The 72,089-nt window shown below is 38.4% G+C and overlaps 3 protein-coding genes across 4 annotated transcripts; all 3 read left to right on the forward strand.

Moving 5' to 3' along the window:
- Positions 1-7,972: 7,972 nt before the first annotated feature.
- Positions 7,973-17,795, forward strand: CA3 (carbonic anhydrase 3). The gene is made up of 7 exons (XM_053558503.1): positions 7,973-8,118; positions 8,830-9,027; positions 11,192-11,310; positions 12,796-12,888; positions 14,035-14,097; positions 14,972-15,127; positions 16,802-17,795. The coding sequence occupies exons 1-7, from the start codon at positions 8,085-8,087 to the stop codon at positions 16,919-16,921; spliced, it is 783 nt and encodes a 260-aa protein (XP_053414478.1). The 5' UTR covers positions 7,973-8,084; the 3' UTR covers positions 16,922-17,795.
- Positions 17,796-31,889: 14,094 nt separating this feature from the next.
- LOC128563240 (proline-rich protein HaeIII subfamily 1-like) lies at positions 31,890-32,942 on the forward strand. Its single transcript, XM_053558506.1, has one exon. It carries the CDS (start codon positions 32,475-32,477, stop codon positions 32,940-32,942), a length of 468 nt encoding a protein of 155 aa, XP_053414481.1. The 5' UTR covers positions 31,890-32,474.
- CA2 (carbonic anhydrase 2) lies at positions 32,803-51,320 on the forward strand. 2 transcript variants are annotated; one of them, XM_053558505.1, is made up of 8 exons: positions 32,803-33,040; positions 34,163-34,360; positions 41,861-41,979; positions 42,436-42,528; positions 43,424-43,486; positions 47,128-47,283; positions 50,085-50,202; positions 50,516-50,651. In XM_053558505.1, the coding sequence occupies exons 1-7, from the start codon at positions 33,007-33,009 to the stop codon at positions 50,151-50,153; spliced, it is 732 nt and encodes a 243-aa protein (XP_053414480.1). In that variant the 5' UTR covers positions 32,803-33,006; the 3' UTR covers positions 50,154-50,202; positions 50,516-50,651. The 2 variants fall into 2 exon arrangements, with proteins under 2 accessions (XP_053414480.1, XP_053414479.1); XM_053558504.1 differs by lacking the exon at positions 50,085-50,202 and having other exon boundaries at positions 50,516-51,320.
- The last annotated feature ends 20,769 nt before the right edge of the window (positions 51,321-72,089 follow it).

Here is a 72,089-nt window from a genome sequence, read left to right on the forward strand (position 1 = left end):
AAAAAGATAATCCAAAAGTGAACCAAAAGTGAGTAGGAATAGCTATACTTTCATCAGACAAAACAGATATTAAGTCAATATCAGTAAAAAAAAAAAAAAAGTCACTAAATAACAATAAAGTGGTCAGTTCAGCAGGAGAATATAACAATTCTAAATATATATGCACCTAACACTGAAGCACTTAGATTCATAAAACAAATACTACCAGACCTAAAGAGGGAGGTAAATAGCAATATAGCAACAGCGATGAACTTCAACACCCTACCACAGCATTATAGATCATCTACAGAGAAAATCAACAAAGACACATTGGATTTAAATTTGAATTTAGACCAAGCGGACTTAACAGACATTTACAAAACATTCTAACTAACAACCACAGAATATGCATGCTTTTTATCAGCACATGAGACATTCTACAAGATAGATTGATCATATGTTAGGCCACAAAACAAGTTTCAACAAATTTGAAAGCATCAAAATTTCAACAAGTGTCTTCTTAGGCAAAGTGAAATAAAATTAGAAATCATTACCAAGAGAATCTTGAGAAAATATACAAATACATGGAAATTAGGTAAAATGCTCCTGAACAACCATCGGGTTAATGAAGAAATTAAAACACAAATGAAAAAATATTTTGAAACAAATGACGATGGAAACACAACATACCAAAACTTGTGAGATACAGCAATAGCAGTGGGAAAAGGGTATTTTATTGTATGAAATGCTGCATCAAACAGGGAGAAAATTACACATTGACAATCTAACAATATACCTCCAGGAATTAGAAAAGCAACAATAGATCAACCCCAAATCAGCAGAAAAGGAGAAATAATAAAGATCTGAGCAGAATTAAATGAAATAAAGACCAAAAAGCAACATAAAGGACCAATGAAACTAAAAGTCTGCTCTTCCAAAAGATAAACCACTAGATAGACTATGGAAGAAGTAAACAAAATCAGAAACTAAAAAGGAGACATTATAGCTGACACTACAGAAATACAAATGATCACCAGAGATTATTATGAACAACTATATGCTCACAAACTGGAAAACCTAAGGGAATTGGGTAAATTACCAGAAATACACAACATACTAAGACTGAAGTAAGAAGAAGAAAACCTGCACAGACCAGTAACAAGTAGCAAGATTGAGTCAGTAATAAACAGTTTCCTAACAAAGATAAGCCTGGGACCAGAAAGATTCACTGTCAAATTCTACCAAACTTGTAAAGAAAAACTAACACCAATTTTTCTCAAACAACTCCAAAAAAATTAAGAGGAGAACTGTCTTTATAACTCATTATATGAAGTAGTATTATCTTCATACCCAAAACAAATGAAGATGCAAGAAATGAAGAAAAGTACTGTATAAGCCATATCCTGAATAAGCATAGATGCACAAATCCTCAGGAGAAAACTAGCAAACCAAATCCAGTGGCACATCTAAAAGGTAATACACCATGATCAAGTAGGTTTTATACCAAGGATGCAAGGATGGTTCAATATATACAAATCAATAAATGTGATGGCCATGTGGGGTGGCTCACACCTATGATCCTAGCACATTGGGAGGCTGAGGTGGGGGGATCACTTGAGATCAACAATTCAAGACCAGCCTAAGCAACATATTGAGACCCTGTTTCAATAAATATATAGAACAATTAGGCAGGCATGTAGTCCTAACTACTAGAGAGGTTAATGCAAGAGAATTACTTGAGCCTAGGAGTTTGAAGCTAGAGTGAAGCTAGATGATACCAATGTACTCTAGCCCAGGCAACAGAGTGAGGCTCTGTTTCTCTCAAGCTCCCCTCCCCCCAAATGTGATATATTCCATAAACAGAATGAAGGACAAAAACCGTATGATCATCTCAATAGATGCAGAAAATTATTTGATAAAATTCAGTACTCCTTCATGATAACCCCCTATTTCCAAAACTAGGCATATAAGGAACATACCTTACAATAATAAAAGCCATATATGACCCATACTAAATGAGTCAAAGTTGAGACCATTTCATCTAAAAGCTGAAACAAGACAACCTTGTCCACTTTAATCATTCTTATTTAATATAGTACTGGAAGACCTCACCAGGGTAACTGGCAATAGAAAGAAAGAAAAGATATCTAAATGGGAAATTATCCTTTTTTCTGATGATATAACCTTATTATCTAGAAAAATCTAAAAACGCCATGAAAAAACTTGTAGATCTGATAAATTAATTCAATGAAGTTTCAAAATACAAAATCAATGTACAAAAATCAGTAGCATTTCTATACATCAATGATCTAGATGAAAAAGAATCAATTAAAAAATCTCATTTACAATAGCTACGAAAAAATAAAATGTCTAGGAATAAATATAACTAAGGAAGTAAAAGTTCTTTATAAGGAAAACTATAAAACACTTATGAAAGAAGTTGTGGATGATATAAACAAATGGAAAAAATCCCAAGCTTATGGATTGGAAAAATTAATATCATTAAAATGACCAAACTGCCCAAAGTAATCTATAGACTCAATGTAATCTTTATTGAAATATCAACATTATTTTTCATAGCATTAGAAAAAATAATCCTAAAATTCATAGAGAATAAAAAGGTCCAAATAGCCAAGGCAATCTTAAGGAAAAAGAACAATGCTGGAGGAATCATACTACTTCACTTCAAATTATTTTACAAGGGAATAGTAACTAAAACAGCAAGATATTGGTATGAAAATAGACACATAGATCCATGGAACAAAATAACCCAGGAATAAAGATAAAGACCAGCTAATCTTTGACAAAGTAGATAAGAACATACACTGAGGAAATAACACCTTTTTCAGAAAAAAGTGCAGGGGAAATTGGATTGCCGTATGCAAAAGATTGAAACAACTTGACCCTGATCTCTCACCAGGTACAAAAATTAACTCAAGATGGATTATTAAAGACTTGGCTTGAATGTAGGACCTGAAACTATAAAAATGCTAGAAGAAAACCCAGGGAAAACACACATCAGGAAACAATTCATGACTAAAACTTCAAAAGCACAGGCAACTAAAACAAAAATAGACAAATAGGACTTAATAAAACTACAATGCTTCTGCATAGCAAAAGAATAACAGCAGAGTGAACATATAACCTGAAGAATGGGAGAAGATATTTACAAACTATACATCCAACATGGGACTAATATCTAGAATTTATAAGGAACTCAAGCAACTCACAAATCCTCAAATAATCACATTGAAAAGTGGGCAAAGGACATGTATAGACACTTTTCAAAAGAAGACATGCAAATGACCAGCAGGTATCTGAAAAGATGCTCAACATTACTGATCATCAGAGAAATGCAAATTCAAACCACAATGAGTTATTATCTTTCACAAGTCAGAATGAATCTTACTATTATAAAAAGACAAAAATAACAGATATTGGTAAAGATGCAGAGAAAAGAGAACTCTTATATACCATTGATGGGAATGTAAATTATTAAAATAATTTAAATATATAAAACAGTATGGAGACGTCTCAAAGAAGTGAAATAGAACTCAAAGGAAAATAAATCAATATATCAAAAGACCTGCACTTGAATGTTTATCACTGAACTATTCACAATGGCAAAGACAAAGAATTAATTTAAGCATCCATCATTGGAGAAACGTATAAAGAAAATGTGATATATTTTGTGACTATGTAGACACGAGAAAGAATAAAATCATGTCTTTTGCAGCAACATGGATAGAATTGCCTGCCATTATCTGAAGTGTATAGAAAGTCAAATATCACATATTCTCACTCATAATTGTACACTAAAAAATGTGTACAAATGAAAGTAGAGAGTGGAATAATAAACAATGGAGACTCAGAAGGGAGTGAGGAGGTGATAAGACATTATTTAACGGACGGATACAAAGCATATTATTCGTGACAGAAATCCTAAAATCCCTGACTTGGTCCACCACACAGTCTATGCATGGAACGAAATTGCACATGTACCACATAAATTTGTGCAAATTAAAAACAAAACTTACCCATGAAATAATATACAAAAGAAGTTTTAAGATTTGTATGAATTCCATGATTTTTATTTCTTATCACAGTGCTATGAGCTTCAGTTAACTTTGTTAGATTAATGTATTTTGTGCATAATTGTTCATATAGGGTTTGACCTGTGGAAAGGGTCTACTGGTGATTAGTTCAAGCAGTTCAAACAGTTGAAGAAGTGAATAATGTGAGTATCAAGTTTTATCCTATGCTTCCAGGATATGTTCTTCATTTAATTGATTTCTGATGGTTAGTACCTGTGGTTTGCAACATGCACAGAAGGTACCGTTTATGGCCAACAAGGAACAAGGATTATTCAAGGTAGATGACTGCTTAGAGCAGCAGTTCTCAACCTGTGGGTCGTGACACCTTTGTAACAATGAAAATACATTACAGCATTAGGAAGGTTGAGAACCACTGGCTTAGAGAGAAATCATAGGACATAAACAAGGCTAGAGAAAGGTACTAACTTTGTTGAGTGCTAATTACATCGGCCTCTATCATAAGCACCTTACATATATTACTTAGTTTAAGCCTCACAAGATCCAGTAAGGGGCATCACTCTCTCCATTTCATAGGTGAGGTGCCTGGGATTAAAAAGAAATTTAGGCAAATGGCCACCTAAATCTTAAATGTTAAAATAAAATGAAATTCCGATTGTTAATTTTACAAGGAAATTCTTCCATTCAGTTTTTGAAAATTAGACTTGAGCATCTCACTTTGATCATCAGGAAAAATATCATAAAGTTCAATGCATTTTTCTCCACTTAAAATACTACTACTGTACTTTAAAAGAGGAATTTGTGTTGGAAAAATAGTTTGAATTTGTGTACCCTAATAATCAAATCATATATAGATTTGGGGGTCTTCATTGAATTCATGCTCCCACTCTCAAATATCATGACTATCTTAGATTGACATACTTCAATGAGAGACACCAGTTGGGAAAAGGTCTTAGTCTACTCTGGCACAAATTTGTCACAAATAAGAGCCAAAATTTAAGACCTGATTTAAATTGCCCAGCTGTCACTGGTGACACACTCAGGAATTGGGCTTATTATGTTCCTATAGAAGACAATTACTCCTGCTATGGAAACAAACAAACAAAAAACATTGTCAGGGAGAAAAGCAAAAATTAAGATGGTAAAGCACATTAATGAAAAATTTTAATTTTTATTCACCATTTTCATGTTTCTATCCCAGAACTTGTTTTACGAAAATGAAAAAGGAGTGGAAAATACATGCCTCTATAATATGTAAACTATTTAACCAAAATTATGCAATGACTTCAAATCCAACTTATCTTAGATGTGAATAAGTACGCAAATTTCTCTCTATTTTTTTCCTAATGTAAACACCATTGGTATTAACTTGCAGAAGATTTGAGTTAGTTATATAACCTGGCATGTTGCAAAATAAAGTTCTAAATCATAAGTAAAATATGTTTAAGTGTCCTCACCTCAGATCTTTAGTTGCATACAACTTTAGTTGCAACTTCATATTCTGACACTCCTTTCCTATGTCTTGTCCACCCAAATACTTTCCTTCTTGGTTACTGTACACCTTTAGATGTGTACACTCATTCTGGGGGAAAATATACAAATTGCCCAAATGCATCAACTTTACAATAATGGTACTGGGAGAAATGTTGTCAAAATGCTAGGAGGTAATCTGTAGTTAATCATTGCTTGCTCTTTTTTTCTGACATTATTTACTTCAGTGTATTCTTAACACTTTTTAAGCCAACTCCAGAAATCTCAAAGTCTTGGACACAATTTAAAGTCACCTCTTCGATGCATTGATAGGGAACTTTGAAATTTATAAGTTGTGTGCTGGAGTAAATCAATTAGATGCCAAAGACTAATTTGAAGATGAGGTTCTAGAAAAAGTTATTTGGAGATAAATTTAGATGAGGTTTCTGGAAAAACTGTTATGGTCTAATATTACATAACTTGATATAAATTATCCTGAAGTTCCAATTTTTATTAACTTCTTATGAAAAAGCTCAAGGAAAATGCCAATCCACATTTTGAAGGCCACATTTAAAGCTATTGAATATAATGTTTCACTTTGCAAATTCGACTTAGCATTTATTCAAAATTATGTGCCATTGTGCACATTCTTTAATGAAAAATAGTCTTTTGCTAAAAAAAAGGTTCCTCTACATATAAACAATAAAGAGATGATGAATTCCTAGATTGTCCTTGGTATAAAGAAGTTATTAAATAGCTCATCTATGTTACTATTATATCAAATAACATGAAACTTGTTTACCAATCATCTAACCACAGGTTACCAGAGAAAGAGATATTCTAATGATTGAATGAATTAGAACAAGATTATGGTTTAATCATACAAATATATGCTTAATAAGAAATATAAAACACCTCTATTAACCACAATCTGCAGCATCATCCTATTATAGTAAAGTAGAAAACTGGCTCAGGCATCACAACTCTGTAGACTTTCTGTCCAAACAGTGACATATTTGAGCTCAGAGTTTAAGTGCATTTGCTTGCACTGTTTTCTGAGCTGGTTCAGGTCCTGATTCCACAAAGCTGTTGTGTAGATCAAACTCTGGTCACAAAAATAGCCGAGGGAATGACTCCCCTGGCGCCCAGGTTATGAGTGTGGTCAGTCATTCCACACGCCTTAGGTATGAGCTATCTTTGACACGATGAGCGATTTCCTTTTCAAGTTTTGTAATCCCCTAATACAAAATACAATACTTTTATCAATAAAAGTCAAATTAACGAAATATATATTTGAAATCTTGTTTAAGATAATATTGAAATGAGATTCAGCCTTCCTGTCTTTTTAACAAAATTATTTTACAATAGAAGAAATGTTACAATATAGTCTTAGAATTGTAAGTATCTGTTATACTCACTTCTTCAATTGAGTTATAACCAGACATTTAAAAGTTTTCTTTTGTCATGTACACACAGGATAGGGCAGCTTTATCCCTCTTTTGCATGGTAGGAAGAGGAGAAAAAAAATACAAATACAAAGCCATTCTGTAAACCATTTCCTATTTCTTTTCTTCCAATCTGTCATTATGTCTTGGAAAGTGAGACCCTGTGTTGTAAGCATTATGACTCATTTCATATTAGTGTTCTTCCAAAACTTCAGAACATTCTCGACTTTTCGTGCGCGGAAGTATAGCCCCGGGAGCCTGGCTAAATCAGTCCCAGGCTCCTGCTCTGAGCGAATCTGGGATCTAGACGTCTAGATTCCTGGCGCTCTCTGAGATCTTCCTGCAGATCCAAGGGACGCTCTGAGGTTGGGAAATGCCACCTGGTGCGATTCCAGAGCGGGCACTCTCCTTACGGATAACGGAGTTGGAGAGCCTGCCCTCCCGGACTCTTTTTTCTCATCCTTTGCTCCTAGGATTTTACTAGTCGTCTGCAAGGGAGTCAGACATGAGTCAGGCAAACGAACATGTTCTTTCCAGCCACTGTAATCTGATCCGTGGAGCGAAATAAACTCCCAGATCGCAGGCCGACCGCAGCCAGACCGCCAGCCTGCGCTGAAAGCAACTTGTAAATGAGGCTACAGGGGCCGCCGAGATGCAGATTTTAGTTGTTGGCTAAGCACGGCTACTACACCCCATCCCCGCCCATCCCACCACCAAAAATGCACGGAGGAGGGAAGGGGGACCCGGCGAAAGCTGCCTGCATTTCTGCACTTCGGCGCCGGTTAGAAAGCCCTGAAGCTTTGGAGACCGAGGGAGAGAGAGATGGAAGCGCCAGAAGTCACCGTTCCAGGGAGAGAGAAGGGAGGGAGTAGGGGCCCTTAGTCCCACCTCCACCCCCCTCACCCCGACAGCTGTCTAGCTCTCGGAATTCATTGGCTTCCCCCACCCCACCTCCCAAATACCACCCCAATCCAGTTTAGCCCCCCCGCCCCACCCCACCCTCGCTGACCTAATAAGGTCGTGCAGTGTGCTGGGGGGCGGGGGGCGGGGAACTATATAAAAGGCGCCGGCGCGCGGGGACTCTGCGCGACGCTGGGGAACGGAAGGCAGGAGCCATCCAGCGCGGAGAAAGACGACCATGGCCAAGGAGTGGGGCTACGCCGACCACAACGGTGAGTGCGGCGGGGTCCCAGACTGCGCCCGAGGAGACCCTGACGTTGCGCCCAAGGCGGGCGCCTCCGGGGAGACCCGCGGAAGACGAGGGCGTAGGAGGAGGATAAGAGCTAACATTCACTGAGCACTCTTCAAGGGCTAAGTGCTAGTGGTCCTTTTCACCTTCATCTCATTTAGTTCTCCCAAGAATGAAGTTACTTCCCTCTGAGGAAACTGTAGCGCAGAGAAGTTTTGTAACTTGCCTCTGACTGAAAGTCAGCAACCCGAGGTCCAGGTTTCTTAGCTCCTGAGACTGGGTCTGTGATGTTGGGCAGGCACTTAATGTGAGCTCGGTGTGGGCATAAGAGTCTCCCCCTAACCGACGGCGAAAGGAGCGTAAGTGTGCTCCGAAAACCACAAAGCGATGCACAAACGTGTGAGCAACTGCATGATAGGAAGTGGCCTTGGTGGAAAATGTGACGAAGTCCATTTCAAAAAGAAGCCTTTTGAGTAAGTGGAGCTGATAACCCTGAGCTAAATGTTAGTCTCTAGGCACACTGTTAACAGGACTATGAACAGGTCTGAAAAGCTGTGTGGTATTGCTCAACCTGAAACCCAAACCCTTTGTGTAATCATTGTCTAGGCTGTGCGCATTTTGGGGTTCCATCAACTAGAAAGAGGCTTTGGGTTGTGCCACCAAATAAATAAATTTCCTCAACTTTATTTTATAGGTCCTGACCACTGGCCCGAACTTTTTCCATTTGCCAAGGGGGACGCACAGTCACCCATTGAGTTGCATACTAAAGACATCCAGCATGACCCTTCTCTGCAGCCGTGGTCAACATCTTACGATGGTGGCTCTGCCAAGACCATCCTGAACAACGGGAAGACCTGCAGAGTCATGTTTGATGATACCTATGACAGGTCAAGTAAGTGCAACACTTAGCTACAGGCACATGGATATTTTAAGCTTCCATATTGGCAAAATGTGATTTATGACATCCTAATAGAATTAATGAGAAGAGGGAGAGCTTCACCTCTGAAAGTGGAGATGATATTTGACTTTGCTTTAGTTACGAAGAATTATATTTGTGCATTAAAGGGGAATGTCTCACTTCCAAACTTGGTCACTTTGTTGCTGCAAAATGGCTGCATGATCAAATTAAAGTTGACAATATGTTCCTGAAACGGAGATCGGTAGGACTGTGATGACTATAAATCCAAATGAGTATTCTTCAGATTCTGATGGCCAATGCAAGACATAAAACAAAAAGCCAAGATGGGCACTTTATTCCCCTTAGTGCCTGGGAGGAGGCTAATCCAGGGCGTGTGTGGGGGGCATTGTTTAAGAGCTGTCTACCTGGCTTTAGTGCTTCAGTCTGGTTCTGAGTAGTCCTTTTGGAGTTTTTGAAATATTTGAAAAGTTCTTCTTGAGTAGTATTTGCATATACGTGAAACTGGAAAATCAGGGTTTTTAAAAAATGTTTATTTCACCTATTAACTAGTAAGCAAATCACTTAAATAAAAGAAGGCTAATTAAAAATAATTTATTTCACTGTAAATGGGATAAGAAAGAATATCCCTTTAATATTTTGGTGTTTGATGTACAATACAATTTTGTATGACCACTTTTCTAATAAAATTAATATTATCCTCATTGAAATGCATAAATGAACATTCTTAAGGATGTTGTAATCAAAAGTATTAATAGAGTCATAATTTCTACCTACCAGGAGGTTCCCAGTGATAGTAAAGTACATTTTATTAGACAACAATTTTGTGTTGCTATCTTTTCCTTTTTTCTCCTTCTCCTTTTAAGCCAACTTCTACTTTAAAGGCCAAAACAATGAAATTAAACAGTATTAATTAGGTAGAACCACACAGAAATGCCATTTTTATGAGCAAAAATAGTCGAATATTGGCAGTTTCACATGGTTCATTCTAATAAATTGGATTCCTATATTCAGCTAATGACTGGTCTGAGTGGTGGGACAGGAAAAACACAAGAAATCAAACTACTTCATCCATACACCACCAAGCTCAGATAGGCCTCAGATTTTGGTTTTAGGTCTATATTGTGGCTTTCCCTGTGCCACGTCGTGTAGCTAATCCTTTCTAAAATAGCTAAGCTCTGATTTTTATTTTGATCTAGTTCATATTGCTAAATCTTGATTTTAGGGTTTTTACATAGTTTACAATACCTTTTGGAAGCTATTTGAACATATAAATCACTCCCCAAGATGACTGAAGACCAACTTAATTGATGGGTTGAGATATTTATACAACAAGCCTGAATAAATGGGGGCAGGGAGAAGGAAAAAAGGGAGAGGAAGCCCAAATTAATGCTACTGAGAAATTAATGAATTTAGTTTCTCATATCACTTGATTTCCTGGGAAAGCGCTGAATTTTCCCTTTTATCTCATTTGACTATGTTTAGATATGGATGAAAGTCCTTAATTGTTGTCTCAGAGAAAAGTGTAGCCCAAGTTTCTGTGAGCTTATATTGCCACGGCACTTTACTCAATAAAGTGAGACTCTGTCTCAAAAGAAAAAGAAAAGAGTACTTGAAAGTAAGACGTGGAGAAGAATTTCACATTTGCTCAGTGGTCACTGTGCAGGCACTGTGATAAAAAATTTAAGGTACTGAATCTCAGTTAATCCTTACAGTGGCTCTGAAAGTTTGATATTGTTATCATGTTCTTAGAGATGCAAAACTGGGTTCAGAGAAGTTTAGCAACTTGCCAGAGATCATACCACTAGCAAGGGGTGAAGCCAGGATCACAGGCCTCCGGTTCTTCACATTTGGTATATTACGGATCTGTTCTTTAGGTATATATATCCTTATTGTCCATCTGTTGTTTTCATTTTATTTTCATAAATGTTAAAAATGACATATCAAAAATAATAGAAAAAGCAAACAAAATATGAAAGATAGAAAAGAAAGATCGTTTATTTTGATACATCCCAAAACTTCCTTTTGTGTGAAGGAGTCTGGTGTGTCATCAAGCCTTGGCTATGTGAGCACTTGTTTAAGGTAGGGCTTTGTAAAAGAAGTGTGAATTCGCCATTGACCTCACTTTTCCAAATCATAGTGCTCAGAGGTGGTCCTCTCTCTGGACCCTACCGACTTCGCCAGTTTCATCTTCACTGGGGCTCCTCAGATGATCACGGCTCTGAGCACACCGTGGATGGAGTCAAGTACGCAGCAGAGGTAGGAGGAAGTGTTGTCATCCACTTCGGGTCTCACACAGTAAAAACTGAAAACTTAAAAATAACCATCACAACAAAACATCATCTATTGCTTTTGCTTCAAGACTGATTGTGAAAAGAGCTGGAGTAGTTTTAGCATGAACTGAAGCTGCTAAAGATCCTATGAGACAGTTACGAGGGTGTTGGTGAGACAGCATCATGCACGAAAATTTCCAAGGCTCTATTAAGGAACTGGAGAGCTGCTTGATATAATAAAGGCCTGGGTCCTCAAAGGAACTGGAAAGAGAAGGATAGCTAACACACATTCAGTGCTTTACATGTATTAACTCACTTCATCCTCTCAGCAATCTATCAGAAGATAAGTTGCAGTTGAGGAAACAGAGGCACAGAAAAGTTACATAGCAAAGTCACACACCTGATAAGTGCTAGTGCTCTACCTTAGGCAGGTGGCTTCATCATCTTGTCTAGTGACATATGCTGCCTCTTTTATAAGAATATTGTGCTTTAAAAATAACATTTAGAAATTCAGATTAATGCTTATGCTCCAGTTTCTTAAAGGTGTGCACATATATATGTGTGTGTGTATACAAGAGTATGTGTGTGTATATACACACAGACAGAAACAGATACACACACATACAATTTAATATGAACAAATACTTCTCTCTGTTTCATGTAACTCATTAAAAAAACATGATTTGGAACTCACATAAGGCATCAAATTGCAAGGGAATAAGACAGACCTTTGACATAATCTCCTTATAAAGCTAAGCCTAAAAATGGTGACAGATGCTCTGGATGTGAGGATCAATTCATTTTTCCTGCCTTACTCTTTTTCAGGGGCAGGCTCTGGTTAACAGAGGGGCCGTGAGGAACCTGAAAACATACTGTGGGCAGATCATTAGTCAGCATAATTTTTGGTTAAATTAAACTCTAGAAAACTCAAAGTACTTCACTGTGATCGTTTCATTTCTCTACAGCCTATCTTGAGAGCAGGATAAATTAAATATTGACAATGCCTTTTAGACAGCTTCTGCCACAAACGAGGAAAAATTGGTCTATTTCTTACAGATCTAGGCAAAGTTTTCAGTTTGACCTTTGCACGTGGGATTATCTTACACTTTGGATCTTGAATGAACAATTTTTTAACTCCTGCAAACTATTATATTCTCTTGCATTCTGTGTAACTCAGCATTGGAAATCTGATTAGTTTAACTGGTGCCCATGTTCTAAATTAAGTTGCTGCTAGGAGCTACAGACCTAAATGCTAAAAGAAGGTAAGAAACTTTTATCTGCTTTTTATGTGAACCATTAAAAATGTCACCAAAATATTGCACATTAACTTTTAAAATTGTATCAACTTTGTTAAAGGTGTTCAGAAACCTGAGATTGTACTATTATTGAGTTTATGTTGGATAATTTTTATACTTATTAATATTTTCTTATTCCAAGAATTTACCTCCTAACCTGTCTTCTATGGTTTTAGCTTCATTTGGTTCACTGGAATCCAAAGTATAACACTTTTAAAGAAGCTCTGAAGCAGCCTGATGGAATTGCTGTGATTGGCATATTTCTAAAGGTAAAGTAAAAACTGACCATATGTTTTATTTCAAAATTGAGTTCCTTATCAATTTTTTTTGTGTGTGTGTGCAGTTTTTGACTGGGGCTGGGTTTGAACCTGCCACCTCCGGTATATGGGGCCGGCACCCTACTCCTTGAGCCACAGGTGCCATCCCCTTATCAATTCTTAAGATAGTGTGAGTTTCATCCTCTCCTTTTGCTGTCCTCCCTCACTATACATTTTATTACTCATTAAACTAATCAAGATATTTCTCCTAAGAACAGCTTTAAATGTTTCTTTAAAGAAACATTTCACTTTCTGAAAGTGTACTTTTTGCCCCAATCCGGTACCCCTAGCACTTCTAAATTTTTTTTCAGATGTGGGATATGTGTGTGTAGGGGGTTGGAAAAAGAGCTGGGAGACTTTTTTTTGCCTTGGTGAAGGCAAGGATGGCATGCGTTCATTTTTCTTTCTCACTGCTCCATTTCAACTGCACTGGAAACCAGAAAAGCCGATGTCGGGATCCACTGTGATGCCAAGTCCCTGTCTGGACATCCCCTTGGCTTGAGGTGGCCACTACCCACATGATCCTAAGCTAAGATAGCACATGGAATGTGTGTGTTGTTGAGCCAGCCTTGGTTTAAAGAGGACTTAATGTCATTAACACATGAGGTTAGTAGTAACATAATCTAGATTTTAAGCCAGAGGTGAAAATCTTAGGCTTCTTTCTTTTTGAATGACCTAATTTGTTTCAAGTTCTGAATTCATTGGGTCATTTTCAGTGCCTGAACACAGCACAACAACAGGACCCAGAGCGGATCTGAATGAAGAGAGAATGAGTTAGGTTGGGACACAGAGAGTCCATTCTAGTGGAGGTCTTTTTTTTTTTTTTTTTTTTTTGAAGTGGAATGACTGTAGAGAAGGTCAAGGACCTAGAGCTAGATCAAAACATGTAATTTTGTGGTCTGGAGTCCAAATTTAGACCAGAAAACACATACTTTAAAATGTAAGGGGAAAATAAACTTATGTTTTTGCATAGTGTAAGATATTGTGGTAGATGCATAAACACTAGTTGCAGATAAATGAATCAAAATCAGTTTTTAAGACGATCCTAAATTATGAAGAAGGGAAAAATATCATACTTGCCTTCCTATTTTCTTACAGATAGGACATGAGAAAGGCGAGTTCCAGATTTTCCTTGATGCACTGGACAAAATTAAGACAAAGGTAAACAAACGAAAGTCATTGTCCCTCCTGACACATAAAGAAGGGTATGTGTATATATATATTTTTTACATTCTCAAGAATATTTTTTCAGCTAAAATTTGTTACCAAGTTTGATAGATATGCTAAGCATACACATAAAAATAAATTCTATTATATATAGTTTATAGTTTTTAGAGTAGTATCACTTAATATCACTGTACTTAAGGGTCACAGTCAGCCAGTCAGATAACTACTTTCTCAATGAATTGGATAAGAGTAAGAGAAGTTGAGCATGCACACACACATGCACATACGCATGCACACACGCGCACACACTCCACGTGGATGCATGCACACAGTCACAGAGCTACTAGATAGCACCCAAGGCTGGTCTTTTGAGTCCTGGTGTTGCCTTTATGGAAAGTACCTATATATTTTAAATCTTAACAGTAGACTCTTATAATCAACAGACACATTTTTATTGTCTTTTGGGACTGTTCTAATCAAATGCTATTACGGTTTACCAATTGAGTATTCTGAGTATAACATTTAATAAAAATTCAAGCCTCGTTTCTTTTACCATTAAGAACCAAAACATTAACTTATATATGAAATAATTACCTTACATTTTAGTTATCAGTTTCTCCCTTTTCTTGAGAAGTGACAGAATTATAGCACTACCAGCAGTTAAAACAATGTTACCATGACGGTGCCAGATGAAAGTCATAACATGCAAACCAGCTGTCCCCCTTTGCCTTTATTTCTGAAAGGCCTGAACTTGGTTTAAGAGTTTTGCTTTCTCTATTGCATTTGAAACCCATTCTGACAAATAAAAATGGTGAGAGCCTAGGCTGAGCGTGCGGCTGGCTCATTGCACCTGTGCTGCTGTCTGTAGGGCAAGGAAGCGCCTTTCACGCGCTTTGACCCGTCCTGCCTGTTCCCCGCCTGCCGAGACTACTGGACCTACCACGGCTCCTTCACCACCCCGCCCTGCGAGGAGTGCATTGTATGGCTGCTGCTGAAGGAGCCCATCACCGTGAGCTCCGACCAGGTGAGAGGCGGCCGCAGAGCCTGTGAACACACGGGCTTACACTGATAGACGCCAAAGAGAGGGACATAACGTGGCTGCTGAACGGGTGCTTACCCCAAAGCTAGAGATTTCATAGCTTGCCCTGGTGAGTTATGCCTGGCCTGTTCAACTTTCTAAAAGACTACTAGGATAAATGCAAATCATTTAAAAGTGGTTGTGATACTGAACACATGACTGAGTTTATTATACTCCACAAACACTTGAAGATTTAGGTTAATAGGAGTGAATCTTTGTTAATTTGGACATCCCCCAAGTACCCAGAACTGATAAGGAGATGAATGGTAAATACAGGCCTAGGGAGAGTGCTGATGGAAGCGATTAACGCCATGTGATCTGTAGATTATTTCTCCAGTTTTACCGATAAAGAAATCGAGGCTCAGAAAGGTTAGATAATTTGCCCAGGATCACACAGGCAAGGTAGGTTCCTAACACCAGCTCTGGTCTGTGGCTTCCAATATTTCTTGGCCCCTCTTCTCAGGCCTCCCTCTGACCATTCATCTAAACTTAGCAGTGGTTCTCAACCTGAGTGTCACGATCCCTTTGGGGGGGGGGTCTCCTGCATATCAGATATTTACATTACAATTCATAACAGTAGCAAAATTACAGTTATGAAGTAGCAACGAAAATAATTTTATGATTGGGGGTCACCACAACATGAGGATCTGTATTAATGGGTCGCGGTATTAGGAAGGTTGATCTAAAGAATATTCTGGAAGCATTTATTAAAAATACTTCCAAGAAAAAGCTGTTTGGGAGAAAAGAAGTGGGCAAGAACACGGACAAGGACCATTAAAGCAATTGGACACTCACAACCTGGAACATGAATGTCTAATAGTAAAATCTTTTGCCAGTATGTCTGCCTTGCTGAAGACAGCAGCTTCCATATTTCTGCCAGTTGTGGGCTCAAGTATACATGGGCATGTTTATAAAACGATCAGATCTAAACAATCTTGTTTGTTGGTGTAAATATTTTGAAAGAAGAATGAAATTTTCGCAAGGAGAAAGGCCAGTGTTATTGAGAATTTTCTTATTCTTTAGAAAAAAAGTCATTTAAAATTTAAAATGTAGCATGAGTCTCATTTCTTTTTGCTCTTTTAAAATAATTAATTTGGGGTGGTGCATGTGGCTCAAAGGAGTAGGGAGCCAACCCCATATACTGGAGGTGATGGGTTCAAACCCAGCCTGGGCCAAAAACTGCAAATAATAATAAATAAATAAATATAAAATAATTAATTTGTATATAGCTATGATTTAATAAAAATTAAGTAAAATAAATAAAATGATTAATTCCATAAACTTGCCCAATGCAAGCTTATTAATGTATTTGCACTGTTAATATTGCCATTCCCTTCTATAAAGTGTATACTTCCTATTGACCCCACAGATCAAAATAATAGCTTCAGAATCAGGAGGAAAAGGTTTTGACCAGAGGTCATGATGATCCTATATCAGATGAAGAAAAAAGCTTTTACAAATAAATAACAAATTTCTATTACTCAGGAACAAGTAGCTAAAAAACAGTGGGAACAGGTTTTGTGTTTGACTTTAAAGGGCCAGTGATTTCTAATTCTCTGATGCACGGTGTGTCCACCTGGTCTGAAGGTCTTGCTAACAATGAGACGTTGCCCTCTGCAGATGGCCAAGCTGCGGAGCCTCCTCTCCAGTGCTGAGAATGAGCCCCCTGTGCCCCTTGTGAGAAACTGGCGCCCTCCACAGCCTATCAAGGGCAGGGTGGTGAAAGCCTCCTTCAAGTGAAGAGGTGGGATCTTGCCCTCTTCAGGAAAGGAAACCTGTCATTGGAGAGCTTGCTTCCTTGCCTCCTTCTGGTGCTCCTTACTCTAAGCATATTTCCTTTCTCTGCGCTGAGCAGTGAGTGTGAGAGGTGCAGTCACCAAGAAACCAAAGTTCGTTTTGACAAGATCTAACATGAAAGTATAGATTTCACATTTGACTTTTGTAATCATCCTTCCTGTGAAAGTAAAATTTTTAGTAAGGTTTCAAAGAAGAAACTGAGATGGAAAAGTAAAGATACAGAAAAATGGCTATTGGACACCATTTTTCTGCCTTCTTAACTCTAGTAGAACTTTAGCTTTCTTATTTTCAAATTATGCATAGTCCATCTTAAACAACGAGCAATTCTATACGTACATAGGAGGGCTTTCTGAAATCGTATATCAATAAAGCATAAACCGGAAATTAAAGTGGCTCAGAACACCAAGAATTGAGATGATAATGTGTTTTAACTCTTAACACTAACAAGAAGTCCATCAGTTATTGAAATTTGAACTCATATTACTTGGTTTTAGCTAAGCTTACTTGTCTTTTTGAAAAGAAAGGAAAACACCGTAAGACCAGGAGTTTTAAAAAGTTTGAGCCAATATTTGAATTTCTTCTCCACAAAGGTGGTTGACTTTATCCTAGTATTTTTCTTTACCTGAAGGAGGGCCATTTATTTTTAATTTCAACACTTTTATCTTTGCATGACTATTAAAATAAGAACCGCCTCTGATGCCTTTCTGACGTGAGGCAGGAATGAATGATTTCTAGAATGCGAAGGAGTGAATGACGACGCTCGAAGTGAAAGCAGTTGTTCTGATCACCGAAACCAATAAAGACGTGGATGCAGAAAGTTGGTGCTGTTTTTTTTAATGAAAAAGCTTTATAAATGTTAAAAATAGAATGTAACTAAGAATGGCAAACTCTCTATGTTTGTTTTATGAATGAAGGGTGGTGATAAAGGACTCAAGTTCTGAGTTTGGATATTACATTCCTCAGAAGGAGCTAACAATTAGTGAGGGCCTTTTGAGGAAACTGTGGAAGAGAAGAGGAATGTGTGGGCACATATCTGTGAGTCGAGTTTCCGGCAGCCTTGAAGTTGGTTTAGGATTCTGGGGGTTAAATTAGTGCATAGGAGCATGGGATCAAGCAAACTGTAGCTTTATGTCCTCTTTTTTTTGGTGGGGGGGGGTTAATTAATTAACTAATTTACTTATTTTTGAGACACAGTCTCACTCTGTCAGCCTGGGTAGAGTGCCTGGTGTCACAGCTCACAGCAACCTCAAACTCTTGGGCCTAAGGAATCCTCTTGCCTCAGCCTCCTAAGTAGCTGGGACTACAGGCACCCACCCCAGTGCCCTCCTAGTTTTTCTATTTTTAGTAGAGACAGGCCTGTCACTCTTGCTTAGGCTGGTCTCTAACTCCTGAGCTCAAGCAATCCATCTGCCTTGGTCTCCCAGAGTGCTAGGGTTACAGGTGTGAGCTACAGCACCCAGCCTCTTATTTTTTTAAATGTGCCTTGGAATGGTGCTGAGCTAACACTACAGAAGTCTATATATTTAAGCCTTTAAAGCTTTTAATATTTTTAGGTGTAAAGTCTAATTTTGCTGTTAGAGGCTTTGATGCATCTTTAATTGCTTCACTAGCTAATATGTTAACTTCCTTTAGAAAATGACAGCAGGAAGTTCATTAAAGGAATGAATGTAGTATTCTGTCAGGACAGTCCTGAGATGTCAGAAGTGAAGTCACGTGACGGGATCTCATGAGGCTGAAGTTATTTAATAGGTTACCGCTTGAGTGAAGTAAAACCAGGTTGGTCAGTACAAACTGGGTATGTTAATTAAATCCCTTGAAATTAGGAGGTGTGGAGCTTTGATCATTAGTGGTGAAACACAAGTTGATTCTCTCAGAGTATTTAGTAATGCTTAGGGCATTGTAAAGAAAAGTATCCTATTTTCACTGTATGTGGGAGAGGAACATAGAACTTAATGCCAGCTACAAATGGTCCTCATTCCAGCATATAGGCAGAACAAGGCTGGAACTGTTTGGAGGGAAAATGACTGATCAAAGGAGGTCATCTCCATAGACCTTAAGCTCCATGGGTCACAGAGGTAAATCTTACATACTGACATTCACCTTATTGCCTAATGCTGTGTCTAATGTGCCCATAATAAACACTTAATAAATATTTGGTGAATAAATGATGTAATGAACTTAGATTAATCCAGGAAAAATAGTCATCTTTTTGAACAACCCATTATATGGCTAATATTAAAACTGTTAATACTGCTCTTCTTATTTAGTTTAAAAATCCTTGGAAAATGATCTCTTTAGCCTTGCATGGGAGATTTCTAGTAGAACATGCTCCCCCTCCCCCCCCATGTCTGAGTCATTGCCAGTGCTCACAATTATTACCTGACTTAAAATGTCCTCCCTACTTCTCCCTGTGCCCAAAGGGCTGTTTTTATAACTGTCCTTAGAATACTGAGAACATACTCTGTCCTTATTCAGCTAAGGGATCATGCACAGGCCCCCAAATAATTGCACTTTGGGCCTACACAACGTACAAAGTGCCATAGCTAGGAGATGCTGTGTAAAAAGGTTTCAGCATCTGCCAATTTTTTTTCAGGGTATAATCATTTCTATTTTAAAATAGGGTAGAAACTAATTTGAACTAGTGTTTCATAATATTCAGATGATCATATCCTTAAAAGTCTGTACATGGGTCAGCATAAACAAGAATTTACTGACTATTTTATGTTTTGATGGTGCAAATATATTAAAATCCCTGCCCTCTGGATAGGTAGACAAAATATATTTATGAAAAGATAAATTGCTTCAGAAGCACTGATAAAAATTCTTTAAAATATATAGTCAGTGCATATTTATTTAGATGAGTAGGAAGGATTCTATATAGGACATGCAAAAGTGAACCTTTCAATGTCTAAATGCAATCATTTACATAATTAAGCAAATATGATCGAAATTCATCAGGTATAAGTATGCTTGGACACATGAAAAATTGTCAAGAATTGGCATAAATAAAATTCTAACAGAAGTATATATAGCATACACATCAAATCAAATACCACACATCAGAAAATTAATTAGATTCTAGTTTCTCTAATACCTTCTTATTTGATATTGAAGAAGGACTCTGGATGTGAGTGATATACTATATCATATGTTATTTTAGCAGAGGAAGAATAAATGAGAAGTAGCAAGAAAAAAGAATGATCACTGTGTATGTTGATATAGTTTTAAATTTCAGATTTAATATATGCAAATTTAATGATTTTTTAAAAACTACTCCTAAAGTAGTACTTAAAGTCTCAAAATGCAAATAAGAAGGCAAAATTATATTTACTTGTTATATTCATTTGGGTCACTAGATGGCAGCAGAATATTTAAAAATTTCATAAGGTTCACTCTACCTGGCAGCAAAATAATTACGAAAAGGACTGTTTTATTCATCTTAATTGTAAAAGCAAGGAGGCTTTTTTAAAAAAAGTGTGAACAGACATGCTATTTCCCTTTTCCGAATGTTTACTATTAGTCTCTCTACCAAAGAAAAGATAGTGAAAGATTCTTGAATATTTTTAAGACTCTTAATAGCCAAAAATGAGGCCTGAGGGATAAAGCAATAGTAGTTGAACTAAAACCTAAATACATGAGAAACAAAGAATTTAAAGCTCTCTTCAGTATTCAGTAGAACTGGTTCAAATTATGTATTTGATGAATATGTGGCCTCAGGCAAGTTCATTTCTCTGTGTTTTAGTGGTTTCATCTGATGACAGGAATGATAACATCACCTGCCTTCAGGGTTATTTTAAGAATTAAATGAGTTAATACATATAAGCCACTTAGAATACATATAAGCCAACTATTACCTTTAAAAAATTAATGTTACTTCAACCAAGAAAAGTTCTTGTTTCTTTATGTATGTATTAGTAGCATCATGAATCCATATCTTAGCTCATGCTTCACATTAACATGAGAAGAATTACTATATTGGGCTCACTTCCACTTATTATTGGCATAAAATGGCAGTTAAAAATAGCAGTGACAACTCTTGTCCCCTATATGTGACAGGAAAGCAATGCGTGGCCATGTTAGAAATAGCACATTGCTAGAAGAGGCAATTCAGAGGAGAACCGGAGAAGGCAGGAAGCTTCTGCTCCAGGAGCTCAATAACTTACCCGAGAAGTTTATAATCAGTAAAATATTCAGAAAAGAGACCAGAGAGGTGGGAGAACCATCATGGTCCTTTTGTCAATATTGACTTTCAACTGTTGGCAAAACAGAGTCCCTTGGTGTGCTGCACCAAGCAGAAAATCTATCTTAATAGTAAATACAAAAACTCTCCTGACATGAAATTAATTTTAAACTTGTCTGAGCGTGCCATAAAATCAGAATCCCAAATAAGATACATGAGTCACACCTGAGAGGTTATACTTTGGGGGTGATTCCACTTCATTTGAACAAAAGGAGATAAAACAGTCTGGGCATAAGATCAGGATCAAGGCACTGACAAGAGAGTTAATGAATTACTTTAGCTGTGAAGGTGTTCAGTGGGTGCAGCCACTTGACAGTGTCACCAGGTCGATAATCACAGGTGATCGGTGGGAATAAAAGCAAGTCTAATTGTGTGGCCACAGGGGACCACATGTGCCACAGCGGCATAAAACCCAGTGATACAAAAGCTAATTTTAGGTTAGAATCTACTCTGTGAAGTAAACAGGGAATCAGATCCCTCTTGTGTTGAAATTGTTTTCAGGTACATGGGCCTGGAATCCCAAGGAAAACATTTTGACCATTAAATTAAATATTCTCTGTTCCAATCTATCCATAAATTTTTGTCAAACTCATTCAACGCATTTGAAATTTGGACAGTTCCAAACACATATGTTCAGGACAGCTGACTCTCATGAAAATATAATACAAATGGAAGTGTTTGAAAACACAAGGCTTAGAGAATGCACACTAATGCCCCTCTGTGTGGTCAGTTTAAAGCGGGGCTACTGGGATGGATCAGAACCTCAAAGAGGAGGGCCTGGCAAGGGTAGGAAGACTCACAAGCCAAGCAGAGCACTTTAAGGGCAGGGCCCAGTGCTGGGAGGAGCTGAGAAGTAAGAAGGCTGAACTGCCATGAACATACAGGGCTGGGGTTCTTGCACTGGGAACTAATCAAGAAGTAACAAGAACAATTTAAATTCTGTCTGTACTGTAAGCTGATGTGTATGTATGAAATACTGTGTGTGTGTATGTGTGTGTGTGTACACATACATATATAGAGAGAGGTAGAGAGAGAAGGTAGAGGTTAAGAGCATAAAACCTGCAGTAAATGAAAGTTGATTTTCATTCCCCTGTCATTTATCACTTACTTTCTGTGGAAGGTTAATTTTAAAATCTCTAAGGCTCGCTTTCTTTAATAATGAGGATAATAGTGTTTACCTAGCTTGTTGTAAAATTTAAATAAGAAACATTTTAAGCCTTGTTGAAACACATTCTTCTTAGTAAAGTATCACAAGAATGGAAAATCAAATATCTAATGCACTCAATACTAATATGAAGCCAGTAGACAATCTAATACACTCCTACCAAGAGAAGAACTCAATATAATTCAAGTTGAGGGCCGGGGGAAGGAGGGAGGGGAAAAGGGAGGGGAGATTGGTGTGCTCCCGCTTAATGGGTACAATGTAAGAGTATATGGCACACCTCTTGGGTGTGACACACAACTCAAGAGGGACTCTACTAACAAATGCAAACATTGTAACCTAGTTGTTTGTACCCTCACATTAATGTGAAACAATAAAAAAAAATAAAAGCTCTTTTAGGATTTTATCTGTTTCTGTTTAGTTTTATTTAAGGCTTGTGAATGGGTGGAAAAGAGTGTGTGTTTGTGTGTGTGTGAGAGACAGAGAGAGAGAGAAAGAAGGAGAGAGAGAGAGAACAGTACTGGCTTCAGGAAGGTTTTATGAAGGTAAGAACTTCATCTGTATCATTACACTACTGAGGCCCGACCACCTACCACAGTCTCTGGATTAAAGTCAAAGATACTTGTTGAATGGATGGTGGGTAGATGCAGGACGGAGGGATGAACAACCAATGGTACAAGGACACTTCTAAAATGTGGACTGCTGTTCTAGGTCCCTGAGTTGTTGGGACCCATGTCTTAATCCCAGGAAGGTCAGAGGCAGGCATCTCAATAGATTCCTGGAGGAACGTATGGATCTATTGCTACAACCCAGGCTTCTCTGCAAAGAGAACGTGTGTGCAAGAAGAGGAGCAGCTTTACACGTATCCAAACCCTATCTTCTGCAAATTAAAATTCTAAAAACTAGTTTCCCTTAGTATAGAAGAAATGTGCTTTAGGAGATATAAAAGAGGATTCTCTAGCTGGGTATTTATCTCTTTTAGCACCCGTGCTTTTGATGTGCCAGTTGAAGAAGTAGATTGGCAATGAGCCTGTGGCATCAGCTCTGATGATATCAATTGGCATCGTTCACGGTGCTGCTTACACTTTCCCACTCTTTTTTTCATCTGTTTGCCCTAATTTTCTCCTTAGGACTTTACTTCTCCATTTCATTTAGTTTTGTTGAAGATATTTATAGCAATCCTACAAATGTCATAAAGATACCTTTTCCTAACTCAAATGCTTGTTTGATAGTCAGAGATGAAAAAAGTATGATACTTTTGAAAATTCAATAAGCATTTGCACCTGCCACATTCTGCTCCATTTCAGCCAAATAGATGGTAAATTGAGATAAATTTCCCATCCTTCAAAACAACACAGACATATACCACATATATGTTCTGGTACTTATTAGTACTACTTTGACCTTACTTTATAATATAGCTGAAAATTTATTGAAGAAAAAAACAAAACAAACAAAAAAACAACGTACTCTCAGAGAGTAAATTACTAGAACTCAGGGTCAATTTTGTACCAGTGTACCCCCTCAGAGGGCGGGGTAGATTGTGATTTGTGGCTCAACTTGTAACTTGTTATATAAATCTCTGTCAGCCTATTGTAAGTATTTCTTATTTAAAGGAGTGTTTTAGGCTAGCATGGTGGCTCACATCTGTAATCCTAGAACTCTGGGAGGATTGTTTGAGCTCAGGAGTTCAAGACCAGCCTGACAGAGAGCAAGACTCTGTCTCCTCTAAAAATAGAAAACTAGCTAGGCATTGTGGTGGGCACCTGTAATCCTAGCACTTGGGAGGCTGAGGGAGGAGGATCGCTTGAGTCCAAGAGTTTGAGGTTTCTGTGAGCTATGATGCCATGGCATTCAACCCAGGGCGACTTTGTCTAAATAAATAAATAAAATTGGAAAAAATAGTGTTTTAATGATTCTTCATCCAAGAAGATCTAATTTCTTCCTTTTAATTTGTTTTCTCTAACAAAGCGCCTGTTGCCAAGATTGTGATGTGTATTAAGTCTCTTGTCCTCAGGAGCTAAATTGATATGAAACATTGATTAGGCCCCTGAGACAGGTAGACAGTTTCAGAGGAATTATGAAATAATCACAAGGCAGAAAGAAGAAAGTTTACAATTAGAGGGTAGTGCTTTTAGCTGTGTAAAGCATGTACTATTTGGTATATAATTTTTAAAAGTATACACTGATGACTGAAAAACCCTCTTTTTGGGGTGGCACCTGTGGCTCAAAGGAGTAGGGTGCCGGCCCCATATGCCGGAGGTGGTGGGTTTAAACCCAGCCTGGCCAAAAACTGCAAAAGAAAACCCTCTGTTTGAAAAGACGTCATGCTTTTCAAAAGTGTTTATGTGTCAAGTCTGCAAGAGAAAAGATAAAAGTAGGTCAAGGAACTACCTAAAACCATGAAGGAGACAAAAACACTAAGAAAAGAGTGACTTCCAAACATTGCTCACGAGAAATTATACTAAATGTGGCTGGGGCTACTCAAGGAGAGGGCTTATCGGGCATGAGCACAGTGCCCAGCACACTGGGCATGAAATATGTGCTGAATAGTGATATTGGTGCCACTGGAGAGAAGAAACAGATAGCAGAGACGGGGGTACAAAACATGGCTCTGGGCCAGCAGTGGACGCCAGACTCTTTTGGATGATGCAAGGCCTCTGGGGCACAGTTCTTGTGAATGATTCCCCTATATAGGATTTTTTAAAAAAGTAAATTATATATACATACAGTATTGTATTATTATGTATGTTTTATAAAATATAAAGCAAGTAGAAATTTTTAGAGGATGAAAAAAATTAACTTTAAATTCTAGTATTTTCTTCCTTCCAGAGAGTGGCTCATCAGGTGCACCCCTGAAGCGCATGCATAGTCTTGGGGAAGAGACAACTGGGTGCAGAGTCCTGTGCTTGCAGAACTAGGCCACACTGTCTCCTGCTGGCACATCTGCTTTGTTCCACCCTGTGGTTTCCTACCATACTGGTCACTGTTTGATTTACTGTCTCACGAGTGGGGAAGTACCTGAGAGTGGTGATGGAAGACACTAATTCTCTCACAAATCCTAGAAAAATACTGCAAATAGGACTCTGCCGTGAATTGTGAGAAGTGTGGCACACGGTTTTGACTGACCAGTTTTGATATTGTTTTTATTTTAATTTGGTTAAAACTCTTTTAGCTTGATCAAAGATGGTAAAAGAAAGAAAAAGGGAAAGAAGAAGATGGAAAATAGTATGCCATCATGTCACAGATAGGTCAAAGGGCATTCACTAGATTGTTACTTCTTTTATCCATTAAAAATTTTTAAAGGATATTCATTTATTCATCCCAATGTCTACTATCTTCCAGCCACGGTGTTCAGGTAGAAGAGAGAAAGAGGGATGGAGAGAAACACTAGCAGAAGCACAAATACAATTATATAGAATAATTTTGAAAATTTTGTGTGAAGTGGTAAAAAACCACATAAAACTATAACATGAAGCAAGAAAGTAAAAAGAAAATAGCATGGAGGTTAATTTTCTTAGGTTATATATTAATTGTATTTCCCCACATCCTAATTTTGAGTAGTCCTGAATTTTCAAGACTTCTTTTCATGAACAAAATATATTTCATTTACAATTAACCTGGATAATCACAAAATGAGAAAATTACAGTAATAAAATGTATAGCCATCTTTGTTTCTTGTAGCCTATCAATATATGTATATTACAGGATTATAAAACTGCTAGCTTCCCACTTACATGCTCTTAAGAGAGGAGTTTCCAGTTAGTAATGCTGGTAAATTTGGACTCCTGCCTTTGAATAGGAGGAAAAACTTACTTGCAATGCTCATAATTCCCTTTACATGGAAAATGTTAAATTATTCTTGTTACTAAAGGAAGTTAGAAATTCACTATACAATATGGTGATGTATAAGCAAAAGAGAAGTTTTTTCATGGGGCAAAGTTAATATTAACCTGATGGAGCTATTATGATTGAGTTGAAAGCCATCATCAGAAGTGTGTTAAAGCAAAGTAGACAATAATCTTAAGATGCAGAGGCAGACTTTATTTTTATGTTTTTACCAAACCCAATAAACAAAAGATAAATGAGGGAATATTACGGGCAAAGCACTGTCCTAAGGCTCACACATTGCCAGATACATCCGAAACGCTTTTTCAAAAGCACTTCCTTACTGATAAGGCAAGGTGCCACAATCTTGGTACTATTAATGCTTTGGACAGAATAATTCTTTGCTGTGAGTGGGCTGCTCTTTGCATTGCTGGATATTCAGCACCATTCCTGGCCTCTGTCCACTGGAGGCCAGCAGTACTTGGCCCCTTGCTCCCCCACCTATAAAAACCCAAAATGTCTCCAGATATTGTTAATATTCCAGTGGAGCAAAATTGCCTCCAGTTGAGAACCTATGTTTTAGGAAAAGGTAGACTTTTATTTTTACTAGATTATTTCATGGTATCACATGTGACAGCTGTCCTGAAACATAAAATATTTGAAACATACACTTTGTAAATTTCGTGTAATTGTCCCACTTTGTATTTCATTCCAGTTCTGGTTGAAATTGAAACTGAGTAGCAATGTTGGAATTCATTGACTATTCTTAAAAACAAAATAGATCTTATTACTTACAGAAAACTTAAATGTTACTAGGTATCATGAAACAAAGACACATTTAGGAACTACATTTTTAAAAGCCTGAAAAGCAGTTTACTGAGGGAAGTTGAACTCAACTGTTTATTACATGTAAATTTCTAACCCTAGCAGTTAGAGGGAATTAGATAGGAAACCCTAAATGACTGGTGTGTTGATATAACTTTCTGTTTCACAGAGTAGCGCTGGGTACATAATCTTAGTGCATGGCTGCTACATTACCGTGAGCAGGTGCCTTTGAAAGCTTCTTGAAGGCACTTAGCTGGGCTGTCAGGAATACTGCATAGCAGATGATGAAAATCTCAAACTCTGGAGTAGGACAGTGAGGTTTCACACCTGGTTCCTTCACTTCCTAGCTGAGTAAACTGGGGTAACTTGACTTACCCGTATGCACTGGCTGTAAAGTAGGGCTATGTGGAGCTTTTAGAACTGTGTTGTGGCATATTCAGTTTTCAGTAAAGTGCTAATTATTAAAAACTTTACTAATTGAAATTCTAATTATTTTTATACAGTAAGAACTCAAAAATGCTAATGAATGTGAACTTTTAAATACAAATTAGAGAAATAGAAAGATTAATGTATTATTTTACAACAGGAAATATTATATATAATGACAATTATACCATTTATTCAATTTTAAAAAGTGCCAGAATCATATTTGTTGTCTTGCAGACATTCTTTTTCGCCATAATGCTCAGGAGGTCACCATTTTCCTCCCACTTTACAAATAAAGTAGGTAGAATTCAGAGGGATTGCTCACTATGTTCAATGTGATGCAGCAAGTTAAGTATTGGAGCCAGAAGATGAACTCAGGTCTTCTGATTACAAAGAGAATTCTCATGTCACAAGTCTGTGCCTTTCTACTATAGGAACAATAACGCTAATGAAGCTGCTGAGGACATACCAGGCGTCAGGCTAATCCACATGGCTAATCACACACGTCAGTTCAGTTAACACACCCTACGGCCCTCATCCTCTTATTACCTTTCACCTATGGAAACTGAGACTTGAAGAGGTGAAATAAATCACCCAGCGTTTCTTAGTAATTAAGTCCTAGAAGCTGAATCCAAACTATAAAACTTGGGCTTTTGATCACAGTGTGATACTGGTTCTCAGGATCTGGAGAGACTCAGAGGCTAAGAGGGAAGCCAGAGCCTGGATGACAGTGGTTTTATGTGTCAGGACAGGGGGTTGGGATTTGTTTGTAAAGGTAGTTGTCAGATGAGTAAAAGCAAGGAGCTGGGGAACAGCATGATGCTTCCTGGGAACTTCTGTCAATTTCCTCATCTAAAATAAGGCCCTAAAATAAGGACTTGGGTCACATAACCTCTACATTTCTTTTAATTCTAAAATGTCATATTATTGCAGTTTGTATTTTCCCCTTCTAGTGCACAACACACCTGTGCATGCGCCACCTCCCAGTGCCTTCCCTGTTCAGTTAGCAAAAAAATCCATCTCACGGTCTGCAGGCTTAGCCCTGCCTGCCTCTCTCTGCCTCAATCACAATCCTCCAGTCACAAGCTTTTCTGAGGCTCATGGCCTTTATACTCACTGTTTCCTCTTCCTGAAATGTCCTTCCCCTTACCTTATTTTAGCTGTTCCTCAACTGTCACATCCCTCAATAGTTTTCCCACAATCACTGCAGGAGCTAAAGCCACATCTCCTCACTTTTCATTCTTTACCTCATTCCTGTTTCATTTTTTTCCCTACTAATTATCACTGTTGGAAGTTTGCGTTTTGTGTTGTTTTAGTCATTTATCCATCCCCACATAAGTTCCGTGAGACAGGGATCATGCTGATCTGGTCATCACACGGTTGTATGCCCTCTGCTGGTGCCCTGCACATAACAGCAATCGGTAAAATTCGCTGAGTGAACGCTTGACTCATCTTTGTAGCCCACATAGCACATAAAAATATTAAGCACAAAATAGGAGCTCAGAAATCATGTAACGGTAATAATGACAACTAACATTTATCAAGCTCTAATTATTGACACTGTGCTAAATCCTTTACATACATTGTATCACTCTAGTCCTCACCGCAACTCTGCCAGGTAGCTGTTATTATTAACCTGGTTTTATAGCTGAGGAAATGATCTTAGCACCACAATCAAGCAATTTTCCCAAGGCCACAGAGCTATTCATAACCACACTAATTTCAGCACAATGATATTTGTTAACTGATTGGCTTCTGTGAAGTCAAACTCCATTTGTAAAGTCAAACTTCCCAATTTCAAGGAGTTCAACATGAGTAGTTATTACATTTGTCCTGGGACTCGAGCCAAGCAAGGGGTGTCGGGTGCCTAGGATACAGATGCAATTAATATATACAGTCTCCAACCTCAGGGGGCTGGGTTTAATAAGAAAAATATATAGCTAACATGTAGTTGTGGTAGAATTGATGCCTCCATGACTCAAACACTCCTCTTTTCTCTCATTACAAAGAAAAAAAAAAAGAAAGAAATTCACACTGCTGAAGCTTGTTCCTCTTAAATTTTTCCCCTGATCCGTGCCCAGGTATTTAACTTTGCATTAATTATGTTATATTTTGTTAGCACTGTGGAAGAATTGAATGGTCATCATTTACTGAGTGCCTACATGTGGCAGGTGATTTATATTAATAAATACTAACTGAATTTCATTAACAATGCTGAGGTTCATGTCATTATTCCTATTTTACAAAGGAGCAGCCAACAGCTTATTGTGGTGGTGGATCACACAACCTCATGATTAAAATATAGTATGATTGGAATACGGAATCACAAATCCTAGGACAGAGGGATGTGTGTGCAAAGACATATGGGAGCCCTAAGCAGTAAGAGGTTCTTAGCCTTGACAGACATTTACTTTGATACTATAATTGTAACAAATATGAGATTATCTGGCTTTTCCTTAGCTCTTTAGTTAAACATTTAATAAGCCATGTATATTTTATTAATATTTTGTAAAACATAATAACAATATCTTTTGGGAGAAAAGGGAGATACTTTTAAATTTTATTTTAGATTTATGTTGCAGTTTTTTATTATAATAAAAAATCAGAAATAGACATCAAGACTGTTTTTATATATCATACTTTCCTGATATGTTCCTTGTCATTTTCTTTCTGGAGTAGAGAAAAATATCTTTCTTCAGGTTCTATGAGTGTCTTAAACAAATTAATCTTTTCCTTTAATAGAAATACAGATACGTAATAAGGAGAAATTTTTTTATCTTAAAACTTCAATGTTATATTTATAGTGTTATAGCTAGTGAATCATGACAGCCTGCTAAGAATGCCCTCAGTATAATCAAGTTTAGATTGGGGCTAATCTATGGGAAAGCACAAAGTCAACTCCATTATAAAAACCAAGCCAGGAGAAAAAAAAACCGGCTAAGAAAACCACTGTAATACAAAGAAAAAGTCACACACACCCCAAAAAAGAAAAAAAGGATCTCACCTTATTATCCAAATATGAACCACTTTTTATTCTGTGGCCAGCATGTGACACTTTCCCTAATAGTAGCTCTTTGGGAGAGGACCTTACTCCACTGAGAATTAGTTCACTCTCTAGAAATGAGGGAGAAGAGAAAATCCCCACAGCAGAAGTCCATCTGGTGAACTGTAGTTTGGCTGTCTTTGAAGTTTTAGGGTTATTTAATAACCTAAATATGCTCCTATTTCATCCATGTTGGTAAAGCTATAATCCAGCTTTATAGGAAACGAATGACATTACTGAATTTAGTACCCATTTTATATGCATAGACTTTTTTTTCAGCTCACCATTTACCAACGTCATATCCTCAGGGCCAAATGAAGAATCTTATAGCTACTCCTTCTGAATTAAGTAAATACTCTAAAATTATGCAAAGAATCAACATTGTTTCACTGGGATCCAAAGAGAGTATGCAACTGCAGAGACAGACAAATAAAAACTTCTGAGCTATGAACTACATTTTGTAATGGTGCTAGAAATCTAAAAAGTTCATTGCTGCTCTTTTGCCTAAGAATTCCCTGAAACATTAATCAAAAGAGCCAAATACACTGAAACATACAATTTTCTTTTTTTTTTTTATGAATTCTTTTTTTTTTTTTTATTGTTGGGGATTCATTGAGGGTACAATAAGCCAGTTACACTGATTGCAATTGTTAGGTAAAGTCCCTCTTGCAATCATGTCTTGCCCCCATAAAGTGTGACACACACTAAGGTCCCACCCCCCTCCCTCCATCCCTCTTTCTGCTTCCCCCCCCATAACCTTAATTGTCATTAATTGTCCTCATATCAAGATTGAGTACATAGGATTCATGCTTCTCCATTCTTGTGATGCTTTACTAAGAGTAATACAATTTTCTAAAGTCTTACAAAAACAAGTTAATCTAACATGAACCCTACTTTTGCAGGATTGACTGAAACAGTAGATAATGATTTGGGGATTAATGTTACAAACATTCACACTAATATTACAATTTATCCTTTTATTTATCTATAGATTTTTAAATATAAGTAAGGTGATATCAAGACTGATATAGTCATGCAAAACTGTATCCTGCCACCCCAGTTCTAACAGTATCCTCTTAAAGGATTACAGAGATCACAGAACAGAAATCCCCTCTTGATTTTTTTTTTTTTTGTGGCAAAGTGCCTAGAAGGAAATGAATTCTGTTTTTACCTCAAAACAGCCTGATTAATGCACTAGGTACAGTAAGCAGAGTGCCTCAGGGCCGCAATGCTTTTAGGTGTCCAGGGAAAATGTGTGTGTGTGTGTGTTTTAAATCAGAACAATAATAAAAGTTTTAGGTCAACAAAAATGTTTAAATATAGACATTAATCTTTTTTATCAATGCAGTCATAATTGTGTATATGTATTTATGAAAAAAGGGATCCACCAAGACAAAATGCCTTAGGACCCATGAAAATCGTAATGCTGCCTGGCCTTAAAAATGTCCTTCGTTAAATTATTTTGAGTGACTTCTCAGATATGCCAGATCCCACATTTTGTCAGCCATGGGAAGTCTCCCCTCTTTGGAAGGCATTCTGTTTCTTTTACTAGATTCTTCTAGAAAGGTGATATATTTTTTAGAAATTTTGGTTACTTTACCCCAAAGCTAATTTTTTAATGAGGAGAAGGAAGGTAAGAGAAGATGAGCCCTTCCTGCGAGGTACTGCCAGCCTACAATAAAACGCAGTCTCCCAGGCTCAATTTAGCCGGGCCAGGGGCAGAGACCGTGGCACCATTTGCTCGCGTTATTCCACGGCCGTCCAGCAGAGGGCGGCGGGCTCTCAGCATCCGGACTGCTCGCTCCCAGCACCGCAAGGACCTTATCCCTATTTGCCCCAAGGTCATAGCTCCTAACCGAGCTTGCCAAGCCCGGGCCAGGGACGCCAGAGTGAGTCTTCGGAGATGGAAACCCCGCGCGAGTGGGGTCGATAAGGCGGGCAGGAGGTCTCCGGGGCCAGGGATGCCATCACGATGGGGACAGGTGATGAAAGGCACCGGGGGCCCGGGTCCCCAGCCGTCCCCGCCGTCACTAGACTCCGCGCCCTGGAGGGGGATGGGATGCGCGTAGACACTCTGCAGCCCCAGGTGGACCGAGGAGCCCGGGAGCTACCGCCGCCGCCGCCACCACCACATCGCCCCGAGAGCTCAGGACCTCCCTGCCCGCCCAGGAACCTAGGGCCCGGACCGCCGGCCACCGGAGCCGGACAGCCGGAGGGGAGCTCTCAAGCCCGGCCGAGCGCCCTCCGAGAGCGCGATTTCCCCGCCCTCGGAGCCTCGCCTGCCGGGCCCGCCCCGAGAGCTAGATCACCTCCGCCCGTCACCTCCGCCCCTGGCCGCCCAGGTCCACCCAGGGGCCCCTCCCCCAGCCGCCCCCGAGCACCAAGTTGGCGGGAGTCTATAAAAGCCGGTGACCGCGCGACCCGTGGACACTTAGTGTAGGCGCCCAAGCAGCCACCGCTAGACCAGCGTCCTTTCCTGCACTGCCCCGACCGCCAGCGCGACCATGTCCCATCACTGGGGATACGGCAAGCACAACGGTGAGTGCGGGCGGCGGGAGGCGCGGCAGCGCCCCAGTTCCGGGTCCCGAGCGCCCGCGAGGCCCCGCAGCGCCCGCACCTGCCACTGACGGCGGCCGCGGGGAACGCGGGAGGCTCAGGTGCGCCCCAGGCGCCCGCCGCGTCCGCGGGGATGGCCGGGTCGCCTCGGCTCCGAGGCCACTGTCGAGGAATCCCCGCGTCTGCCGGAGTCTCGCAGCGCCCCAGGGAGAGGAACGTGCTTCCCCGGCTGCCGGACCCAGCATAGTCCTTACCCAGTCCCCAGCTGGGGACCATCCTAACCCGACCTAGGAGGAAGAAGAGAAGGGTTGTCCGAAATTTTTCGTTTGTTGATCACAGAGAGATTAAGCCCCCCCCCACCCTTTCCCAAACCCCGTCAGCTTCACGGGTTTGGGAAACCTTAACCTGTGGCTAAGGCTTTCAGCTGGAACTGTCCCTGTCCCAGGACATTTTCTACGGCTCGTTTTAATTCCCCAATTCCTGAATTTTCCCTTAATCTCTGACTTCGAACGTTAAAGGCTTTATCATCAGGAGTGGGGCTCTAACATGGCCACAGAGCTGGGTTCTCCCGGGTCAGCGGGGCGAAGAGAAAGATGCATCTGGCCCGTCGGGCACATCTTTGGAGATTGCGGGGCCCCCCAGGTAGTGAGGAGCCTGATCCTTGAGGTAGGGGCGCCCAGGCCTGAGCAGTGACTGTGACCTTCCATCCAGAGCACGAGCATAGAGGAGGAATCCGGACCTGCTTTAATGTCTCCAATCCCAGCCACAAGCCCTATTTCTGTCCAATTCCAGCTGCTGAATTTCAATAAAAAGACCATATAAATAACTAATATTTATATGGCACTCACTGCTCTAAGAGCTCTACTGTATCAATTCTAATTCTCCCAAGGACATCTCTGAGATATTATTATGAACCCATATTACAAATGTGGAAACTGAGGCACAGGTTAAGTGTTATCCCAAAGGTTACTCAGCTGTTAAATTTAAATGATGCTGCCAAAATTGGAACCAAGCAGATTAGCTCTGGAATCATTGTCCTCGTCTGCGATCTGGGTGCACCCTTACCTGAGGAAGTCATGCGTGTCTTCTCCTCCCCTCCCCCAGGACCTGAACACTGGCACAAGGACTTTCCCATCGCCAAGGGACAGCGTCAGTCGCCTGTTGACATTGATACCAGTGCAGCCAAGTATGACCCTTCGCTGAAGCCTCTGCAAGTTTGTTATGAAAAAGTGACTTCTAGAAGGATTATCAACAATGGTCACTCTTTCAACGTGGAGTTTGATGATTCCCAGGACAAAGCAAGTCAGTGTTTAAAAAATAACCTGTGTCTTTAAGCCTGTAGTTGTTTTCCTGGTTTAATGGAAGGAGTCAGGAGCAGCAGCAGGAAACCCCTTAATAGCCCAGGGTGTCTCAGTTCCCACTCCAAGGTGCCACTTGGATCATGTTCATTAGGTCCCAGATTCTGAGAAATAGGCTAATTACTTTGAAGTGTCCTGGAACTTTCTCCCCTGAAAAAGTTTTGGCTTTTATATAGGGCACTGTATGACTATGACATGCCTGTCAAAGGTCACAAAAGGTATGGTGCCCTAGCAACAGAGATCAGCAATGAGATTTTCACCAATTGAACTTTTAAGATCCTTTGTAAAATAATTATCTTCTAGAGTTGATGCCTATTCATTAGAAATGTATGTTAGTGACTGTTATTTTCAAGGTAGCATTGAGAAGGGTGATGAAAATGTCAAATAATGAAATTCTTAGAAAATCTTGTACTTATGAGTATTCCTCAGAATTGGGCTTGTGTGATCAAGGTGGTAGTATATCTGTCTACCCAGAAATTCATCCCACAAGTGAAGATGTTTTAGAATTGGTGGCCATACCTGGCCCATTACTGACAAAACTAATTACCATCATTTATTTGTAATGGAGCTGTTTACAGGATGCCCACTGAATGCTTCCTTTTTCTTATTTAAAACAGAGGAACAATCCCATTCAGACATAGTAGCTGCCTTCTTTGCTCACTGGTTAATTTAATTGCCAGTGCCCTATTTTCCTGAGTGCTTTTCTCTGAAGGTCCTTGAATGAAATGGTGCTGCAGACATATTTTGTTTGGTGGTGGTGTGGGAAAGCCAGGAGGGGTGGGGGGAAATGAGAACAGATAGAGTAAACATTCACTAATGTTGTCACAGTTTTAGAGTAATACCCTATGGTAGTAATATATAATATGTCATTACAGCAATCATAGTCAAGTCGACTGCGCTTTTTCAATAGCTGTGCAAAATACACAGCTATTATGTACACTGAACTGTGAGTTCAGTTTGGAAAAAAATTCTCCTTTCGTCTTTTGAAATTTTTTGGACACTTGGTTTCTGGAACAGTGATTCTAGAAGACAAGTTGATGGAGGGATAAGGAAGAGATCATCTGAGAATTTCACCCTACCTGCGTCTGTGCTTACCTCTCCCCACCACACACACACACACACACACACACACACGCGCACATTCGATGTAGTGTTATGATTTATTAGAATCAACAGAGGACGATTCTGCTAGATCGCCTTCCCAATCATTCCTCCCTCTCTGAAGAAACGATGCTCAGATAATTAAACAATTTCTTTTTTCAAGAAATTGAAATCGAAAGACATACTACATATTTATAATACAACAAAGGTTGTACTGAGGTATCATACATACAAAAAGAATGCTATGAAATTTCAATTCTAGTCCTTTAAAAAGAAGTGGGCTACTGCTCTTTCCACTTTTTTTAAGAGCCACAATGATAATATTATTTTCAATGGATGTGATAGCTACCAAAATATATGCCTCAATGGAGGCCACATAGAAATTGGATACTTAAAGTCTTTTTTGGAGCAATGAGAAAACAAATATCTTACAAATGGAAGCAGACGAGGTAATTTCCTAGACACATATTTTTTAAAAAATTGAGTGTGAAATAAATTGTTCCAGTAACATATATTCCCAGTAAGTGGATTTCAGCATATAGTCTGGCGGCTATTAACATAGTCTGGTGTCAGACAGACCTGTATTTCAGTTCCAGCACTGCCACCAACTACCTTAGTAACTTTAGGAGTGAGAGTAATTTAATCTGTCTATGTTTTAGCTGTTTTTAACTGTAAAATTGGAGTAACAGTAGCATCTGCCACAGAAGAAGGATTAAATGGGACAGTAGATATAAAGTCACACTGCTCACAGCAACCTCCAATTCCTGGGGGCTTAGGCAATTCTCTCACCTCAGCCTCCAGAGCAGCTGGGACCACAGGTGCCCGCCACAACGTCCAGCTATTTTTTTGTTGCAGTTTGGCCAGGGCTGGGTTTGAACCCATCACCCTCGGTATATGGGGCCGGCACCCTACTCACTGAGCCACAGGTGCTGCCCCTGAAGAAACTTTATTTAATTACCTTTAAGATTAGTTCCCATCACTTGATGGTACTTAAAATTTTTATTTTCATATATTCTGAAACATCCTATTTATCATATTAAATATGTACTGATTTTACATATACCATTATATGTTAATATACCATTATATGTTTTACCATGAATATGTTAGTTAAGCTTTGGTGGGTTTCTCCATGAGCAGTAACTGATTAAAGCTAGCCACATTTTCCCAACTATTTTTTAAGTGAGTAATGTGTACATTTTAAAGAGGTTTATATTGTGTAGCAGATTAAAACCACTGGGTTTAAATAACTCCAACTCATGTAGTTAGAAACACACATATCATCCACATAGTTCTGATACAAAAAATCATTTCTAATGCCAATGCACCATAAAGCATCACCAAGGCAGGTTGGAGGCCTGGGCCCTTTCCTACATCCCCAGGGCCCATGCAAAGACACTGAACTAAATTCACTTTAGTTAAGTGCAGAAAGGAAGTGTTCGGAGGAACCATGGAAACAGGAAGGAGGCTTAGTAGTCTCAGTGTCTTAAGTCAGGAAAAACTTTTCAGGGCTTCTCTGAAGGTTTGAAAAACTCTGATGTCTTGAACCAACCTCCTGGCAAAGAGAAACATCAGAGGACTTAAGAGAGCCGAGAAGTATACTAAAAACAAGGGTCAGAAATGAATATTAGAAAGAGTAGCTGCTTTGCATATGAAAGATTCCTTTGTAATTGTGCTTATCTATTACACATTTTCAGTTATTTTGGTCAAAGATGCAGAATATGCCAAAATTTTAATCCTAAGGGAAAGTACATCTACAAAATAAATGTTAAGAAATCATACCATGTGAAAAAACAACCTTTAGATTTTTTTCAAAAAAAGAATCCTAGACTCTGAAGGATAGAACAAAAGGTAGAAATACTCTAGTCAAAGCCACTTAAACATGAAGAAATGGAAAGTAAAGAGTTTTAAATAACTTGGTAAGCCTCTGTCTTAGTTTGCTGGAGAGACTGATAATCACTTAAAAACAGAATTGGAATAAGAATCTTTGAATGATAATTGTAGTTAACTTTTAGTTTGTACATACTATGTTTTAAAAAATGAACATACTTTGTGCACTCAAGTCTAAAAATAATGTATTCGTTTTGGTCACTTAATTGTTTTTAAATCAGAAGTTTAACATTCCTTTTTGTTAGCAATTATTTTTATAGTGTTAACACTTTTAGCTATCCTTTGCCTCTTATTTCCTGAATTTAAATGCAGTTCCTTTATCTCCACCCCCTCCCCCATACCCACTTAATGAGATTTCAGCCTTCTAGAACTCCTGCTAGATTCAGGTTCTCAGTATGTCCAAATGTTTATCTTGCCTATACCCAGACTTCATTTTTGCACGTGAGAAACTGAGCTGGTAGAGTTTATTGCTACATTTAAGCTTGAGAGAATTCTTTTTAAATGGGGAGTTATTCGTCTTTAACTAGAAGCATGAGTTAAAGTTCTCCTCAATCTTCTAAATTCCTTTGAAAATAAATCACCTTTAATTCGTCTTAAGTTAATGAAAAATTGCTAAGCCTTTTAGAATTTTTAATTATTAAAAAATAAATCTCCCTGCTTGATATGTTTTTATTACCAGCTTTATCTGAGAAAAAAAGCATTGCAGTCGAATTATTAACTCCTGCTAACTTACTTTTATTAAGAGTTTACAATTCTTCTACTTTATTGCAAAGTTTGGGCAACTGTTAAAAGCCAGTGCTAGAATTATTGCGCCAACTCATATACAATTCTTGTATTATTTCTGATTTTCAGAAATTACAATTTTTTTAAATCTGTTATTTCAAGAAAAAAAGGAAGCAGAATGCATTTACTTGTGTTTAGTTTTAGCAAATCATTGCCTGTGTTGACATAATGGGTCTTCATACATGGGTCCTGCTGGACTTTGCGGTACTTTCTTTGAAGTTCTAAAATTTTCCTTCCATGGCAATCATAAGCTAAAAGGAAGCCTAACAGCAGTAAATGCACATGGTTAATGGTGGCAGCAGAACCCTGAATGTCTACAAAACTGACCAACGCTTTCTAAATGTTGTAGTTGATTATGTTCACATCAAAGAGCTTTTCTTTTACTCCTATATAATTGTCCTAAAGCTTAAATGAAAACCTCTGTTCTCTTAAATTTTGACTGTTTATTCTCATGAAAGAGACAGCCAAACATCATATTGCTTTAAAAGAAATGGAATCTTTTTCTCAGATTTGTCTACACTGACACACAAGCCTAGGATTATTGGCTATTGCCAACAAGCAGAACAGTAATGCAGAATTTAAAATGTTTCAGGTTATTTATAGAGAAGATGGTTCAGCTCCTGGAAATGCCAAGTTTTCTGTGGAATTATTCATTTGCTTCATTGGTAGGAAATCTTCTAAATTTTAGTTTTAAACTAAGGATTATTGAGAACAGTTTATTTGTATTTTGGATTTAAGAGAGATTTTTAACATTCACTAAGGTCTTCTAAAATTTCAATGCATTTTAATTAAACAGTAATAGCAATTAGGAAGAAAAATATTCAAAAATGTTGAATTTTTAGTTTTTAACTCATATAAGTAGTCTAGTTTTTTTCAGTATTAACGAATCTTTTATTTTTATAAAAACAAATAATTTACATAATTTTCTCAAGTAATATGTGTAAGAAGACAGATTATTCTATAATATTTTACTTGGTACTTATTTGTGTTATATAGTATGCATAACTGATGACAGATCATGAAAATTAAAATTGGCTGTTCATGTTAAGATTTGAATTCAAATTAAATTTGGGGAGTCTTAAAAAATATTAGGGTAGAAAACATTGTTTATGTATCTCTGTCTGTCATGGAACATGTTTCTCTGTTATGATAAATCATGGACTCTTTTTTCATTTTTTAAATCATTGACCCTTTAGGGCCCCACTATACTGTGGCTAGATTCTACAGAAAAAAAAAAAATTCAGTGAGCAATTTCTGTTGTTTTTAAAAATTATTTTTGTATTAGAAAACAGGTTTCATTTTAAATTGGAACAATTTAGAAAATGGTATGTAGTGATCAAAATAAGTAAGTAAGAAGATCTGGAATATAACATAGCCCCCTATCTTTTTTTTTAAGCCCCCTATCTTAAAAAAATGCAATCTTTTCTGTTTCTCAAATGAAAAGATATATGCCATCTTTATCAGAGTTTATGATAATCTATTATTATAACAATGTTTCCCAGAGACTTTTTTGACTAAACTCCGTGATAAGAATTTGTTGAGAAATGACGAACAAGTTAAAGAAGCCAGAAATGCTGCTTTCTGTAGCAATTAAGCTTTAAGGATTTAATCGCTTTTTCTAATTATAATGGGTTTCTAATCTTCATGGCAACAGGTTGTATTTTAACAACTTGTATTTTAACAGAGGCTAAAACAGGTATCAAGCCATGATAGATTGGCACTGAATGTGTTTAATCATTGAACCCAGACCTGGCTTGCTTGCTTTTCTTTCTCTTTCTTTTCTTTCTCTCTCCTTCCTCCCTCCCTTCCTCCCTCCCACCCTCTCTCTTTCTTTCCTTCCTTCTCTCCATCCTTTCTTCTCTCGTTTTTCTTTCTTTTTTTTTTTTTAGTGTTAACAAGCCTTACTTAATAAAAGTGTACACTGTTTTTGCCTAATTCTAAATGTTCTCTGTAACAAGTAACTTAAGATGTAATTTTAAGGTTTATGAGAAAGAGAATAGGAAACAGCAAAAGCTTTATTCTCCTTAAAATGTAAGGTCCTGGTATGAGTCTTCACAGGTGAAAAAAGATACATTTAGAAAATCAGTTATCTCACATCTTTACTATGATTTTATTTAATTAGCTTTGCCACTTTGTAGAATTAATATTGTTACAAGTGGCATTGGTTTGTTTTTTTTTTGGCCGGGGCTGGGTGTGAACCCACCACCTCTGGCATGTGGGGCCAGCGCCCTACCCCTTTGAGCCACAGGTGCCGTCCCGGCATTGGTTTTTTTTATTATCAGCCCATCTCTTATTAGCTTTAAAGAGTTAATATAAAGGCATTTTTTTCAGTATCAATTTATTTCACAAAGATATATCTCATTTTGGGGAGATATCTCTTATATTTTTGAAAAATAGTAGTATTAATGGCTAATACTAGTTCTTTCCTTATAGAATTATCAGATAAAAATCACAATAAGTTTTTTTTGTTTTAAGAGATGTGATTTTATCAGAATGCATGTTTAACAGATCTGTATTCTAACACCATTTGAATGGATATTGCCTTAATTTAAGCATATTTAGGTAAAGTTAAGTGAACAAACTTTGTTGTACAGATCTTGTTCCTTTGTTTTAAGTGTGGTCTCGCTGTTTTATGGAATTATGTAGCAAAGCCAATAAAATATATTTATAGCAATGAGTGTTTTCATCCCAGTACTAGAAAAATTAGAATTAAAATAGTAGAACCAAACTACTTTTAAAGGCTAAAAGCTTTTAAATATCTTGATTAAATGCCATTAATACAAAGAAGTTGGGGAAAAAGTTCTTTGGGTGGGGGTGAGGGAGACAGTGATGTCCCACTATTTTAATTCTGTCTCAAGACACAACTCATTAAATACTTACAGATACATTATTGTCTAAGAATATGATTTCTGGTATTGATTTTACTGAAAAAAGTTATATTAATACCAGAATAGTCAAATTATGGGATATTAAAGTTTGAATTTTAAGTTCTTGGAGATGATAGAGAACATTCCATGCATATGTGAAGTAATAGATAATTTATCCATTTTATAGATAAAATAAGGTCAAAGAGGTTCAATGAAAAATTTTAAGGGGACAAAACTAGCTAGCAGCAGTGACAATACAAATTCTAAAGATTTTGGGAAGGCTATGTAAGGATAGTTGGATTTTATAATGTTCAGATCAATGGAATGCTTATTATTTCACCAGTTCTGCTATGTAAGAACTGGTATCAGAGGGTGGCAAAGCCTGCAGGGCAGCCACTGGGCTGTGGTAGAAGAGAGGGCTCCACATTTGCAAACGTGTGCAGCAGACCACTGCATTGGCCAGTAGATTCACGGGCCCTTCCATAGGAAGGAATTATTATTTTTACCAAGATGAGCAAAGCATCTATCCTTCAGCTAAACACATGTGAGGAAAAAAAGTAAACAATTGGAATGATTTTTGTTTAGCACCATAGACCAAACCTGAATCTGGATTTAATTTTAGTTTTGCGGAGTAAATATGAGGCCAAAGGTATACATTTAATGCAATAAAACAGGAGTAACGATGTTAATATTTGGTATTGTGTATTTCATGTGTGTATGTGTGTATACGTACATACGTATATGTGCATATCTGTGTACACACATATGTACAATATTACATATATGTTTTTTAACTTATAAAGCGCTCAAAGGAGGACCCCTTGATGGCACTTACAGATTGATTCAGTTTCACTTTCACTGGGGTTCAGTTGATCAGCAAGGCTCTGAGCATACTGTGGACAAAACAAAATATGCTGCAGAGGTAAGATATGCTTTATTTCTTGCCAGGTTAAAATGTTTGTAATTTGTATTTAGCATTAATTTCAAAAGCTTAATTTTGTCAATTCAACTCACACCAAATGAGCTGCTTCTTCTACAAAGGACCTTCACATGTACTTTCATAACCTTTGATTGTGACTTTACAGTTAAGGCTCCATACTATCTCTACTGTCTCCACGGATACCAGTTGCAAAAAGTAAATGAATTAAACTTAATTTGTTCCTTCCCTTCCTTTGTCTTAGATGTTGTTTATGAAATCACTTGCCTCTACACCAAGTACTATAGTGGATAATTAGAATTAAAATGAAAGTTTCTATTTCATAGTATCTACATTTTTACTTTCTTTAGTAACCTTTAGGTGTGATAAGGTCATTGAATAAAATCTGTTAGGTTTATTGTGTAAGTCATTCATTGTGGTTTTCCCTCCTCTGGGCTTCAGCTCCACTTGGTTCACTGGAACACAAAATATGGGGATTTTGGAAAAGCTGTGCAACAACCCGATGGACTGGCTGTTTTGGGTGTTTTCATGAAGGTTAGTAGATGGATGGCCTAATTCTTTTTTCTTTTTTTTTTTCTTCCTGTTTTCAAGAAAGATTGACCAGACAGAACATTCATAACAAACAGAACATTCTACAAAAGAACGTAGGAAATACCTTTGAATCCAAACTATTTTTAGGCTTATTGCTTATTTTATTGGTCCCTCTATATGTGCTGGTAGCAAGAGAAGGACAAGAAAGACAATCTGAGAGGTATTTCTTAGGTGCTATTTGGTGTAAATGTGAAGGACATACGGAGGTCATTTTGGTTGACTGCTAGATATTTGTTTTAATTTAGCCTGGAGCTACACAGAACTATTTCATAATGGATCTTACTATGGTAAGATCAAAGTCTGGAGGGGGGTTGGAGAGTTTCAGGCAACGGTGGGACTTAACAGGTTGAACTCTCCTCCAGACAGTTGTGAAGGGAATGGAGAAAGGTCTGGGCTGGAGATTTATGAACCCTCACTCGCAGGTGTCTGTGAAGTCATCCAAGGCCGGTGTAAAGAGAGAGCTGAGAAAGCTGCTCGGGCCTCAGCCCTGAGAAACTGCAAAACTTAAGGCCTTTAAGGCAGGGGGAAAGATGAGAATGAAATGACTAAAAAGGAATATGGGAGTCAAGGCAGTCACTGGGCGAATGGAGGACATAGGGAAAGCCACCAGAGGGAAGAATGTGTAAAAAGAAGGGAGGCAATAGTGTAAAGGCATGCAAGAAAATTAAGGCAAGCACTTGAAGAGCATTGTTTTGGCAGTTGGAAGGCAATGGAGTGTGGGTAAAGTGGTGAATTTGGGTTCACTATTTGGAGAAATTTTATAGCAGAGTTACCCAAATTAAAACTATGATAGAGTATCAACTGGGTTACAATATTTTCCCCCTATGTTTTTCTATAGGTTGGCAGTGCTAAACCAGGCCTTCAGAAAGTCATTGATGCTCTGGATTCTATTAAAACAAAAGTAAGACAGAATTATCTGCTATCTTATTAGAGTACCTATTTTCAAAACTGCATTGGTTTTAGAACAGTGGTTCTTAACCTGTGGGTCGCAGCCCACAGGAACTGTATTAAAGGGCTGTGGCATTAGGAAGGTTGAAAACCACTGTTTTTCTTTCTTTCTTTCTTTCTTTCTTTCTTTCTTTCTTTCTTTCTTTCTTTCTTTCTTTCTTTCTTTCTTTCTTTCTTTCTCTCTTTCTTTCTCTCTCTCTCTCTCTTTCTCTCTCTCTCTCTCTCTTTCTTTCTTTCTTTCTTTTCTTTCTTTCTCATTGAGGGTACAATAAGCCAGGTTACACTGATTGCAATTGTTAGGCAAAGTCCCTCTTGCAATCATGTCTTGCCCCCATAAAGTGGGACACACACCAAGGCCCCACCGCCCTCCCTCCTTCCCTCTTTCTGCTTTTCCTCCCCCCCCATAACCTTAATTGTCATTAATTGTCCTCATATCAAAATTGAGTACATAGGATTCATGCGTCTCCATTATTGTGATGCTTTACTAAGAATAATGTCTTCCACTTCCATCCAGGTTAATACGAAGGATGTAAAGTCTCCATTTTTTTTAATAGCTGAATAGTATTCCATGGTATACATACACCACAGCTTGTTAATTCATTCCTGGGTTGGTGGGCATTTAGGCTGTTGCCACATTTTGGCGATTGTAAATTGAGCTGCAATAAACAGTCTATAGTACAAATGTCCTTATGATAAAAGGATTTTTTTTCCTCTGGGTAGATGCCCAGTAATGGGATTGCAGGATCAAATGGGAGGTCTAGCTTGAGTGCTTTGAGGTTTCTCCATACTTCCTTCCAGAAAGATTGTACTAGTTTGCAGTCCCACCAGCAGTGTAAAAGTGTTCCCTTCTCTCCACATCCATGCCTGCATCTGCAGTTTTGAGATTTTGTGATGTGGGCCATTCTCACTGGGGTTAGATGATATCTCAGGGTTGTTTTGATTTGCATTTCTCTAATATATAGAAATGATGAACATTTTTTCATATGTTTGTTAGCCATTCGTCTGTCATCTTTAGAGAAGGTTCTATTCATGTCTCTTGCCCATTGATATATGGGATTGTTGGCTTTTTTCATGTGGATTAATTTGAGTTCTCTATAGATCCTAGTTATCAAGCTTTTGTCTGATTGAAAATATTTAAATATCCTTTCCCATTGTGTAGGTTGTCTCTTTGCTTTGGTTATTGTCTCCTTAGCTGTACAGAAGCTTTTCAGTTTAATGAAGTCCCATTTGTTTATTTTTGTTGTTGTTGCAATTGCCATGGAAGTCTTCTTCATGAAGTCTTTCCCCAGGCCAATATCTTCCAGTGTTTTTTCCTATGCTTTCTTGGAGGATTTTTATTGTTTCATGCCTTAAATTTAAGTCCTTTATCCATCTTGAATCAATTTTTGTGATTGGGAAAGGTGTGGGTCCAGTTTCAGTCTTTTACATGTAGACATCCAGTTCTCCCAACACCATTTATTGAACACTGACGAGTATAGGCATAGGTGGCACATTTCTAAAACTGATTGAAGCTATCTATGACAAACCCACAGCTAGTATTTTACTGAATGGAGTAAAACTGAAAGCTTTTCCTCTTAGAACTGGAACCAGACAAGGTTGTCCTCTGTCACCTTTCCTATTCAACATAGTGCTGGAAGTTCTAGCCAATACAATTAGGCAAGACAAGGAAATAAAGGGAATCCAGATGGGAGCAGAGGAGGTCGAACTCTCCCTCTTTGCTGACGACATGATCTTATACTTAGAGAATCCCAAAGACTCAACTGCAAGACTCCTAGAAGTCATCAAAAAATACAGTAATGTTTCAGGATATAAAATCAATGTCCACAAGTCAGTAGCCTTTGTATACGCCAGTAACAGTGAAGATGAGAAGCTAATTAAGGACACAACTCCCTTCACCATAGTTTCAAAGAAAATGAAATACCTAGGAATATACCTAACAGAGGAGGTGAAGGACCTCTATAAAGAAAATTATGAAATCCTCAGAAAGGAAATAGCAGAGGATATTAACAAATGGAAGAACATGCCATGCTCATGGATTGGAAGAATCAACATTGTTAAAATGTCTATACTTCCCAAAGCAATCTACCTATTCAATGCCATTCCTATCAAAATACCAACATCGTACTTTCAAGATTTGGAAAAAATGATTCTGCCTTTTGTATGGAACCAGAAAAACCCCGTATAGCTAAGGCAGTTCTTAGTAAGAAAAATAAAGCTGGGGGCACTAGCATACCAGATTTTAGTCTGTACTACAAAGCCATAGTGGTCAAGACAGCATGGTACTGGCACAAAAATAGAGACATAGACACTTGGAATCGAATAGAAAACCAAGAAATGAAACTAACATCTTACAACCACCTAATCTTCGATAAACCAAACACTGTTTTCTTTTGATCAAATTGAACCGTCTCAATGGCATGTGGTGTTGGACTGAGTGGTTAATAAAGGTAAAATATTGTTTATATATTTAATTATCTTTCTCCAGAATTTTTTTCTCAGGCTAGTATTCTATGTAAGACATGTATCTATTTAATTATGCCCCATCATTTGAACATCCATACACAAGAGTCAGAGAATTTCATGACTGGTCATGACCATCTGATCAAATTTTTCACTCATTCACACACCAAATATTTATTATGTTCCATTCACTTTGCTAACCCAAGAAGAGATGCAATGATGAATGAGCTAAATGAGGGCCTATTTCGTGGAGATTTATATTATGTGATTTCTTTGAATTCATCCATCCAGTGTTTAAATCCTTTCTACAGCTAAGCTGTGTCAAGGTCATTGTCATTGAGCGTCTACTTAAATACAATCACTTCCAGTGATGGGGAACTTGTCACCAGTGCCAGCCCTGTCATTATAAAGCTGATCCTCATGTTGAAGCAGCATCTGTCTTCTGAAAGGCTTACCTTTCACTTTTAGCTTGATCACTTTGAATTATACAGAATAAATCTGATATCTGTTCTCCATAACCTTGCTCTCCCTCTACTCTGGACTTTCACCTACCCAAGCTAATAATTCTTGATTCCCTTTAACTATTCTCATATGACAACATTTTCTCTCTTTGTAGCAATCTTTCACACTTCCAGTAAATCATTCTCATTTGCTTTAATAGTGTGGTATCCAGAACTGAATGCAGTTATTTGGTTCTGATCTAGTCATCAAATAAGATAGCAAGGAAAATTACCTCCTCATCAAGGAGACTCTACTTCTGTTATTGCAGCCTAAAACTGCATCATTTTAGTGGCAGTAATTTCATTTTAAATACTGGCTGTGATCAGTTAATGACTTAACAGAAAACAAAAGAGATTAGTTTAGAAGACAAGATGAAAAATGGATTTGTGAAAATAATGTTCAGTTTTTCTTACTCAACACCTGCCAATTTATATTTCCAAGTCAAATGTCTTCTGTTAATTTCTTTTCACTATGTTTACCAGTGAACATAGAACCTCTATTAAAAAAAAAAAAAAACTAAACTAAAAAAGCTTTTCTGGCTATCAGAGGGGAATAGACCTGTTGGTGTCCTTCCCCTCTCCCACTTTCCTCTTCTCTGATGATGTGACAGTTTTAACCTTCACTTTGTTCCAGGGGAAGAGTGCTGACTTCACTGACTTTGATCCTTGTGGACTCCTTCCTGGAAGCTTGGACTTCTGGACTTACCCAGGCTCACTGACCACCCCTCCTCTTCTGGAATGTGTCACCTGGATTGTGCTCAAGGAACCCATCAGTGTCAGCATAGAACAGGTGGGTTTTCTAATGGGAGGCTGTTTAGAGACTTGCTTGCATAAGAGCTGGGCCTCTGGTGTGAGACAGACCTGAGATTTAATCCCTCTTCTGTCTATCTATGGAACTAGTGCCTGTGACAGTGCTCAGCAAACAGGCAGCATTCAGAAAATAGTTGTTGTCATTGCCATAACCTTAGGCAATTTGTTTAGTCTGTGAGACTGTGTAGTCATTGTTAAAATTCAATAACGAATGTGTCTGTTGCCTAACAAATGCTTTGTCAGTTATGAGGAAACTGAGGCTCAGACAAAAGAGATTTCATGTTCAAGGTTACATAGGTCTCAGGGATAATTCCAGCCTATTGCTTGTTTAATCACATCAGAGGCTTCTGCAGTTTTATTTATATCAGAATGTGTTTCTGAATCCTGATGAAAATGAGAATCGTCCCTTGGAGAAAAAGTATCTGTTAAAACTCACTCTAGGCTCCCTTAGAGACCTGAGCCAGATATCCTTGCATTTCCGATACAATGTAGTTCGTGATGTTTATGTGATTAATGTAGCTTCTAATTCATGAATGAACATCCATACAAATGAATTTTTCTACACTGTCTCTTTGTGCACAGTGGAAATGTAGACAATGGACACTCCTTAGGATTCACAAGAGTTTGGATCCTGAATAATTTAAGGAGCACATCCACAGCCAACAGTCTAGAAAATGATATTTGAGTAGATGTAGTGGGATTTAAATCTGCAAAAATTCAGAATTTGGAATCATAGTTTAGCGCTGCAACATGCAACAGAGATCACTTCATCCAATTTTCACATTTCACTAGCTAGACTTGTGTTGATAAACAGTCTGAAGTGCAAGAAAATTTAAGTCCTTTCCACTCAGCTACCATGTGGCAAAATCAGGTCCAGGAGCAAGGATTCTATTCTATATTCTCCTTTAGAGTATTAACTCATGAGTACTAAACAGTGTTATATATCTTGCTTTAGAGGAAATCTATATCTAATTGGAAATTTACTTGTAGGATATCAAAGTTGACCAAAAAAATTATATGCTTTATTGGTATGTAAGTTGAAAATTAACCTTGTGGTCATAATGTATTTGAACAAGCTTTTTGAAATAGTAATGTAAGAAAAGATTATAATGCCACTTACTATTTGTAAATGTAGCATTTGAGTTATAATTAAAAACATGAAAATTATTTTTCTTTCTTCACTGGGCATAATCCAGCTTGATATTCATGGTCTAACATTCAGAGCTGTTCCAGCAAGTGGATTTATCACGTATGCACATACTCACCCCCAGAAATGCACATACAGATAAGGGCAATAGAACTCATTCTTGTAGACCCCGTGCTGTGAATTTCCCCTTTAAGGTAGTGCATGGTCTCAAACTAGAAATGTTAATTATATGTATTGGAATAATACCAATAGGACTATATTTTATATCTTATAACATGGAGTCCAGAGGTAGGGTCATGCTCACCTGAGGAAGCCAGAACTCTGGACTTGGCCTTGCCCACTGGTGACTTCATCATCAAGGTGGTTGCAAGAGCGTTTTGACCCTCACATCCAGGTACGCCACCTTTCAAGGAGGAAAGAAGCACATCTTACATTGGCTCCATAGGAACAGAGATGCTTTTATCTTTTGCGTTTCACTGTGCTTCTTGTTTAGTCCCTAGCGAGGGAACATGATCACCATGGTCAGTTAAGACCTATAGATTCTCTCACCTGAGGCTTAGGAGAGGAGGGCAGTTGTCTGTTATGTGGTGAGAAAGTATGGAGGATGGATGCAGGTGATGGAAATGGGTCTTTTAATTCTGCTACCTTTATTTTCTATGCTGAGATTTTGTCTCTGTGATGCTAAAGCAGTCACATTAATGGATATGAGGATTAATTTAATCAGTGCAGTGGGGAGTAGAAATCGGTTGTATTGGTTTGATCTGATTGCACTTCATAAACAGACTCTCTTTCATATTATTGGGATTCTGCTATAATGAATCAACTCTAGATGTTCTTACAGTATTCCCTTGCATTGCAGTAATGGCAGTGACGGATGCTATAATGGTTGGCCTACATGAAGTAGACTTTGTGGGAGTGGTTGTGGGAATATCACTGTACAAAGGAGATGAGATTAAAGGCTATTCACTTGTGGGCTGCTGTAGTCCTGCCCATACCACCCTTCTTCATTTAGAGTAAGTCTTGTTCAAAAGAAGGCATGTAGCACCTCTTGAGAAACTGAAGAAGTAGGCGACTGCTAAGGGCTATGTCATAGTGGTGGGCCAGGAAACAACCAAGTTTAAAAGGCAATAAAAGGTGGCACCTGTAGCTCAGTGACTAGGACGCCGGCCACATACACCAAGGCTGGTGGGTTCGAACCCGGCCCAGGCCAGCTAAAACAACAATGAAAACTGCAACAGCAACAACCCCCCCACCCGAAATTAAAAAATTAAATAAAAGGTAGTAAAATAATCAACCAGGCTCAGCACCTGTAGCTACCCAGCTAGGGCTGGGGAGTTCGAACCCAGCCCAGGCCTGCCAAATAAATATGACAACTACAACCAGAAAATAGCTGGGCGTTGTGGTGGGTGCCTATAGTCCCAGCTACTTGGGAGGCTGAGACGAGAGAATGGCTTAAGCCCAAGAGTTGGAGGTTGCTGTGAGTTGTGACACCATGCCACTCTACCCACTCTGTCTTCAAAATGAATAATGACATAATGAATTTCTGTCTCAAACAAACAAAAAACAACCAATAACACAGGTCTGAAATCCCAGAGTGGGCAAATTCATTCCTGTGTTTCTATGTATTTACACAGAGATGCCAGCTCATCACTAAGCCCATGGAGCCTGTAGGCCCTGGACCACTTCACCTAATTGTGCTATGATTTGTCTTCCCTGGGGCAGAAAAGAAAACTTCATTTTGTCCTACAATTGGTATTATTATTTCATAACTTAGAAGTATGAGTTGATAGACTTTTCATAATTTATTTTAAAATTAGAAACTTGCTGAAAATTTCCTTCAAAAATAACACCAACAATTTTGTGCACCTTATATAAATTGGTTTATTATAAAAGCATACATATACATAATCTAAATGTGATTATATATTTATTAGGAATCAAACTGAATTTTGGCCATTGGTACATAGTACTGTGAATATTGGAGAATGAGTTTTGAAATATAAGACAGGCACATAAGCGAATGCTATTGTGAAACTTTAATTTTCACATTTGTTGTGTCTTTTAGATGATGAAATTCCGTAAACTTAACTTCAATAAGGAGGGTGAACCTGAGGAACTGATGGTGGACAATTGGCGTCCAGTTCAGCCACTGAATAACAGACAAATTAAAGCTTCCTTCCAATAAGTTGGTTCCATGACCGGTGTCCAGATAATGAAGCACAAGTTTTATCTTAGTGATTTTGACCCTGGCTGGTTTGTGTCTGGTTGTCTAGACTGGTCATCTCTGACCTGACATCTTTTCTAATAAAATGTGAGCAGCAAGACCAATTGCCATGTTTGGCAGAATTGCTGTGATGGGCTGGTGCTTCATTTATGGTGGTGGGTTACTGTAGTCTTTCTGTAATAGAGCATATATAAGGAATAGGACTAAAGTACCTTGACTTTTTATGCAGCATGTAGGGGGAAATTCACTCACAATTTTTCACTAAAATGCTATTTTTAAAACATAGGACAATAGAGTGACTGAGTGCAAATTCATATCATGAGCTAGATTGAGCCAGTCAAGGAAAATCAGATGAAATAGTCATGATTCTATGTAATGCGAATCAGACCAAATCAATGTTCATGACTCCAACATGTTATAATAAAGAAACACTTTAAGACTTCTTAATATATTTATAGCAAAATTGTCTTCAAAATGAACTATGTTGTAATTTAGTGACTTTTGAATTATAGAGATATAATTGAAGTATCATCTGTAAAATTGTTATAATTATAGTTGTGATACAGAGTATATTTCCATTCAAATAATATATCATAACTTAATAAATGTTGTATTTTAGATATATTCTCTAATAAAATTCATAATTTTAGCCTGAGTTATTTTCTCGTATGCGGGGAAGTGGGTTACACCATAATGGAGGAGCAAATGTCCACTTTTAGAGTGGAATTATGAATTCATTATTAATAGTAAGTCATAATAATTGGCTTACTCATAATTGAAGACATCTCCATAAAAGGAAAAAAATCTGGAGATCACATACTTTTTGCCAAGTGCTGTTTAAAGGGTTCTCTCCACACTCATGAAACCCTCATGAGTGGGTTCTTTCATACATAGAAACAATCCTGTGAGGACAATCCTGCAAGGGAAATGGTCACATCAAAAAGAGCAAGGTGGAGATGGGGAAGGAAGAGGGTGACCACTGAACTAATATAAGCTCCTTGGAAACAAAGTAAATAAAAGTCTATTTCATTCAAAAAGGGAATTCAAGTGATACCAAGAAGTAAAATAATAATTTGAATCTTTGAAAGGTAAATTATACCTATTTAGAGAAGAAGAAGAGTGAATAAATGAAATAAAAAGCTTCTACTATTACAGCTGTGGATCTAACTCTGTATCTTGACCATGGAAAGTCTGGCTAATGAGCTACAGTGGAAAGCCAAGTTTAAGCCCTATGCTCAGGTTCTACACTTCAGGGACTAAAAATCCATTGTTACAAAATGGATACAAAATGTTCTAAACTCACTTACACTCTGGCTTGCTTTTCTAAGGAATTCTGAGTTTTATAGGAGTTTAGGGATGTGTTTTGAGTTCCGCTCGTCCCACCCTCTCTGGTCCTGGGTATAAAGTGAGAACAAGACCCAGGATGGTAGTTCTTTATTCTTGACAGCTCATTTTCCCTCCCTCAGGACTGCCCTCATCAGTCCTCCAGTTCGCAGTGGCTGGTGGCTGGAAACTAACCTGCCACCAAGGAACATCTCAATCTATTCTGTTTTAAGCAGTTTTTTTTTTTTTTTAAGGTTTCTTATCTCCCACTCACACAGGCCCACACAGATGGTGTCAGGCTTACTGGGGAGAGGATCCTAGATCTGCACTCTGTTCCTGAGGTCCTTGCTGGTCTCTGCCATGGAGTAACTGGCCTAGGCCAACACTGGCCTCATCTGTGTCTGCTGACATGGGGTCTGTTTCATCTGATCTTCAGAGGTACCACTGTCTGTAGTTGCAAAGCCCTGTACTCTTCTGTTATATTACAGCCCTCAGGAAGGGTCTTCAGAGGTACCGATAGCTTACCCATGCCACTGTAGGTAGTTGCAAAGCCCTGTACTCTTCTGTTATATCGCAGCCCTCAGGAAGGGTCTTCAGAAGTACCGATAGCTTACCCATGCCACTGTAGGTAGTTGCAAATCTCTGTACTCTTCTGTTATATCACAGCCCTCAGGAAGGGTTCAGGTGAATGTTGTTTCCAGAAGGAAGCAAACAGAAAGACCCTGTCACAAAGAAAGAATCACACCCGGACAGCCTCTTTCTTCTCACCCAAGTTCCAGTTTCTTTGCTGTATTACACAGATTTGATCACAGAAGACTGGAGGTGGGGGCACAAGGACATTGGTACCTGACACCTTTGTTTAATTCCTCTTCCTTCCTCCTCTTTACCCTGGGTCAGAAAAGGCTGGCTGTTCCCTGCGTGACAGCAATTTACCTTATACCATGTTTCCTTCTGGAACCAACATTCACTTGGTCCCTTCCCCAGGGTCATAAAGCAGACAAAAATGCCCAGCTTTAGAACAGCAGAAGGGCCATCAGAAAATACTCCTAGCAATATGCTGTCACCAAAGACTTAAGTGAGATTTCGTTAGCTCACTTGATAAAATCTAGAAGAAATTTAACTTGTCTTTCTCTCCCTTCTCTCTATCTTGAATCTATACCTTCATTAAAAGTGCTATGTAGTGTTTCAATGTGTTTAAAAAAAGATAGCATCACTTGTCATGTAGTATTTTAAAATATCTTTTTCTTACTGCAGGATCTCACTCTGTCACCCAGACTGGAGTGCACCAGTGCAATCGTAACTCACTACATGCATGTCACCTCACCTAATTTTTAACATTTTTCTAGAGATGGGGGTCTTGCTATGTTGCCCAGGCTGTTCTGAAACTCCTAGGCTCAAGCAATCCTCCTGCCTCTGCCTCTCAAAGAGGTGGGATTACAGGCATGAGGCCACCAGGCCCGCCCTGCTGGTACTTTTAACAGTTTGTTTTATGGACTGAAATGAAAGAGAATGCTGGAGCATTTGATTTTGAAAGGTTCTTATTCTACAAATAGAAAAGTGCACAGTTTTATTTCTATGTATAAAACAGAGATGGGGCAGAGATGGTGCATTGGTGGGACTTTGAGGGAGAATCTCCCTATACTGGGTTGAGGCTGCAAGCAGCACCCAATGGAATTACATTCTGTAGAGCAGCATGGACCCCCACTATCAAGGATTTGTCTTGTAAGTACAGATGATTGGAAAGAGTTTAGGAATAGACGTGGACTTCAGTCACCAGGGTCTCCGAGTACATGAGGAGAGAGTGAGCCCTGTGTGGTCCTGAGCATCCTGCACACGCTGATCCAGGGCTGCCTATGTGCCGCAACTTTGGTTTTTATAAGGAGGATTTTTCCTGATGTTTTTAAGAGAAATATTGTTCCAAGTCTTTCTCTGAAGAATGATTCTGGCTTGCTTGGCAGAAGGCAAAGTGCTCCCCACCCCAAAGGGGTCTACTCATCACTGAGCTCTCATTTCTCCCCACCCACTAGAGTTTCTATTTTCTAAAAATTTCAAGTCTGTATGCTCTGTGGTCTGAAGTCTGTTCTCAGAAAGTTCTGATAGAAACAATGATGTATTTCAGCCCTGACACCTATGCAATGGGACACGTGTAGAATTTCAGAATAATATGTTGGTGTGTGTGTATACAGAGTATGTGTTCATGATGTGTAAGACACCATACACAGCTCTCTTGGTGAGCCACCTGGTTCATTCAGGAGCCAATATTGAAGTTGGATTTAGTGCTTCATCATCCTAAGTCCCTCCCTAGCCATATACTTTCTGAAAATTCAAGTACTATGGAGCAATGCAGGCTGAAGCTGTCAGAGAGAGAGCAGAAGTTTTACATCACACAGCATGCATTATTTCATGGCCCAAATCCCCATTCACCACCTCTCCCCTGCCTTCATTCCCAGGAACTCTGCTTCTCCCCTGGCTTCAGTCCTCTGTCCCTGGAGCCTCCCTTGGGCCTCATTTTCTTCTCTATTTCTAACACAGAGCAATTGAGTTCCACCTTTCCTCCCTCCTCACACATACACTCGCACATGCACATAGAAACACAGGCACATGTGAATGTACACGCGTGCACACATACACTGAACCACAGTAGAGCAAGCTAATGGCTAACTAACGAAATTTCCTCCACTTTCAAGATCTCTCTGTAAAGGTGACAGGAGAATTACACATATTTATTTTTCTCATATTCTCAACACGATAAAGTAAAAATTATTCATTGGTTTTACCAATGAAGACTTTATACCCAAGACATCACAGCAGATGTGGCAAAAAGGGGTTGTGAGCCCAAGCTTTACTGATCATGCCCTCTTCACTGTACCACATGAAGGCTGACACTTGATAGCCCAGAGTGATCACCCCCTGGTGATGAAGGGTCAAACTCTCATCCCCATTTCTGTCCTTTTGATAAACTGGTGTTTTGGGGGTCAATCTACAAGGGATAGTGCTCAATGCACTGGGTTGAATGGCCTTGCCAGGGGATTTTGAGAATGGTAACTGGGCCAGGCTTTGCCTGGCTCAGAGTAGAGGTTCAACTAGTCCTTTAGTAGATATTACTAAATGAATAGATAAATGTATCTTAAATTCAAATGCAATGAAAAGATGGCAGAATGTGGGGAATTAAGCCTATAATCCTAGCATTTTGGGAGCAAAGGAGGAAGGATTGTTTGAACCCAGGAGTTAAAAATTACAGTGAGCTATGATTATGCCATTGCACTCCAGCCTGGGCAACAGAGCAGCTCTCTCTCTCTCTTTCTCTCTCTATGTATATATATGTATACATATACATATACATATACACATATACATATATATATACTGCTTTGTTGTCCAGGCTGGAGTGCAATGAAATAATCATAGCTCACTGTAATTTTTAACTCCTGGGTTCAAACAATCCTTTCTCAATAACTTAGTAAATTGCATGCATGTCTATATATATAGATGTATATACAGACAGATCTACATATATAGACTGTATATACATCTATATATAGACATACACGCAATTTACTATCTTAAACTATTTTCAGTTGCACACAAATTTAATCTTCACCTTGTGTGTATATATATATATTTAATGAATATATATGGTGTTCCAAAAGTTGCCCACAAAGTCACCATAAGAGTGAAAATGGGAAATGGGTACCTTTATTTACCAAACTTTACAAAGAGGTGGCCAACATGTAGAGAATATTTTGTAAATACAGTATTTTGGAAAGTCTTGTAAGTTAAGATACACTTAGCTACAACTGCCCATTTTCCCTTTGTATAGCACTTTATGGGTTACTTTTGGGATACCCTGTATAATGAAAAGAATTTGGGAGGTAGATTTTGGTGATGGTTGTACAACAATGTGAATGTACTTAGTACCATCTAACTGTAAATTTAGAAAGGTACTTTTTGTTTTTTTTGAGGCACAGTCTTACTACCCTGTTTCCCCGAAAATAATTTTAAGGTGTGCTCCCAAAGATGCACTAGGTCTTATTTTCAGGAGACGTCTTATCTTTCCTGTAAGTAGGTCTTATTTGCGGAGGATGTCTTATTTTTGGGGAAACAGGGTATGTTGCCCTTGGTAGAGTGCCCTGGCATCACAGCTCACAACAATCTCAAACTCTTGGGCTCAAGCCATTTTCTTGCCTCAGCCTCCCTTGTAGCTGGGACTACTGGTGCCCACCACGATGCCCGGCTATTTGTTTGTTCATTTGTTTGTTTGTTTAGCAGGCTCTGGCTGGGTTAGAACCCACCAGTGCCAGTGCATGTGGCCAGCGCCCTAACCGCTGAGCTACAGGTTCCAAGCCAAGGTGAATTTTATGTTATATGTATTTTATCACAAATTTTAAAAAGCCAAATGTAAATTACTTTAATATCGCTCATTGTTTTATTATTCACTTCTTCCCCATCAGTTGAAACCAGGCATATTTTACACAAAACAAATAGATATTTACAAATCTAACTTAGAAAGTGGATAGGCCTTAGGACTTAGATAAAGGCCTTAGATAACATGACCTGGATTTAAAAGTGCCCGATTTTGTGGTTGACCACAGTGTGTTCTGGAATTAGACTGTCTAGGTTTCATGGCTGGCTATTGTCTCTTAGCTGCATAAACTAGGGCCAATTATTTAATCTCTTGAAACATTTTTCTTACCTGTAAAATGAGGTTTATAATACTAGCTAACACCTAAGATTTTTGTGAGTGAGCAAATCCAGATAAAAGACATCCTGATTATTTTGTGAATGTTTCTTAGTAATGAGTAAATATGAGATGAAAAAAAAAACAAGCATTTTTTTCCATTTGCTTCAAAGTCTAGAAAGCTTTTATGCCACCAGGAAACAAAATCCAATTGCTTCCCTATGTATTGCCTTTTGCAAAATATATGTTAAACTAAGCCTAGCCTAAAGCTTCCTTCTTACATATTTTAACTTTAGCTTAAAGGTTTTTCCCTGCACACTGAACTGCAACCTAACTGGAGGTGCAAACAGATTATAACCTACTCTTGTGCCAATCACTGAGTTTCAGTCAATCCCACGTAGCCAACTGTTCAGATAAGGCAAGTGCTGAGCTGGAGCTAATCCGGCCATTCCTGTACCTCACTTCCTGTTTTTTGGTACCTCACTTCCCTTTTTCTGTTCATAAATTTTCAACCACGTGGCAGCACAGAAATCTCTTTGAACCTATTCTGACTCTGGATTCATGAAACATTCTTTGCTTAATTAAACTATTTTAAATTTGATTTGTCTAAGATTATTATTTTAACAGATGTATATTCTTTAAAAAATATATATTGTTTATGTAAGCCATACTTGCGTCCCACAGTGGAAACTGTAGAACAAATCTACGCTCCAAGATGTGGAATCAACTCAAGTGCCCATCAACACATGAATGGATTAATAAAATTTGGTATATGTGTACCATGTAATACTGTTCAGCCATAAAAAGATGGAGACTTTAAATCTTTTATATCAACCTGGACGGAGTTGAATAACATTCTACCTAGTAAAATACCACAGGAATGGAAAAGCAAGTATCCAATGTACTCAACACTAATATGAAGCCAGTGGATGATCTAATATGGGCCCAGGTAAGAGAAAAACTCAATTCAACTCAAGAAGAGGGGAGGGGGAATGAGGGACAGGCGAGATATGTGTATACCATGGAATACTATTCAGCCACAAAAAGATGGAGACTTTACATCTTTGGTATTAACCTGGATAGAGTTGGAGAACATTCTACTTAGTGAAGTATCACAAAAATGGAAAAGCAAGTATCCAGTGTACTCAATACTAACATGAGGCCTGGCATGGTGGCTCACACCTGTAATCTTAACACTTTGGGAGGCAGAGGCAGGTGGATTGCTTGAGCTCAGGAGTTCAAGGCCAGCCTAAGCAAGAGTGGGACCCCATCTCTAACATAGAAAAATTAGCCGGGCATGATGGCCTGTGCCTATGGTCCCAGATGCTCAGGAGCCTGAGGCAAGAGGATTGCTTGAGCCCAAGACTTTGAAGTTGCTCTGAGGTATGAAGCCATGGTACTCTTCCCAGCATCACAGAGTAAGACTCTGGCTCAAGAAAAAAAAAATACTAACATGAAACCAGCAGAGCAACAAATACACACCCGCAAAGAGAAAAATACAATTTACACAACTCAAGTTGGGGGGAAGCAAAGGAGGAGGGAGGGCATTTGGTAGCTCTCACCTAATAGGTACAATGTAAGGGTATATGGCACACCTCCTGGGTGAGGGGCACCACTACAACTTGGACTCTACCTAACAAAAGGGAACAATGTAACCTAATCATCTATACCCCTATTAATAAAAAATAAAAACTATTCATTAATTCTACCATGCAGAAATCCATTTCACAGTGTATCATTTGGATTATTTTCCAGGCTTCTGGAAATATATGAGAAAATAAGTGAATATATGGATGCTTCCAACAACTGTGCTGACATCTTTCACTTGAGGACAAACTTGGGTCATCTGGCAAGCCTATTGGATTGCCTGATTCCTCAAGGGACACTTACCTCACAAAGGATGCCATCCAGCATTTAAATGGTCCCTTAACTGAATAATAGTTGTGGGGATGTGTTGTGAAGACGCCAAGATCTGTCAGGGCCAATAGGCTCTGCCGTTTATTTTTTATGCTGATCTTGTAGTGATGCAGAAGCACTTTTTTGGGGGGACCTCCCAAACATTTTCACAGCTTTTCCCACCATGCCAGTGGACAAGCACTTTCAATGTACTTGCTTAGTTTTTGTTTGTCTAACTCTCAGGTAAATTTACTGAGTGACTATAAAATGCTTGCTATAGTATGAGTTTACAGTATGTGGTTTTAAAAAATATCACTGTCCTTGAAATAATTAATTTTATACTTGTACAGGAAACAATAAACTGACTTGAAATGTACACTAGTAAGATCACTGTACCCAAATTTGCATGCAAATCAGAAAACATTTATGTTGATGTTTACGTTTTCCGTGTTCCCATCTTACCTGACAGACTCACAAGGTTTGGTGTCAGAGATTCTTTCTTTCCAAATATTTCTTCAAATCTGAGAGGTATGTACATTTATTTAAAAACTTCCTCAGGCATAATTCACTGTTACTGCCTGCTGATTAGGTGGGAAATGAGAGACATTCCTAGTGGGCAAACTGCACAGGGGAAGGTCCTCTGAAAGTTCCCTTGGTGCTGTGTCCTTCCACCACTCCTTATATCATTGAGGAAATAGGAGATCTGCCATTGTCATCAGGGCTGAGGACCCACTCACCTCTCAGGTAGTGCTGTCAATTTGGCCAGGGCTTCCAGCTGAGCTCTTGTAGTCTCATGGCCTTAGTGCATACCTCCATCAACTTGAGTAAGAGGTGATGCCCCTGGAAAAAGTAGGAGGTGGGATCCTTTCCCCTCTCTATATATTATAGTGTACTGGCTTCTTTCATCACACACACACACACACACACACACACACACACACACACACACACACACACACACACACACATCTAACTCACTGTCTTTAGGGAGTGCCCACAGCACAGGGACCTGTATGGTTGTCGTGCTGTGCAGCTTAGGGTCCAGACTCCAACTTCCCTGTCGCTCTTTTCCTTTCACGGTGCATTTGGTTTTGACTGTAGGCCACCCCAGTTTATATGTTTTTATAGACTAACTCTCAACCAGGTAGATGTTCTGTCTCTTTTGCAAAGACAGGCAGATTTTCAGCTGCTGTATAAAGAAATTTATTCTAATATACACATGGGGGAAATTATTCCTCCTGCTCCTCCAGTGCGGCGTTAACTTGACATTATTACAGATTCGATGAATGAGAGGGGATTCTTATATTCACTCACCAGCAGCGGGTTGACCAACTGTATCAGTTTGCAAGGGTGTCAGTAACAAAGTACCACAAGTGGCTTTATTGTGGAGCCTGGAGAATCAAGACCAAAGTGCTGAGCAGATCTCTGAAGGTGCCAGGGAAGAGTCACCTTGTGTCTTAGCTTCTGGTAGCTACTGGATTTGTGGCAACATAACTCCAGTTTTCCCAGGGTATTTTCCCCATATATCTGTGTCCAAATTTCCCCCATATATCTGTGTACAAATTTTCATAAGGACACCATTCATATTGAATCCTGGGCCTGCCCTACTCCATATGAACTCATCTTAACTACGTCTTTAATGACCCTATTTCCAGTTAAGGTCACATGTAGTGGTACAGGGGGCTAAGACTCCAATATCAGCTTTTTATTTTTCGTGGGGGGGAGGGACATAAATTCATCCCATGATGCTATGCAAAATATCTGCTATTTTGGCACATAAGATTTGTGTGATATGCCAAAGTGAAATTACATTCTTCACTAATTTCTAAGCATTCCCTGTTTGGGCCTACACATTAGTAATTATTGCAGCCTGCTAAAAAATTTTATAAATTTGGATGGTAAATTTTAATTACTGCAGCAGAAATTCAATATAAATTTTAAAAGGTGGAGAGCACAATTTAGAGTTCCATGTGTTTATATGGTATGTAAATTTGTCTTTCATAACATCGGAATTTTTTAAAGAATATGTGTATAAGTGCCAAGCTGGACATATTAAATAAAAAATACTTACCAAACTACCCTCATGCCCCTGAGGTCTTCAAATGTATTTTAATTATAAACCTTCTTTTTGGGGGGAAGCAGTGTCTCTTTTGCCCATACCCTGTGTTTCACCAGCCTGTTTGCTATCCTAGATTTACAGTTACAAGACTTGTTCATTTACAAGGAGGACGAGGCTGTTTCTACATATATTAGACAATGACTTACTGTTACCAGTGTGTCAAATTTCTATAATCTTTACATAAAAGAAAGCTCTAACAGTTTTGTTAGCTGACAAAAATATTGTTTGTATAATGTAAGCATGAATTTGGTTGTGTGTCAACTCAATGAATCTATAAGGAAAAACAATTTACTTTCAAACTTTTTAAAGTGTCTAATATTCTAGCACATGTGGACTTCAAATATGTTTATTTTTAAAAGAATTCTGAATCAACCCTTCATATAATTTATTTTTTTTCTCTTCAAAGACTGGAACAAAGTGTTAGATTTGTATTGAAAAGGCCATAGACAAAGAGCCAAACTCTTGCTGTTGATACAAATTAAATCAGATCTTTAGGTTAGAGGTCATAGGAAATAATGCATTGGTCATGATTACCTTGCCAGCTCCTCTTCCTGCTAAAGTTGTCTCTACAACAAAAGAGCACAGGAAGCCTTCCAGATGAAGACCACAAAACTCACAGGAGAGCAGGAAGAATCTGGTCCCCAGGTTGCCTGGGTCTCTCCTGCAGCTTTTTGCTTCTGTTTATGTAAACTTTCAGCCTCCCATCTCCTAAAGCAGCCTAACTTATTCTTCCCTTCTTAAAATCCAAAGTACCTACACATGCATAATTCAAGGTCACTTTATTTTTACAAATATTTACTGATCCCTCCCCTTTTATGTTGGGCTCTGCGCTGGAAATTTTCAGTATCCCAGGAGTGCACAGGAAAATTTATTTCTAATGAATTAAAATACAACATAAATAAGAGATCAGTTAAGTGCGTTTTTACTGTTGATAGAGTAGAAAACCCATACTTAATTTTTATTCCCGTGTTCTTGGAAGCCTTTATGAATGAATTACATGTCTTATACTCCCAAGAATGTCATGTGATAGCCAGGTATAACTAAGAATTCCTGCATATGCCGGTATTTTTCTTCTTTAAAATAAACTAGAACAAGACAGAACACGATACGTCATAGTCTACTGACAGTATTTGCTAGTATGGATGGATGATGGTATTACTTTTAGTTGTTGGAGTTGGCTTTCTATTTCACCTACGCTATGTCAGGAAATTAACTTCCCTGAGCCTCAAGTTTACCATCTTGAAAAATGCCAATGACAACCTTAAAAGGCCTTTTGTGAGAACTGAAAAATATAGTGCATTTTAAAGTAGAACATTGTGTTGGCACAGGCCTGATCAATAACTGTTAGTTTCTTTCCTTTGTTCCTTCCCTCCCTTCCCTTTTCCTTTCAATTCTTGTTATCAATAAAATTACATACAAGCTTAAAGTCCATTTTAAAGTTTTACCTCAGGAATCACATTCTCAAACCTGAATGGCAATGCATTTTATTATTCTGAGCCAGTCCTACTCCATGTGACACTCACTTCCTATATCTTGTATACTGGCTGACCTTTAACATAAACCAAAGGGAAGTCATTTTCTTGGTGTGTCCTACGTAAGCTTTGATATCTGGTGAAACTGATTTTAGCTCTACTATTTCTACCAGAGTATTTTATGTGGGTGGGAAAACTATTTCTCTTCTGGAAATTGGACTTCAAGTATATAATATAAAACAGTGAATTCTTCCTTGAGACAGACACGAATCTCTTCAGTGACAGAATCTGCCCCACACTTCAGCATTCTTTGGACCCTCTCTAGTACTGTATCGCCACCTCTTCACTAGGAATGGACAGCATCTGAACCTCAGGCGACCGTCTAAAATGTCTACAGTAATATCATTTTCTGAAAATTAAAGAAACAATGTTAAGTAAAGATTTAGAAAATGCTCTTTTGGTACAAATCAAAACATCCTTGGTGAAGAGCACGTCAGAACATTTGCAGTTCATAGTAACGATCTATAGACTTGCGCTCCATGCACACCTGGGCAAGTTCTTTCAACCAGGTCAGCTACAAGTCCATGACATTGTTCACAGCAAATGTGAGAAGAGCTGTCCACACGCGCTGCTTCGGCTTCCTCATTCCTCTGTCTTCTTGGCTCGCTTCAGCCAGCATTTTGTCCCCACTAGACCATTGAAATGGCACTAATTTAAGGTCACGAAGATTTACATCCACAGATCACACAGATCGAAGTGAAGCAGACTCTCCCCTCTGCATCCTCATCTTACTCGCCGGTGTAGTTTGATAGTTTCCCACCCCTCTTTTTTTGTTGTTTAACACTTTCTTCAGACAGTTTCAATGAATAGTTTTCCTCAGTTAAAATTTGGAACAAGAAAGAAGTAGCTTGGTTAAAGATTTCTCCCCCAAAAGATCAAATAATGAGTAAGCAAAGCTGTCAGGCAGACTTACCTGGGACTCGCTCACTGAGTCCCCTCTTACCCTCCTTTGCTGGTTTCTTTATCTCCACCAGCCCTCCTACTTGCATGCCTGTGGAGTTCCCCACAGACCTACGCCTCGTCCTTCGTCATTCCTCCTCTGGCTACCAGCTAGGTAATTCAGTATTTCAGCTTCAAATGCAACCTGCATTCTGGAGACTCCACGTTTCTATCACCACTCCCCTGTCCAGCTGTATATTCAACTTTGCCACTTGGGTGTCTAAGAAGAATAGACACCAAAACTTTAAACTTTAACACGACCCCAAAGACCGACTGAACTCGTCTCTGCCATCTTCATCATACTCAGCTTTGTCTAGGTCAGCAAATACCCAATAATATCTCACTCAACACTGTCCCTGCTGCTGCTCTGGCTACCCTGCCATTTATTTTCCACTCAGAAGCCAGAGTTACCAATCTAAAGTGTGAATCGAGTCATATGCTCTTCTCCAGGAAATTCTTCAGCATATTCTCATTAAATCCACAGGAAATCCAAACTCTTTACCTTGCCCTCAAGGCCTTCCAGGCTCTGGCTTCAGCCATCCCCTTTGTACCCTGTCCTCCTCCCTTGCCCTGTTTTACTGCATCCGGTGCCTCAAAGGCTTTGCACTTGCTATTTTTACTCCTTGGAATTATTTTCCCTGATATGTTCAAATGGTTACTCCCTCTCATTTGAGGTCCTGGCTGAACTGATGTCACTTTATGAACACCTTACCTTACTATCCTGCTAAAGCAGTCCCCCACTCTGGGCCCTATCTCCGTAACTTTCTTGTGTATCATTTTATTGTATTTTCTTTTTGTATGAAAGGTTTTTATTCGTGAGGGAGGGATGCTGCAGAGCAGCACCAAGGAGGAGAGAAAAGGAGAGAGAGGGGAGAAAAGAGAGAGAGAGGAAAAGGAGAGGGGGAGAGAGGAGAGACCGAGAGAGACAGGAAGAGAGAGGAGGAGAGAGGAGAGGGAGAGGGAAAGAGAGAGCTTTATTGTATTTTCTACAAAGCACCTACCACTATTTGAAATGACTTTATATGTTTTGTTTATGGAATTTCTCTGACCTCTAGTGTGTAAGGTCTTTGTCTTATCACCAGCACTCAGACAGAGCTGGGCTTGTACCAAGGCTTCCTCCATTAACACTTGTTGGCTGGCCGGCTAACTGCTTGCTGTGATTCTCTGTAAGGTTGTAACAGCAGCAAGACATAGTTTAGCATTGTTTGTGAAGTACTTAATTGTGCCTATAGAGAAGTGCTTAGTAGTCTAAAATAACAAGATGCCCTGAAGTAAAACTACAAAAAAGAGAAGTGCTCAGTAAATGTTAGTCACTATCATTATTATTATAAAATATAAATTCAGTCTAGAAAATTCACTATGCATTAGCTACTAGTAAAGGCTATCCAAAGCTGAAATGAGTGTGGTGAAACAGACATAGTAACACATTGTTGTTGGAAATGTAAATCCTCTTAGAGAACAATTGGGCTCTGAGGAGCAAGATTTTAAATTTGTTCTGAAAGACTTCTGTAAGTTTCATTCATTTTGAAAATTATATATCCAAATATGTTGGATCATAAATATCCAAAGAAAATATATATATATTTTTGGCAAATAAATAATCCATGATTATTTATGATAGTATAAATCTAAAAGCAGTCTCAATAGAGTATGGGTTAAATACAATATAGTTATAAAAGTCATACAATAATATGAAAAATTTAAATATATAATCTTAAAGTAAAAACTTACACAAACTTGTGTTTTGGTAAGGGTCTCGCTTTAAATAAAAATCCACTTAAAACATAAGAAGAGAAAAACATAAATAGGGATGTGCTATTATGGTGATTGGCTGAAATTTTTCTTTTCTGTAATTTACTATTTTAAGTATTTATATTTTGTTATGAGTATATTATAAAAAAGCAAGAACAGATTCTTTGTTCAACTTTATATCTCTAGTAATCTAGCTTTCATTTGTCCATTATTTGAAAGTTTTTTAAATAATAAAAAATATAAAAAGGTAACCAAAATAGCATAATAGCCCATACTATCACCATCATCTATTAACAATTATTAATATGTAATCATTGTTGCTTTGTCTTTTCTTCTCAGTTATTGATTTAGAAAACAACACCAGTAACATCTGTACATAGCCCTCTGCAACCTTGAACTCCTGACCTCTGGTGAGGCTCCTGCCTCAGCCTCCAAAAGTGCCGCTGCACCTGGAGGCCTCTGTCATCTTCTACCCTGTTTCCCCGAAAATAAGACAGTGTCTTATTTTAAGGTGTGCTCCCAAAGATGCGCTAGGTCTTATTTTCAGGGGACTTCTTATCTTTCCTGTAAGTAGGTCTTATTTGCAGAGGATGTCTTATTTTCAGGGAAACAGGGTAATTCACTGTTCACTTCACTGCCTGAGCAAGAAAGGGTGTTTTCCCACAGAGGGGAAGGAGACAAGAAACACAGTGGGGGATGGTGGACTCCATGCAGAGAACTGTTCTAACTGCCTGCTTTGTTCACACATGTGTCAGTATCTGGAGGGGGACAAAACGGGGAATTGCTTCTAGAATCTCTTCTCACACCAAAATCCTCAGATGCTCAAGTTCTTTATATAAAATGGTGTCATATTTGCATATCACCTACACACATCATCCCGTATACTTTAAATCATATCTAGATTACTTATCATACCTGATGCAATGTAAATGCTATGTAAAAAATTGTTATAATGTTTTTATTTGTATTTGTATTTTTATATTGTTTTTAATTATCCCTTTATTGTGCTTTTTGACCATTTCTAATTTGTGGTTGATTGCATCTGCAAATGCAGAACCTGCAGATAACACAGGGATGCCTGTTTAAGATCAACCAGAAGGATGAGATAGTCATTTTGAAGGAATGATTGTCAACTGTGAGCATCACAATAGCTGTCACTGAAGCAAAGGGTGAATTCCTTCTCTGTGCTCACCAACTGATCTGTCAATCAGAACAAATCGGATGTGTTTAGGCCTCCCTATCTTCCTTACGGGCATAGTTTGAGGATTCTTGTCACGGGGACAAAACACGTCCCTAAGTAAAGACTGAACTCTTCCTCCAGGTCGCTAAGGCCTGGAAGGATTGGGTTCAGCTCTGCTGCTCCATGGTCTGCACCCTGTGGCATGAGCCAGGGCCTCCCACCAAGGGCCTCTGCAGTCTCTTTCCTCTCACCCCACCCTTTCCCTGGGCCACCAGCTCCTTCAGAGCTCAGCACAATCATCACTTTCTCAGGAAGTCTGTCCTCCCTGAGCAGACCGTCTCTTACTCCACATATGGTTCAGGTTATCACTTTATATGTGTTATCTATATTAAGTTTTTGATAAAGACTATTCTCATTAAAGTATAGATTCCATGATGAGGGAGACCATGTTTTAATTTTTTGCCCCCACTAAATCTTACTGTCTCGAAAGTAATAGACTCTTAATTAGTCCTTGATCAATCTCCCTAAACGTAGCCTCCAGAGTCATTTGACTTCTCTCTGATATCCACCTAGACTCTGGGCCTCTTATTTATGGTCTTTCATTTGTTCCTCTTTAGCCCAATTCCAAACCCATATATCACATGAGGGGGGAGGTTTTGGTGGAGGGAGGGTAACGGGTGAGGCCACATCTATGGTGCATCTTAGAATGGGTACAGGCGATTGCACTAATGTACACAGCTATGATTTAACAATAAAAAAAATAAAAATAAATAATCTCTTAAATCCCCAAATTTAAGAGATCAAAACTTAATTGCTTCCCTTTCTCTGTGAAAAAATCTCATTGTCTTTAGTGTGAGTTTTCCAACTGGTCTCCTGTTTACTTTCCAAACATAAAAGATTTTGAAGTTTGTCCTTTTCTGCACCTCATATCCTGTCAACATATCAGTGACTCCAGTGGCTGTGTGGATAACCATCTGAAATCCTGACACACTACAAAGACCTGCACCCCTACTCTGCCTCCATCACATATGGTTACGGTCTTGCCTGGGCCTTGTCCTGTTAGAAATCTTCAATTCCAGTATCCTGCTTTGGCCATGATCTCCAATATGTTATTCTTGTCAAAATGGATGGGTTGTCTTCCACTCTCCACTTACCTGACTACATTGTAGCATTTGACAGTGTAGGTCATTTTTTTTTTTTCTTAGAAAAACTCCTATCTGTCATAAAAGTCATCTCTCCTTGTCATCCTTCTTATCTCTTTTCTCATTCTTTCTTACTGGCAATCACAGGCTTTCCCCCTACCTCTCAAACTGTTGCTTCTCCAATTTCTGTTCTTACCTGCTGCTCTTCTCATTTAACAGATCTTTCCAGGTGATTCACCTGGTTTAAGCAACTCCCATATGAACACATCTATTTATCCGTCTATCTTTGCAATCTTAACCTCATGTCTGGGATATAAACCTGAATAAGTAAAAGCTTACTGAACATCTTCTCCTGGATGTACCACTGGCTCTTCCAACCTCATATATCTCACCCATGGTCCCCCTCCCTTCTTCTGTCCTAAACTCCTCTTTCTTCTGGTTTTCTTGACTATTTAATGGCACAATCACCCCACTCAGACACTTGTGAGTCACCTTGAACTCCTCCTACTCCCTCCCCTCTGCACATCCAATTAATCACTAAATGAATATTCTGCTGCCCAAATAGCATGAGTCAATGTCCTTTTTTCCATTTGATATGACTGCCTTCTTTCATTCACTCATTGTTCGTCTCTCCTGGAATATTACAATAGCCTCCTGCCTTTGTTTACTTCCCACTAATCTCACTTCTTCATTATTTCTCACTGAAATATTACAATAGCTTTCTAACTTCAAATAACTTCTGCGTGCCAACCACTGTACTAACTAAAGTTCTTACTAACATGGCTTCATCTTGGGGAACTTTCAAATTCATCTTTCATACTATCACTGGAATGATATATCTAAAATTCAATTACAATCAGTCACTGCCCTGCTTAGAAGACTTGAAAGCCTTTCCATTTTCCACAAGTTCAATGTCTGAGCCAACACACACAAGACCTCCATGATTGACCACCCCTACCATGGCCAAGCTGGTCTTTTATCAGAAGGGATATCCAGCTGCTTGTCATTCCCATAAACCGCTCCATTCTCCGTCTCTGGCCACCACTGTCCTAGTCTGTGTTCTCAGCCTTTCTAATCTTGTGCAGAAGTATCCTAACTGGGGGTTATCACATGCTAATATTTTCTCACCTGCCAACCCATTTGCCAGATGGCTACACAATTGCTTTGTTTTTAACATGTCAATCTGATTATGTCTTTCTCCTGCTCAATATCTTTGCTAACTAATCAGTCTTCTTAAAATTCACTCTTTTAGTCAATAAATGTTGGACATATAGTATATTCTAGCATTGTACTAAGGTTCTCAGCAACATGGTTTTCTAGGATCATCTTACATTTCCTGCTTCAGATTCCTCCTGCTGGGCTCTGTGTGGAACTCTTTTCCCTGGTTTGATGTAGCCAACTCCTTCTCTCCCATCAGGATTCAGCTAAAACATCAATGACTTAGGAAGATATTTCTGCGTCCGTTATTTAAATGTTCTTGCTCTTCTCCCAAGGATTCTATGATAGCATCTTCATTTCCTTCACATCACTTTGCATTTTATCAGCACTTATCCATGCCATTGATCTCTTTGTTCCTCAGTATTATAAGTTCCGTGAGGACAAGAACTGTCTTCTTTTGCTCATCATTGGATATCTAGTACCTAGTACAGTGCTTGACACGTAGAAGTTGTTTGTGGACAGAATTAATGAAATTAGCATAAATAAAATGAGATAAGTCATGATTCTTTGAACTCTCTATTAATCTAAAATTTTCGATTGTTCTTTTTTTTTTTTTTGAGACAGAATCTCACTTAATCACCTTGGGGTTGAGTGTGGTGGAATCATAGTTCACAGAAGCTTCAAACTCTTGGCCTTTAGCAATCCTCTTGTCTCAGCCTCCTGAGTAGCTGGGACTACAAGTGCCTACTGCCATGCCTGGCTAGTTTTTCTACTTTTAGTAGAGATGGGGTCTTGCTTTGCTCAGGCTGGCTTTGAACTCCTGAGTTCAGGAGATCCACCCACCCTGACCTCTCAGAGTGCTAAGATTGGCACTCTGTGAGCCACTGTGCCTGGCCAAAATTTCACTTTTTTATAAAATAGATGTACTATGTTTAATCACTCCATGCCCTGTCCTTGCATTTTAGTTATATGCCATTGGTATTGAATGTTTCCCAGATATTTCCATCTCCAGCCAATACTCATGCTGTGTTCACTGCCAGGAATTCCCTAGTCTCTTTCCCCAGCCAATAGTCCTTCATCAATTCTCCATCATTTAATCCTTTTCCATCAGAAACACAGATTTACTGATGGGCTCTCAAATACTCAGTATATGTCTGCCCTTCAGCATTTTTAAGGTAGTGCCATGTCCCTCCCTTATGAGTACTTAGCACTGTGTTAAGTGACTGCATACAAGATATCTTATCCAATCCTTTAAAGAAAACTTTAGAAAGTAGATACTATTGTTTAATGTTACAGGTAAATAAAACTGAAAGTCAAAAGGGCTAAGTTATTTGCCCAAGGTTAGTAATAAGTTAATAAATGCTAGAGCTGGGACTCAGAGTAACTTTAGACTGTTTCAAGAAAAAAGTGCTATTATGTTTGCTTCTCTTGTTTATCTTTGTATGCCAACCACCTATTTCAGTGTCTTCCACGCAATAAGCCTCAAATAGAATATAAACTTAATAAAATTGAAACAAGACAGACAATCATCTTTTTTGAGTTTTGCTGTCTGTTGGGTAAATTCTTTTACCTACTTGTTTTGTTCAAAAGCTTAATATGCACACAAGAGAGGCAGGGTGAGAGAGACAGAGAATGAGAAAGAGAGAAAGACGTATTATCAACCTTCCTTGCCAGCAAATGATAATTTTTTCTCATTCGTACTCTCAGTGGAAAACAGCTTATGTATTATAAGAAATACTGTGATCCATTTTTTTTTTTTTTTTTTTACGAGACAGAGTCTCGCTATGTCAGTAGAGTGAGTGGCATCATAGCTCACAGCAACCTCAAACTCTTAGGCTTAAGTGATTCTCTTGCCTCCGCCTCCCAAGTAGCTGGGACTACAGGCACCCACCACAATGCCCAGCTATTTATAATTGCAGTTGTTTTAGCTGGCCCAGGCCGGGTTTGAACCCACCAAATTCAGTGTATGTGGCTGGTGCCATAACCACTGTGCTATGGGCACTGAGCCTGTGATCTACTTTCATAGATCACTCCCAATTTTGTGATCTATGAAAGAAAGCTACAGATACTCTAGCTGACTTCTAAGGGCTAATCCAGGGGTGGGGAACCTGTGACCTTAAGACCACATGTGGCCTTCTACATCCTCAAGTGGGGCTTTTGAATGAAACTAAATTTTGCAGAACAAATCCTTTTATTTTTATTAATAATTTTTGTTCATCTTTTATATTTTTATTTTTTCAAATGAATGAATTAAAATATGAAAGAATAAAATACATTTCAAAAAAATAATACTTCCAGATTGACCAGTGCTATTAGAACACTAGTAAAGCACAGGGCTGAACTGATGACTGCTATGCTCAAGATTTAGTTCTAACTTCCTCTGCCTGATGGTAGCACTACCTCACAGAGTGGGTTGGTGAGAGTTTATGGAGGTCGAGTAGGCCAGTCTATTACCAGCTTTTGACAACAGTGCACTGTGTTTCTATTTGAAGTGGAATTTGTGAATAGTTACATAGCTCAATAGTATTTTTTAACTCTGTCTGTTTGATAGCCCATCACATCAAAGAAGACCAAAAGAATGCTGAAGGAAGAAAACATATTTTTAAATGAGGATTGTGAATTTCAGTATTATCTTATTTCTGCTAAAAATAAGAGGATTTGCTTGCTTTGTGACCCTGCAAAATCAACATTAAAGAAATTCAGTACTCATGAGCATTAAAACACTTATAAGGACCACAGTATTTTAAATTAGAGGGAGAGGTGCAAAAGGTTGTATTGCAGAAATTAAAAGATGAAAAGTAAAAGCAAAGACGATTCTTTTAAGGAGCAATAAAACCTGGAAATAATGCCATGAAGCAACTTATTAAGTAGCTTATATATTTAGGAAGAAAAGACAAGCCATTTGGAGGTAGAAAATTTGTGAAAGAACGTATTGTTGAAGTTGTAGGATGCTTAGACCCCCAATAACATTTCAAAGTGCAAACAACTACCTCTTTCAAGGAGAAAAATAACTGATTGGCAGCATGAGTTAGGCTTCAGCTTAACAGAACAAGTTCAGGCAATACTTCAAAAGGAAACATATGTATATGTATATATATATCTCTTATTTATATAAATATATACAAAATAATATAATATATATTATTCAATTGCTTGAAGGAATTAACTGATACTACTGACTCTGTGCAGATTTTTTGCTTCGTTCATGTCATAATAGCAGATTTTCTTTGCTACAAAGAGTTACTTGCTTTGGGCGCTCTCATGAAAAGAACACAGGGAATAGATATCTTCTTCAACTTTCAAGATACCATGAAATGTCATAAACTTATACTGAATTTTGTTAAGTTTACTGAGTGTATGTACAGATGGTGCACCTTCTATCACAGGAAAACATGAAGGATTTATTGCACAGATAAAGAAAGTATTAACTGATGCTCTCATTTCTTTTTATCATATCTTGCATCAACAAAATCCCTCTGCTAAAGCTTCTATTTTAAGTGACTCTTTTAAACAAGTTATAAGTATTGTTAGATTTCATAACATGCTAACACTGAATGATGAAGTATTCAGTGTGGATTTGACTTATCATTTAAAATGCATGTTCTATCAAATTTAGCCAAAATTTTATCTCTGTGAAAACAGATAGTTAAATTTTATGAAGAACAGAATTAGCTATATGAATTACTGAAAGAAAAT

The sequence above is a fragment of the Nycticebus coucang genome, chromosome 13 (assembly GCF_027406575.1).
Source record: "Nycticebus coucang isolate mNycCou1 chromosome 13, mNycCou1.pri, whole genome shotgun sequence".
In the NCBI taxonomy this organism is placed as follows: domain Eukaryota; kingdom Metazoa; phylum Chordata; class Mammalia; order Primates; family Lorisidae; genus Nycticebus; species Nycticebus coucang.

Bases quoted from the DNA above. Each gene is read 5' to 3' on its own strand.
- CA2 (XM_053558504.1), top strand. From the start codon at position 33,007: ATGTCCCATCACTGGGGATACGGCAAGCACAACG. The intron at 41,980-42,435 runs GTAAGATATGCT...TCTGGGCTTCAG, and splicing joins AAACAAAATATGCTGCAGAG to CTCCACTTGGTTCACTGGAA. The intron at 43,487-47,127 runs GTAAGACAGAAT...ACTTTGTTCCAG, and splicing joins TGGATTCTATTAAAACAAAA to GGGAAGAGTGCTGACTTCAC.
- LOC128563240 (XM_053558506.1), top strand. From the start codon at position 32,475: ATGGGGACAGGTGATGAAAGGCACCGGGGGCCCGGGTCCCCAGCCGTC.
- CA3 (XM_053558503.1), top strand. From the start codon at position 8,085: ATGGCCAAGGAGTGGGGCTACGCCGACCACAACG. The intron at 14,098-14,971 runs GTAAACAAACGA...TGCTGTCTGTAG, and splicing joins TGGACAAAATTAAGACAAAG to GGCAAGGAAGCGCCTTTCAC. The intron at 15,128-16,801 runs GTGAGAGGCGGC...TGCCCTCTGCAG, and splicing joins TCACCGTGAGCTCCGACCAG to ATGGCCAAGCTGCGGAGCCT.